Source organism: Chanodichthys erythropterus, chromosome 17, assembly GCF_024489055.1.
Source record: "Chanodichthys erythropterus isolate Z2021 chromosome 17, ASM2448905v1, whole genome shotgun sequence".
In the NCBI taxonomy this organism is placed as follows: domain Eukaryota; kingdom Metazoa; phylum Chordata; class Actinopteri; order Cypriniformes; family Xenocyprididae; genus Chanodichthys; species Chanodichthys erythropterus.
Genome location: NC_090237.1, coordinates 5,368,717 through 5,440,805, shown reverse-complemented (window position 1 = coordinate 5,440,805; position 72,089 = coordinate 5,368,717). Strand labels below are relative to the sequence as shown.

The 72,089-nt window shown below is 37.9% G+C and overlaps 1 pseudogene; it reads right to left on the bottom strand.

The window, feature by feature from the left end:
- Positions 1 to 18,025: 18,025 nt before the first annotated feature.
- Positions 18,026 to 55,832, bottom strand: LOC137004411 (NACHT, LRR and PYD domains-containing protein 12-like; annotated as a pseudogene).
- Positions 55,833 to 72,089: the final 16,257 nt, after the last annotated feature.

The window sequence follows — 72,089 nt, the reverse complement described above, 5'->3', positions numbered from 1 at the left end:
AACGTTCGACCAGCCTGTCCGTTTGTGGGTGAAAGACGCTGGTTCGAATCGATTTAATGCCCAATAATTCATAAAGTTCGCGTAATGTCCGTGACATAAACGCCGTGCCCTGATCAGTGAGGATTTCCTTAGGAATCCCCACTCGGGAGATTAAAGAAAACAGTGCGTCAGCAACACTCTTAGCGGAAATGTTGCGGAGAGCCACTGCTTCTGGATACCGTGTTGCATAATCCACAATGACCAATGCAAAACGATGTCCTCTTGCTGATCGCTCTAATGGCCCGATGAGGTCCATGCCAATTCTCTCGAAGGGGACCTGCATTAATGGGAGGGGGCGCAAAGGCGCTTTTGGGGTGGCTGGTGGGTTTACCAACTGACATTCACGACAAGCCGTGCACCACCTGCACACATTCTCGTGAATGCCCGGCCAAAAAAATCGGGTCATGAGGCGATTTAGTGTTGTCCCCTGTCCTAAATGACCAGCCATCGGATTAGAATGAGCCGCCTGAAAAAGCATTTCCCGGCGGCTTCTGGGAACTAATAACTGGGTTGTATCTTCTTTTGTCTGAGCGTCTTGGGTCACTCGATACAACCTATTTTTAGTAATTGCAAAATATGGATAGGTAAGCGGTTGTCCAGGATGGAGAGGCTGACCGTCGATGGTACTGACCTGTTCAAACGCACGTTTCAGCGTCTCATCCTGAGACTGCTCCAGGGGAAAATCATCGCGCTCCGAGAGAATCAGTCTCTTGATTTCGCTCTGTTCCCCTGAGGCAGTACCCAGTGGTCCCGGTTCAGTCTCTCCCGCCTGCACACTCGCGTTCCCCTCCGGTGCATTTTTCTTCCAAGAGGCATCCGTACATAAAGCCCCCAATAATTCTGTGAATGCTGGCCAATTGGTCCCCAAAATTAAAGGATGCCGGAGGTGCGGGTTAACTGCCACCTCCACACTATGCTTTTGACCCCGAAATTGGATAATGACTGGCACAATAGGATATTCCACCACATCCCCGTGCACACACCGCACCTTAACCACGCGGCTATTATCCAATGCCCCAGATTGTATCAAGCTTTGATGGATCGAGGTTTGGTTACATTGTGAATCCACCAATGCCTGACAGGTACCCCCCTTAATACTCACAGGTATTTGGTACCACCCAGCCTGCGGGACGTCCGGGACCCGGACCATTGTCCCCACCTCCATAACAGGGCACCTGTCCACAAAATGCTCTGGGTCCCCGCAACGCCAGCAGGCCGGCCCAGACCTCCCCGCCGCTCCAGTGGCAGAGAGAGGGTTAAGCGGCTGACGTGGAGAGAGCAGAGAAACAGGAGCGGGGTCCAACCCGGCCGGTGGTAATCCCGCCCCCCTGGGCGGGACTCGAGGTGCCGAGTATGGATTCGGGTTATTCGGGGCGGGACTCGAGGAGGGCCGGGCGGACGGGACCTAGGTAGAGGGACAGGTCGAGAGAGAGAAGGAGGTGGGAGAGAAGGAGAGAGAGAAGCAGATGGGAGAGGTTCGCCGACCCCTGGGCACGCCACCATGTGGTCCTCTGCGAGATGGATGGCCGATTCCAGCGACGTGGGGCGGTGGCACTGGACCCACTCGGCCGTTCTTCTGGGGAGCCGAGTGATAAACTGCTCCAGTACCACACGATCGATGATGCTCTCCACGTCACTTCCATCGGCCAGCAACCATTTGCGGCAGGAGTCCCGGAGCTGTTGGGCCATCACGAAGGGCCGGCCGGCCTCTGCCAGCTCCAAGGACCGGAACCGCTGGCGATGTTGTTCGGGGCTCCGGCCGACCCGCTGGATGATGGCCCTCTTGAGATCATCGAAATCCAGGAGGTTCTGCACCGGAAGCTGCTGCGCCGCTACCTGGGACTCCCCGGAGAGCAGTGGGGCCAGGCGCATCGGCCACTGGTCCCGCGGCCATCCACAAATTTCCGCCGTCTTCTCGAAAAGATCTAGGAATGCCTCCGGGTCATCCTCAGGCCCCATTTTGTTGAGAGGGAGGTGGGCGGGCGCAGCTTGTTGGACCATGGCTTCCGGCCGAACCTCCCGGTCAATCCAGCTCCGGAACGTCTCGCGGTCTTCCTGCTGGGCTCGGAGGACGGCCTGGAACCGCCTCTCTTGATCCTGACGCAAGTCCAGCAGGGCCTGGTGTTGTTCTTGCTGCATGACCACGAGAGATGTAATCATCTCCGCAAATGGCGCAGTAGCAGAGGGCGTTTGCATGGCGGCGGCTTCCGTCTTCCTTCCTGGGTTTCGGCACCAGTGTAACAAAGTTCGTATATACAAGGAAGGAAGATGATAAGGGTCGGCTGCGACTACTGGCTGCTTTTATTAATATAATACAAACAAAAGTCGTGCAAACAGGCACAAAAACAATCATAAACAATATTGTGAGTTCACTCCATCAGCTCCAGCAGGTTTCCAGGAGTGTGGCAGCCAGTAGTCCTTCTCTCGCTCGCTCCTGTTTCTCCTGGCGTTAAATACTCTCTCCACGCCAATTACTGTAACAAGAGACAGGTGTTTGTTATTTGCGCTTAACCCACTCATCCACCGCGCGTCTCCTGACGCTCTCCCCCGCTGCAGCGTTCGCTGAACCACGCCCCCCTTGCCACAGTGAGTTTATGTTAACCATTGGTTCTTATTATAAAGTATGCATAACAATACTGAATACAATACAAGAGACAATACACAAACAGTAATAATGGATGCCATGTCCTATGCATGTTCATTTATAGTACAGCCTGTCTATAAATGAATGCAGTCTGTTTTGAGGGTTTTCTGTGGGACTCTTTGTCTCTGCTTTTCCACATGGCAACACACATACTTGGGGACAGACCCCAGAGTGAGTTTTAAACAATTATTTGTTAAATATTAGGGCTGTGACGGTTTCAATTTTTTATTACCGCGGTGGGAAATCACCAACAACTGCCGGTGTTGCGATTGTGGGGTCCAGGTTGGTTTTATATATATATATGTATATATATATCTCTCAGAGGGTTGCGTTAAACTTGCATTTCGCCATCATTTTGATGGACAGGATCGCAAAAAAATCTGTGATAATCAATTATTACCTTTCATTTTAATTTTTATGTTTTAATAATTTTAATAGCTTCTGATTTCATCCACATTTCCATTTTTATTCACAAACTTACAGGATAAGCAAATAGGCATAGGCTATGCATTCATTTATATTATGAAAAGAAAGTTAATCAAAGACTGCGTCACTTTTCATTTTGAACACTTGTCGAGGATCGTGAGTGAATGTGATCATCCTTTCCTCTTTACTACTGTACAGAACTAAATAAACATGAATGAAAATCAAAAAATATGTTGAAAGATACAGTAGCTTCTGTATCTTTATCATGTCAGTTCAATCAGTGTTGCATACAATGTCACATAACATTACAGTTGCCTATTTCTTGAACACTTTTTGCAAAACTTCGGCTCATTGTGTCAAAACTTTACACACAAGCACACAAGACACAACACTAAGAAATAAACCATTCACATCTATGTCGAATTGAAACTCTGCTGGCAAAACCTAACTATCCTTTGTCAGAATGTCACTCTGATGACAAAATGGTACACACTTGCATCATGTGAATACACTTTCAGATCAGCAGCAACACACTAGTCTACATTTTTTTAAAAACTGCAGTCTTTTGTTTTCAATGTTTTTATTCAGTTCCACAGAGGGCATGTTTTCACAACAACCAAAAAATGAAATACTGATTTCAAAATCATTACATTATAGTAGTATATTTTACAGTACAGTAAATTCAGATAATTAAAAAATAAAAACAATACTGTAAACACAGAAAAACACAATTGTGCGCAAGTGGGCTTATGAATCCTGCCGTCTGTTGGGGTCAATGTCTTCTCTCGCTAAGCATCGGGGAAAATATCCCCTTCTGTGTCGAACCCATCCCTGGATAGACCACACCTCAATGTCTCCGCAGGCCTTTTCCATTGCCTGCAGAAGAGGCATACGGGCATGTGGTTGGCGGTCATATACACGCCATCTCCAAGCGGAAAAAAATTCCTCTATAGGATTTAGAAATGGAGACTAAGGGGGCAAGTACAGAACTTCAAAGTGATCATGGCTGGTGAACCAGTTCTGGACCAGAGCAGCCCGATGGAAACTAACATTATCCCAGACAACAACAAACTTGGGCTGCTCTGGTCCATCCTCTCCAACTGCATCATGAAGTGCATCTAGAAATGTGATGTGTTGCGCATTATAGGGACCCAGTTTGGCATGATGGTGCAGTAGGCCTCGAAGACTTATGGCAACACACAATGTGATATTTCCCCTGCACTGCCGCGGGATGTACAAAATTGCCCTCTGGCCAATTATATTACGTCCCGTTGTCTGGTTTTGCTAAGGTTGAATCCAGCCTCGTCAATGTAAATACATTCATGCGGCTGGGCAGCTCCATCCATGTCCAAGATTCTCTGTAACAAAAAATACATATTGTGGATGGCTTTACTCAAAGCACACACTTACAATACAACATATACAGAACCAACTCTCCCCACCACACAGGTACCTGTGTAGCTTTCTGAATGTATCTATGTGGTACTAATCCAGTGGTACATATTCATCTGTTACTGGACTGCACCCATTCTTTATTGTAAATGTAATGGACTGAAACACTTACCTATACATATTCATGTCGAAGTTCTTTGACCCTGACACTGTTTCTCTCAAATGGGACCCTGTACAATTGCTTCATGGTCATGTTGTGCTTTACCAAGATGCGTTTGATAGTTGTAATGCTTACTCGATTTATGTTGTTGAATACTTGCCTATCTGCAAGTATTTGTTGCTGTAGCTGGTGGAGATAGATAGCATTGTTTGTTCTGAGGTTCACTATGGCAAGTTCCTGCTGTTGGGTGAACAGGCGTTGGCGTCCACCCCCAGTAGGTCTTCTAGCCATTCTGTAGAAAAATGCAACCACAAATTGTTCTCATTTGCTTCTTTTTCTTTCTCATTTGCTTCTTCTGTATTTACCATACACAGTACTGAAACATCTCAACACGTTATCACGGTATGTTTCACAAAACTACCACTTTTGTTGGAAAAGGAGCATTAGCCACCCTGGAATACAATACATGTGATACAGTAACGTGATATGGTACAGTACTGTAAATACTCTAGATACAGTAGAGTAGAGAGTTGAAGACATACCTGTTTTCCAGTTGGAATGTCCTTATTATGGATGAAACTGTGAAACGGCTTAGATTAGGATGGACTCTCTGCCCAGCTTCCCTCATAGTCAGGCCATGGTTTATGACATGGTCCACCAAAGTTGCTCTTATGTCATCCGAAATAATGGTCCTTGCGTGGCCTCTTCGACCAAGTCCTCCTCTTTCTCTGTCTTCCTCTTCCTCTGCCTCTAGCTCTCCCTGCCTCCATGCTTGTGTAACCCCTGACCCAGGTCCTACTCGCCCCGCTCTGCGCGGGCTTCGAACCCGGGTCTCCGGCGTGGGAGTCGGACGCTCTAACAAGGAGGCTAAAGGCTGCAACCTCTAGCGTCAGTCGCTAGAGCATCTCTTGAGATCAGAGGAGTGAGGTTTACTCGCACAGCAACTACTAGCTGGCCTCCGTTACACTTGCAAAGTTCTCAAAATGGCTTAACTGTGGCATTTTTGTAGCTGGCTGATTGGTGTTCAGTTTTGTAAGTAAGTGTTTTCAGGTGTGTGTCAACGTCTTTTCAATTAACCAATGTGTGTTGTATTTTGAATAGATGTGTTTTCCCAATGGTACCCTGAGATTTCATTTTTGAACTAAGTGTCTTATGTATGAAATAGTGTGTAGTGTCTAGGAGCAAGTGTGTTGCAGAAAGGAGCAAGTGTGTTACAAAATTGCAACTAAAGTGCAAAGCAGCGCTTTTGTTTAAGGTATGGTTACACTTTGTTTAAGGTATAGTAACAACAACTTTGTTATGTTACTTTGGTTTAAGCATGTGTCTATAGTGTTCAAGCAACGGGCAAAAACTGTAATGTAATAATTTAGGCAATTAATTTACAAACACTGTTAGCATTTTACTTGAAGGTAGAAGCAACAAGCTCCTGGAAAAATGAATGACATATTAACAATAAATAGGGTATATAGAAATTTGGGAATGTGCATGTTGCATCTTCTGAAGTCCTCGCAGGAGTTGGCAGTGTCTCTTCACAGGTGTCAGTCAACTGAGGTCTTAAGAGGCAGGATCCAAACTGAAGCTGATGTACTCTCTAGTCACCTCGGGACGCTCGTACATCAGCTTCAGTAAAACAGAAAAGTAAATGGAGAATAATTAGCGTAGCTGCTGTTCATAACATTAAGCAAAGATAGTCAAGTGCAATTGATCTGAGATGCATTACGTGAATGCTTGGCTAAAGAGATGCATCTTTAATCAATATTTAAACTGGGTGAGCGAATCTGAGGCCCGAACGTTATCAGGAAAGCTATTCCAGAGTTTCGGAGCCAAATGTGAAAATGCTCTCCCTCCTTTAGTGGACTTAACTATCCTAGGTACAACCAGAAGTCCAGAGTTTTGTGATCTTAAGGAGCGTGAAGGATTGTAGGGCGATAGAAGATCGGTTAAGTACACAGGAGCTAAACCATTAAGAGCCTTATAGGTCATTAGCAATACTTTATAATCGATATAGAACTTAATGGGTAACCAGTGTAGAGATGATAAAATTGGTGTTATATAATCATATTTTCTTGACCTGGTACGAACTCTAGCAGCTGCATTTTGTACTAATTGTAGCTTGTTTATTGAGGAAGCAAGACAACCAGTTAATAATACATTATAGTAATCTAGTCTAGACGTCATGAAAGCATGAACTAACTTTTCTGCATCAAAAAGAGATAACATATTCCATATCTTAGCAATGTTTCTTAGGTGGAAGAAGGCTGTTTTTGTAACATATGAAATATGATTTTCAAAGGACAAGTTTCCATCTAATATAACACCCAGGTCTTTAACTGTCGAGGATGGAGTAACAGCACATCCTTCTAAATGCAGATTGTAGTCTGAGAGATTCTGTGTACAGGTTTTTGGCCTAATAAGTAATACTTCAGTCTTATCTGAATTTAATAGAAGAAAATTACTAGTCATCCAATGTTTTACTTCTTTAACACACTCTGTCAGATTCCTCATCGTGTGTTTGATCTACCACCATTACGTAACAGAAGACCCGACCAAAACAGTCGCAGCATGATTTTGTCGTCAGTGTTTTGTTTTGTTTTTTCCATGTTTTTTGTGAGTTTGTGTTTTTTGTTTTTTCCTGCACCATGGACTCTTTTTGTTCTGTTCAACTGCTTTGCCTTGAGCAGAAGGACCGCTCCCTCGAGGCACATCTAGAGGATTTTATCTGGCTTGTACCATCCGCTACTTTCCCAGACAGCAGCCTCTGCAGTTTCCTATATGCCGGCCTAAACACCGCCACCAAAGCGCTGCTGTCCGGGGAGGGGCCTCGAGGGAGCTTCATGGAATATGTCGAGTGGGTGCTGGTGTCCTGTGATTCGCCGATCACAGTTAACATCGTCAACGACGACACCAGCCCCATTAGCTACCCAGTGCCCAGCCAACAACACCCCGACTGCGAGGATCGACAGCCCGAGCCCACCGCAGGCAACGAGTGCCACTCCACCGCAACGTACACGCCAGCGCACACAAGAGCGACCGAGATGACCATCGCCATGGGGCCTGAGCAACGCGTGCCTGACCAGGTGTGTGAGCTGGCTGCCTCTACCATCGCTGAGGGAGTCTTGATGGAGTTCGGCGGGAAGGAAGGGAGCCCCGCCCCACCCCCCACCACTGAGAGTGCACCTCAGACCCTCTGGGAGTCATCTCGTCACGGCTGTGAGAAGCCTTGGCTCCGTTCTCTGCCTCTGCACGCTCCAGTCCTCCTCGACATGTCGTCCCAACTCCTGCTCCTTCCTCCCTCGATGTCGGCAGAGACCGTCAGACTTTCAGCCTCGCAGTTCTGCCTCAGTACGTCGGCTCCACCTGGGTTGGGCATCGCTACACCTATGCCATGGACTTAAGGGCCGGTCGCTGCACTCTGGCCCTCCACCCCTTCGTCTTCGGCCAGCTCCTCCCTCCCTCAGGCTCCACCTCCGCCCTCGGTCGCTTCAGCCCTCCGGATATCTACCACCATCTCGGGGGGTCGTTACTACGGCTACGTTGCAGCCGCCTAGGCTACGTTGCAGCCGCGGAGTCCCTCCACTACATTGGCTCTCTGGCTTCGCGGTGGGCTTCATCATCAGTGTCTCCATTGCCTCCAGTTGTCCCCATGGTGTCTCCAGTGAACATTGCTCCATGGCTCCTCCCTCCTGCACCGCCACCATGGGACACAGTGTCAGCTGTGGCCTGGGTCAGCTCACAACATCTGCCTCTGCTCAAGACTCCACCCTGGATCACCCCACCGTCATCTCCACCCTGGACTGTCGTTTCCTGCCTCCTCCCGGTAGGCCGTCCACCTCCTACATCGTCATCTGCATCTCTCCATCTCCATCTCCTCTCCACGGTGCGAGGATGCACTTTTCCATTCCGACTTTCAGTTAGTTTGTTTTCATTTGTCATGTGTTCCTTTGTTCTAGTTTCCCACCACAATCCGTTACCATGGACATTAATCATCATTTATCACAGTTGTTTGTAATTTAAGTTAATTCATTAGTGTATTTAAGTTCCTGTTTTGTATTCAGTTGTTTGTCGGGTCTCGTTTATGCAAGTCATGTGTTGGTGTATGTTCTGCTCTGGATTCTGTGTTTCTCCCTGTGGATTATCAAGTAAAGACTTCTTTTACTTTACTCTTCCTCGTCGTGTGTTTGATCTTCCACTATTACGTAACACTTAGATTTTTCCCCATTAAAATATACAAAATTGTGACAGTCTGATAGGTACGACCTAAACCACCGTAATGCCTGTCCCTGAATACCAGTGTAATTTTGTAGCCGGTCCAGGAGTACTGTGATCAAGTAATACTAGTATTGAGATACAGCCTTGGTCAGAAGCTAGAAGTAAGTCGTTTGTAATTTTAATGAGCGCAGTTTCTGTGCTATGATGAGACCTGAATCCTGACTGAAATTTTTCATGGATAGTGTTTTTTTGCAAGAAGGCGCACAATCGTACTGACACCACTTTTTCTAGTATTGTAGACATAAATGGAAGATTTGAAATGGATCTGTAATTTGCCAATACATTTGGATCTAATTGTGGTTTCTTAATGAGAGGCTTAATAACTGCTAGCTTGAACGGTCTTGGGATGTAACCTAGAGATAAAGACGAGTTGATAATATTGAGAAAAGGCTCTTCTGCTACAGGTAACAACTCTTTGAGTAGTTTAGTGGGTATTGGATCTAATAAACATGTTGTTGGTTTAGACGCAGTGATACGTTTATTTGGCTCTTCCTGTCCTATAGTTGTAAAGCACTGCAACGGTTCTTGAGGGGTGATATATATACACATATATATATATATATATATATATATATATATATATATATATATATATATATATATATATATAATAAACACAGACACAACCTGTACAACTTAGAAATTCATTACAAATAACACGTATTTCGATGAAGCAAAGCTTGAGGCTCTCCATACTGTGAGATCAGTTGGATTTTGACTATAGGCTAATGTTGAGTGCCATTTAGATAGTCATGCAAGTTTGGTGTTGGACCAAAGGTTTTGCTCCAATGCAAAAATACATCATTATCTTCTTGTCAAAGGCAAAATGGCCTTATCAGGGGAAAGGCTTCTTGTCAGACTTCAGTTCCACTCAATTTGCATCAACATCATTTTGTTTTAACAAAAGTCTTCACATAATGTTATTACTTTAACTCAATAATAAATTACCAAACTAAGGACAATAGTTATAATAGACTATTTTCTTTTGCTTTGGGCAACTTGTTGTGGAAATATTAATATTAAAATAACTCAATATTAATATTAATATCAATATTAAAATAACTATATTAATGACTGAAACCAGTTATTCTTTAAATTTAAGACTGTTTGCTGCTGCCGCACTGTTTGAGCTAGAGCTCCGTCGAGCTGATTCCTAATTGCTTGTTTTTGTCTCTTAAAATCAAACTTATAACAAATCACTCTTTTTCAGCGGGGGAACACATCCCCAACAATATTTTACATAAAAAACACCTGGATTACCTTGATATCGCTAGTTTTATCTGACTTCCCGAACATTTGCTATTAGCTTTAGCCCGTTAGCAATAGCGGCGTGGTCACTCTAGCGTTTGTACTTTTCACCCACTATATTATTGTTCATCTATTCTAATGGCGAGTGTATCGGATGTTTCTCTACCTTTGTGTGCAGGTGAGGACACATTTGAGCTGCATGCGGTGCAGTTGGAACTGGAGGACGTGGAGCGACAGATTCGGACCCTTCTCGAGAAGCAGACCGAGCTACGCGAGCGGCAGACAGCGGAAACTTCCCGTGGAAACTTCCCGTGCTGACGCTCACCGCTCCTTGGTAAGTTTGCAGCGCGATATTAACACTGTTGCTTCCTCTACGCCATGTGTTTCTCTGCACAGGGCCCGAGCACCCAGAACGCATTCATCCCAGCCCTCGTTCACTCCGGCGCCGTCACACCAGGGACCTTGGGTTCTTCAGCAGCGGAAGGCGCAAGCCAGGCCTCGGACCAGGACCTCTCCTCCTCCACCTGTCGCTGCGCAGGTTCCCGCAATCCTCAACGGTGCTGAGACCATTGGAGCTGTAGTGCTGCACGCGGGGGTGAACGACACCAGGCTGCGGCAGACAGAGGTGCTGAAGCAGGACTTCAGGAGCCTGATCAAGACGGTACGAGCCACATCGCCCACGACGAGGATCATCGTGTCCGGACCGCTTCCGACGTACCGACGAGGATATGAAAGGTTCAGTAGATTATTTGCTTTAAATGAATGGTTGATGTCTTGGTGTAATGAACAGAAGCTGCTCTTTATAAATAATTGGAAGGCTCTTCCGTGCTGATGGACTGCACCCCAGCAGCATCGGAGCTGATCTTCTGTCAGAGAACATCTCCAAGACGCTTCGCACCGTATGACTAGTAAGTCAAACCTCAAATCACAGTCTGTGTTCTGCCCACTTAATTGATAGAAATGTGAGTGTAGTACAGTCTATTCGCCGAATAGTGTTGTTTAACAATAAAAATAAAGGATCTATAAAAAATCTGATCGTGATCAAACCAGAAATTCGCAAATTACTGAACAAAAACAATTTCTAAAGCTAGGGACTAAACATTAGATCACTGACACCTAAGGCGGTTATTATAAATGAAATGATCACAGATAATAGTCTTGATTTAATTTGCCTTACTGAAACATGGCTTAAACCAAATGATTATTTCGGCCTTAATGAGTCTTGTCCACCCGGCTACTGTTATAAAAACAAATGCCGTCTGATTGGCCGAGGCGGTGGTGTAGCAACAATCTATAGAGATAATCTTAATGTTACTCAGAAAACAAACTATAGGTTTAATTCATTTGAAATTCTTACGCTAAATGTTACACTCTCAGATATAAGTAAAAAGTCGCTACTATCTCTTGCTTTATCTACCGTTTATAGACCTCCAGGGCCTTATGCTGATTTCCTAAAAGAGTTTGCAGACTTTCTCTCAGATCTATTGGTCAACGTCGGTAAAGCGCCGATTGTTGGAGATTTTAACATTCATGTAGACAATACAAATGATACGTTAGGGGCTGCGTTTACAGATTTACTAAACTCCTTTGGGGTCAAACAAAACGTCACTGGACCCACTCACCATTTTAATCATACACTAGATTTAATTATATCACATGGAATCAATCCAACCATTATAGAAATTCTACCGCAAAGTGATGATGTCTCTGATCACTACCTTGTAACATGCGTACTGCATACTGATGATATTTGTCAAATTGTGCCGCGATATCGACTAGGCAGAACAATTCTCCCGACAACTATACATAAATTCACAAATAAACTGCCTGATCTGTCTCAGCTGCTCATCGTACCTAAACACACACATGATCTCGAGAAAATGACTAGCAGTATGTGCACCATTTTCACTAGTACATTAGATACTGTTGCACCGATGAGATTAAAAAAGAGAGAGAAAAATACTGTACCATGGTACAACAGTATTACTCGCGCTATCAAAAGAGAAACTCGCAATCTAGAACGCAAATGAAGACAAACTCGTTTAGAGGTCTTCAGAATCGTGTGGAAAGACAGCTCGTCCCGTTATAGAAAGACTCTAAAAGCAGCCAGAGCCGAGCATCTCCGCAAACTAAAAATAACCAAAACAATCCAAGGTTCTTGCTTAGTACAGTAGCTAGATTAACAAATAAACAGACATTACCAGAACAAAACATTTCATTACAATTTAGTAGTGATGACTTTATGAATTTCTTTACTGAGAAAATCGAAAGTATCAGAAATACAATTGTAAATGTACAACCTTTAACAGAGTTTTATGATTCAGCCTCAATTATCGCCCCTCAAGAACCGTTGCAGTGCTTTACAACTATAGGACAGGAAGAGCTAAATAAACTTATCACTGCGTCTAAACCAACAACATGTTTATTAGATCCAATACCCACTAAACTACTGAAAGAATTGTTACCTGTAGCAGAATAGTCTCTTCTCAATACTATCAACTTGTCTTTATCTCTAGGTCACGTCCCCCGACCGTTCAAGCTAGCAGTTATTAAGCCTCTCATTAAGAAACCACAATTAGATTCAAACGTATTAGCAAATTACAGATCCATTTCAAATCTTCCATTTATGTCTAAAATACTAGAAAAAGTGGTGTCGGTCCAATTATGCTCCTTCTTGCAAAAAAACGCTATCTATGAAAAATTTCAGTCAGGATTCAGATCTCATCATAGCACAGAAACTGCGCTTGTTAAAATTACAAACGACTTACTTCTAGCTTCTGACCAGGGCTGTGTCTCAATACTAGTGTTACTTGTTCTCAGTGCTGCGTTCGACACTATAGATCATAAAATACTCCTAGATCGACTACAAAATTACACTGGTATTCAGGGACAGGCGTTACAGTGGTTTAGGTCATACCTATCAGACTGTCACAATTTTGTTTATATAAACGGGGAAAAATCTAAGATCACGATAGTAAACTATGGAGTGCTGCAAGGATCAGTATTAGGCCCTCTGCTATTTTCAATATATATGCTGCCACTCGGCAATATTATAAGAAAACATGGAATTAGTTTCCACTGCTATGCCGATGATACTAAGTTATATATTTCAACACAACCAGATGAAATCTCTAAATTATCCAATCTGACAGAATGTATTAAAGATTAAAACATTGGATGACTAGTAATTTTCTTTTATTAAATTCAGATAAGACTGAAGTATTAATTATTGGGCCAAAAACCTGTACACAGAATCTCTCAGACTACAATCTGCATTTAGAAGGATGTACTGTTACTCCATCCTCGACAGTTAAAGACCTGGGTGTTATATTAGACAGCAACTTGTCCTTTGAAAATCATATTTCATATGTTACATAAACAGCCTTCTTCCACCTCAGAAACATAAGATACGAAATATGTCATCTATTTCTGATGTTAGTTGAAGTTAGTTCATGCTTTCATGACGTCTCGAATAGATTACTGTAATGCATTATTAACTGGTTGTCCTGCTTCCTCAATAAATAAGCTACAATTAGTACAAAATGCAGCTACTAGAGTTCTTACCAGGTCAAGAAAATATGATCATATATCATAGGGCTGCACGATTAATCGCATGCTATTCTCACGCGCATTTCGTCAGTAAAGCCGGTTCCCTGATTACCGCTAAATCGCCATCACCTGCTTTCAAATGAAGCGGCATTTAATAGACAGAGCCGTAGATCACTGAAAAGCCACGCAATATCGCGTTCATATCGCAGATGAATCGCCTGCGATAATGAACGCGATATTGCGTGGCTTGTCCGTGAACTACGGCTCCGTCTATTAAAAGGCGCTCCGTTTAAAAACAGGTGATGGCGATTTAGCGGTAATCAGGGAACCGGCTTTACTGACGAAATGCGCGTGAGAATAGAATGCGATTAATCGTGCAGCCCTAATATATCACCAATTTTATCATCTCTACACTGGTTACCTATTAAGTTCTGTATCGATTATAAATTATTGCTAATGACCTATAAGGCTCTAAATGGTTTAGCTCCTGTGTACTTAACCGATCTTCTATTGCCCTACAATCCTTCACGCTCCTTAAGATCACAAAACTCTGGACTTCTGGTTGTACCTAGGATATCTAAGTCCACTAAAGGAGGGAGAGCGTTTTCACATTTGGCTCCGAAACTCTGGAATATCCTTCCTGATAATGTTCGGGGCTCAGACTCGCTCACCCAGTTTAAATCTAGATTAAAGACGCATCTCTTTAGCCAAGCATTCACATAATGCATCTCATACCAGATCAATCGCACATGACTATCTTTATTTAATGTTATGAACAGCAGCTATGCTAATTATTCTCCATTTGCTTTTCTGTTTTACCTCTAGAGAGGACATCAGCTTCAGTTTGGATCCAGCCTCTTAAGAAGACCTCAGATGACCAACACCTATGAAGAGACGGCACCAACTCCTGCGAGGACTTCAGAAGACGCAATCATCTGGATCAACATGCACATTGCCCAATTTCTATATCCTAATTATTGTTAATGTAATTCATTTTTCCAGGAGCTCATTTCTTCTACCTTCAGTTAAACTGCTAACAGTGATTGTAAATTAATTGCCTAAATTATTACATTATTTGCTAACTGCATTCTTTAAATTGTAATGTTGACATGCATTCTCTGTAAAGCTGCTTTGAAACGATATGTATCGTGAAAAGCGCTATACAAATAAATGTGAATTGAATTGAATCAAATTGAGATATTTAACATTTATAGCCTACATACGACACGGATATTTGCTCTTGGTTAACCTTATTATAAATTATTTAGTGTATTATCTCCGGTTTTGATTTGGTCATTTGAAAACTTTGTTTTCTGTTAAAACAAATTTCCCGCTCTTTGTGTAGACTTAACTTACATTTAGTTTAGCTGTAACTTAACATACTACGTATACTGTACTGTAATACTGTAACGTTAAATATAGTAAGTTTGAAACAGGCGGGAATTATAGAATAAATAAAGTTCTCTAACCTAATCATGTTCGACCGCAATTTTGTCCGTGCCACTCCCGGGATAATTTGGATAAATTGAGAGCTTTTCTGTGATAATTAAATTACCTATTGACTGACATAATTTTTTGTTTTAACTGCAGTTATCTTTTGGAGAAGTTGTCACACAGAGTTTCACACACTGTCCTGTCAATGATCACTCGATGTCTTCAATATAGAACTCAATGTGTTCAGGCAGAAGGTTTTATCTCCGGTTCACTCATTGTAACTAAAGGTGTGCCGCAGGGGTCAGTCCTAGGTCCATTTCTATTTACACTATATATAAATAATATTGATCAAAATGTTCATAATGCAAATTTTCACTGTTATGCTGACGATACAGTCATATATAGTTCAGCATCTACACCCATTCTGGCTCTCTCTCAATTACAGCTTGCTTTTAATATTGTTCAGCATAACTTACTTGATCTGAAATTGGTTTTAAATGCTGATAAAACAAAGTTCATGTTGTTTTCTAAATCAAAAACAATCCCTAATAATCTTCTTTCTATTACTACTTCCCAAGGTTCAGAGATTGAGTTTGTGACTCAGTATAGGTATCTCGGGATTTTAACTGATGATGCTCTCTCCTTTGGCCCTCATGTTCAGCAATTGGTGAAAAGACTGAAAGTGAAATTGGGTTTTCATTTTAGAATTAAATCCTGCCTTTCCTTTGAGGCTAAAAAGAGGCTTGTTGCTGCCACTTTTATGTCTGTACTGGACTATGGTGATGTTATATATATGCATGCATCTTCCCAGTGTTTACATGCTTTAGACACTGTATATCATGGTGCACTAAGGTTCATAACAAATCTTAAATCTCTTACTCATCATTGTGTGTTGTATGCTCGGGTTGGATGGTCTGCTTTGTCCATCCGTAGACTAAAACACTGGCATATTTTTATTTATAAATCTATTCTGGGTTTACTTCCTTCATATCTTCATATGTACATCAGTAAAAAACATGTTGGTAGTTATAGCCTTCGGTCTCAGGAATTCTTCTTTCTGTCTGTTCCAGTGGTACGAACTGAATTAGGGAAGAAGGCATTTAAATTTGCTGCTCCCTCTGCTTGGAACAACTTGCAATTGACATTGAAACTTAAGGAGTTGGTTTCACTGGATATTTTTAAAGTGATGTTAAATGATTTGGAGACAGAAACAACAGTTTGTAGATGTTTTGATTAGTTATGTATGTGTTTAAATATGTATGTATGGATGTTATCTGTTAAACCCATGCGAAATGTGTTGTCACTCTTGGCCAGGACGCTCTTGTAAAAGAGATTCTTAATCTCAATGTGCTTCTTTTCCTGGTAAAATAAAGGTTATAATAAATATCATTCTGAAAAATATAACTGTGTTATTAGATTAGTCAGATTGTGTTTGTCTGAGTTTGACTTAATTTTATTAATAATAAATGCAGAAATCTGGATATTTTCAAAGGGTTCACAAATGTATTCTTGTCACTGTATATATTGTATTCATATTGAAATGGTTCTTTGTTCAGATGTTTCAGCTGTAAATTTATATCATTGTCAAGGCCTCATATTCACAGTCTCTCTGCTGCCCTCTGCTGGTGAACAACATCAATAATACAGATTCAATCTTCTTCATTTACACATTCTTCTTCACAATTCAGTATATTCAGAAATGTAATTCACTGCAGTGATCTTTCTGAATTACATTTCTGAATATAATTACATTAAATGTCTACAAGCACAAACTCTTCCTGTCCTTCACCTCAAGTGAGAACAGTGTTAATTTTTACACTTTTGTGTTTTGTTCACTTCATAAAATGCTTTAAACTGTGAAATGTTCATCTGACATCATCAGTCAGGGTGTCAATTAAAATTTTTAATTTAATTAAAATTTTTAATTTTTAGCACAACTGAATATGATTAAACCAGTAATGATACATTACTGTAATTGCATACAGTACATAACTGTACTGTAATTTTAACAGTGGTGTATTAATTGTTACTTTAAGATCTATAATGCAAATGTCTGAATTTTTACTGTTAGTCAGTACACTGTAAATACAATACACTGTAAAAAATAAAACAAAGATTATTAGAGCACATTTTACAAGACAATTATTTAGTTTTTCTAGTTCAAAATTTTACATTTAATTCAATGTTACTTGCCGTTTCTTTGTAAGTGTTTGAGAAATTCACAAGCAATTTCTGAGTGAAAATTGTTTCTACACCATTTATTTCAGTCTACAAAACATCTTCAAGCACTATTATTATGAATCACAGTCCTGTAAAGGTTTTTGGAAACATAATGACGTCAGCAGTTTAAATCAACCCATCATTCACACTTTAATATGAGCAGTTTATGGATGTGTGTTGGGGTTGATCTCTGTGTTCAATACGAGCTGATCATCATTTCTACTGACCTAAAGACTGTTATGTGCTTACATATGAATAACACTGATTTCTTGTAATACTAATGCCAAATCAGACTAGACAACGGCACAAAATGTGATTTTTAAATAAAATAAAATGCTGTTTAGCTGTTGAAGGTCTGCAGTTTACATTTAAAAACCAATGCTAAACATTATTTGACATGGAAATGGAAATTCTTAGACAACAGCTTTGAAAAAACTTCATGATTACAGCACTACTATATTCTCATCTCCATCTCTCTAGAGTTTCATCAACATCACATTAGTACTAGCATTGACATCTTGGCCTGTTTCTGAGAAGTTAAGTGGTAGCAAAGTCACTTTTATTTAGTGCACACACACAAAAACATTTATTTATAAAGCACTTTATACTGTATACAATACAGATTGTTTCAAAGTAGTTTCACAAAAAAATATACAGGAAAACAGAAATAATGATGCAAACTTCAATTATGAGACAAATTCAAATTTGCTGTAGAGCAGCTCTAAAGTGACAATAGTGTAATTATGTGTATGTGAGAGAAAATGTATTTTAAAAGTATAAATGTATTTATACAGTTATACAGTATTTTATACATACATATATACAAGTTAACAGAGTTAGTGTATAACTCACATACTGTACAGTCATCATTAACATTTATGAAACCCTGTCTTTAAAAAGCTATAATTATTAATCTATCAGTCTGTATTCAGTATGTATAACAAGAAACACAAACGGTGTCTCTCTGTCAGCTCTCTGAGCTCTCTGCTTCAGGACCCTGTGGTTTCTGCTGCGTGATTCAGATCAGAGGAGTTTATAAACACTGTGGTGAATTTCTCAAGTTAGAGTGGAGAAAGAAGAGTGTGTCAGTGATGAGAGTGTGTGGAGCCGGACTCAGAGCGGATATTTTAATTTCCACAACCTGTAAATCCAAAAACAAAACAGTGAAAAAAACAATACATGCATATTATATATATATATATATATATATATATATATATATATATATATATATATATATATATATATATATATATACATATATATACATATATATACATATATACACACACACACACACACACACACACACACACACACACACACAACAATGATACCAGTTCTAACTAATGCTATATATAGTATTTACAGTATAAGTTAATGTACAATAACAATATAGACTCCAATAAATTGTATATTTAAAAAAACAACCCTGCAAATGTCAGTGTTGATCAATATTTAAAACAACTTTCTTACAGCATTCTTGCTTTCTATTTTCTTGCTCTTTATTTTGGACACTCACTTTTAGAATATGCAGAACGCTAAACTAATTTTTTAAATCTGGTTTTTATAAAAAGGCAATAACATCTATACTAAAATATATTTCATTAATTCATTCATTATTTATAAAGCACATTTAAAAAGAACCCAAGTTTGACCAAAGTGCTGTACAGATTATTACACTTAAACAAAAATTACAATCTATAAAATAAACACAAAACTAAATAATACATTATTTAGTATTTTTGTATTATTGTGTTTTTTGAGATATAAAACACTTTGGCTCAACAAGTGTTGTTTTAAATGTGCTATATAAATAAATGTTGATTTGATTAGAAACCCACACTAAGAAAGCTTTGCTTTGACTTAAAAGCAGAGAGTGATGACACCATTTGGATCAATACTGGTAGGCTATTCCAGAGTTTGGGGCCTGTTATTGCAAAGCTCAGTCTCCTCAATGTCTTACTGTACATCTACGAACAGAAAGCAATCTAAGGTCATTGGATCTAAGAGACCTTGATGGGTTGTGGGAACGTAGTATGTAAGATAAATACCCTGGTGCTAGGCCGTGTAGTGATTTAAAAACAAAAACTAAAATTTTAAAATTCTATTCTTAATTTGAAAGGTAGCCAGTGCTTTTTTTCACCTAGATTTTTCACACATGAGAACTTAAGTCACCAAGGTCCAGATCTCCAGTCATAAAAATCACTTGGTCCAAACAGTACTACTTCAGTTTTATTCTCATTTAAAGCCAAAATATTGTGTGTAAGCCATAATTTCACTTCCTGTAAACATGCTACCAGGGCCTCTACAGAACTTGAGTCATTGGACCCTATTATACACTCGGAGCAATGCGGCACCAGGCACGAGTGTTTTTTTAGTTTTTTCTAGTTTTAACCGCAGTTATCATTTTCACATCCTGCATCATTTTGTTTAAATAGCAAATATATTTGTGCCCATTTGAGAGCCCATGGACATGCAGGTCTGAAAGCGAGGTGTGTTCAGGCGCATTGTTGGCGCGTTGCTATTTTGAGGGAACTGAAATAGACCGCGCCATTGACCAACTGAAACCTGGTCTAAAGTCAATGGCGCAATATTTTTTTTGTTATTGAAAGAGTCTGTTAGTAATTTGCGCCTATATGCGGGTGCACAAAAAGCATACACTCTGCTTATTACACACACAGCGATGCGCCACAGCAAACAAACATGCCAAATATTAAAAATAACAGTATTACAATGTAAAAAATTATTACTGTGTGCATAAGGATAAAAATGCTTTGGTGGAATCTGCCTTGTCCCGTAGATGGTCTGCTCGCACGCTTTAACTTCGTGCACAAGCAGATCTGTTTCCTCGCTATAGAGAAGTGTTCAGTTTTTCAGCTTGCCATGTAAATAGCGAATACGCCATGGTGCAAGCGCAACTGGCTTTTAAAGGGAATGGGAGATGAGACTCTGATTGTTTAATGCATGTTATGCCCAAAACACAACCATTACTCATTAAGAGAATAGAGACAACCCTTTTAGGCCATGCATCAGGCACGGCGACCATTTTTCCCATTCTTAAACTAGCAAAAGTGGATTTGGACATGCCCTAAGTGCACTTGCACCGTGCGCTTTAGACCATGTGCTTAGAACATTAAAATAGGGCCCATTGTGTTTAAATGGGATGTACAATTGGGTGTCATGCAGCGTATAAGTGAAATGATTCTCCATCTTTGAAAAAGTTGGAACCAAATGGCAGCAAGTATAAAGAAAACAGTGTTGGAGCAAGAATAGATCCCTGTGGAACACCACAGGAAAGATGTGCTGCTGAAGAACTATGTTTTCCAATGCATATAGAATTTTACCTGTTGGGTAAAAAAGACTGGAACAATTTAAAACGGTGCCCTGAATGCCTACATAATTTTCCAATGAAGAAATAAGAATTGTATGATTGACCATATCGAAAGCTGTGCTGAGATCTAAAAGAACCTCAAAATTTGTCCTCAAACAAATGTTACTAAAAAAACAGGTGGCCCAATGATATCAACAAATTGCTTAAAAAAATTGTGAAGGAATATTATCTTATGGACAAGAAGTAGGTTTCAGATGTCCAATATCTTTACAGGTACTGTATGAAGAGAAATTTGATCAAACATGCTCCTAGTAGAAGAGCAGCTGGTTATTTCAGGAAAAGCATGAGAAGTCAACTATTATTGTGGTCTTGACCTTGTTATCTTCTTAAAAAAAAAAACACATCAGGGAAAACATCAACAGCAGGGTTTAAAACAGAGTTTATAGTTGAAAATATAACTCTTGGTGTATAAATGATTTTTTTTGTGACAATCTCTGAAATAAATTTAGATTTAGCAGATTTAACAGTTTTCTGGAAAACAGAGTGAGACTCCATTAAAATACCATAGGACACCTGCAGCCTGCCCTTATGCCATTTGCGTTCTGCTCTATTTCATGAGATACTGTGTCAGTCTCTCACTGACTGTATGCAACAGAGTGTGAGAGAATGTGCAGAGCTAACAAGTGCTTTTGTGCAATCTTTTTCAAGACTAGAAGATGATCTTTATTAGTCAGCCAATACTGTGGAAATATGTTATTTAAATTATAACATTGTGTTCACTCAATTAGGAAAAGTAAATTTAAAGGGAACCTATTATGCCCCATTTTACAAGATGTAAAATAAGTCTTTGATGTCCCCAGAGTGTGTATGTTAAGTTTTAGCTCAAAATACCTCACAGATAATTTTTTATAGCATGTTAAAATTGCCACTTTTAGTGGTTGAGCAAAAACGAGCCGTTTCAGTGTGGGCCCTTTAAATGCAACTGAGCTGATGTTCGGCCTAAGAGGGCGGAGCTTCAAGAGCTCGTTCTCCCTGTCGGGATTCAGTCAGGACGCACAATAATGTCAGAAACTGCGAATATATGCTGCATGGAGATAGAACAGGTATAGTTTAGTTAAATTACAGTTATAACTTTTATTGTCTTCTTTTTTTAATCCACTATAACTAACAAGCCTGTTGTACCGCCCGAATGATAGCCAAAACTATACAGATGCGTTTTATGACGTTTATTGTAACGTTACTTCACACAAAAGATGAAGCGTCTGTTTTCACTCTAGAAAAACTCTGTAAGAGCTTAATAAAACAGTGCAAGTGTGCATTAAAATATTATCCATAAACTCTCTTTTCCCTTCCCTTTTATTATTATCACCAACAAACATAGCGAAGAACACAGAAACACTCATTACAACTAAGAATAAATGAATATATAAAGGTCTCTATGCCTTTCAGGTGGTGCTTAATAAACTTTATACCCGTAAATACACTCAGATGAACTGTTATAAAGTGCTCCCACCTTCATTACTGCTGTATCCAGTATCATTCTGGAGACTGTAAGCTGGATCATGAAACTTTTTTACTTGTATATCCTTGAGTAGCATATTTTTAGCACAGTCTCTGTTTTATATTGTCTCTTTGTATATTCTCTGATATTCGTTCACTAAGCAGTCCGGTGTGAAATGATTTAAAGAATAAAGAATTTCGACAGAACTGAGGGAGCATTTTCCTGGAAAACCAAGTTAATCCACCTCGTTTTCAGCAGCTCAGATTTAGGGAGTAAATGAACACTAGAACACTATTTCACAAGATGTAACCTAAGTCTAAGCAGCAGCTATGTGGATTAATCCATCCAGCTACAGCTAAACGCTTGGGAGAGACTTCGTCAGTGCAGCAATGGCAGACTCGCTGTGAACGCGCTCAGGGCGGTTCTATTCAAACTTCAGTGTCAGTCAACACCGTGGGCGGGGCCTGTGGCTTTTGTGACGTCACACTGCCAGGGATCTGGAAATGGCTTGTTCTGAGACACTGCTTATGATTTATGGGGATTAAAAAAAGGAGTGGATGGATTTTTTATCACTATAGGGTGGTTGTGTACACACACTGCCAACACACATTTATGTCCAAACACCATGCAAAAGTGAATTTTGCATAATAGGTCCCCTTTAAAATGAATTTGTGATCATGATTGAATTTAACTGCAATATAGCTGCAATTTATTTTTAATTTAACTATAATATCTCAATTCTTCAATGGGGCTGGTGTCAAGCTCACAATCCATCTGGATTTCTCATGAGCATGTGATCACACATCATATAGAATTAATTCATGTGTCATCAACTGAAAAAATATCCCCGTCAGCTGGGATTTTCAGTGGCAAAAACTGTGGCACATTTCTACTGAAAATGTTACATCAAAATTAAATTAAACACAGAATTTACAGTATTAAATTACAGAATTAAACACAATTTACAGTATAAAGACTACATTGAAGATTAATTGGATACTCTTATATAGTATATTGTTTATGAAAAATATAAATATAAATGTTCAGCTATATGAAGTTGAGTATTTATTTGAAATTACTACTTACTGCAGTGTCTCTAGTTTATGATGTGGAGAATTCTTTAGATCAGTGAGCAGTTCACATCCTGAATCTCCAAGATTATTCCCAGACAGATTCAGTTCTCTCAGGTGTGAGGGGTTTGATCTCAGAGCTGAAGCCAGAGCAGCACAACCTTCATCTGTGAGATCACAATTAAAGAACCTGTGAAGAACAATGACACACTGTTGTTGGGGATAGAGGTGTGCGCTACTGCTGCTGTTTGTTAGCACTGGATATACTGATTGACTCGTTGGTTAAAACAGCTTAAATGTTTCAGTATTTTATTTACACCTTTATATTTTACATTATTATTATTTTTTTTTCAATTTCACATCAGGTCTTGGATGCTGCTTCTCCCTTTCCCTATGAACACTGAAAAATGTAATCTTGTGATGAGATGAGTAAAATATGGTACATTATTTACATTTGATTAATTATTGTTAATTTACACCTTTATCAATTTCCACCGTTGTCTATTCTGAGCACTAATATAACCTGAACATGGGGAAAAACAAACTGCAGATTAACAAATCTGAAAGAATAAATGACTGACCTGCTTGAATCAGGAGAAACAGGTGTTCTTTGTATTAATTCCCAACATTGAGGAATGTGTGTCACATTATTGTTTTATATACATATACGGCCGTGTTCACACAGCAGCAGAATACGGTTGTCAGTCCTGTATTTGAGTCCTTAATATGGTTATGTTCACACACAGTACGGTTATTTATGGGAGTGTGAACGTAACCGCACTGGACAACCTGTTGTCTGTCATGTCATACCGTGCGAGAGAGTCATATGCTAAAGGGTTTCATGTGTGTGGTTTCACTTTCGGTAACTTACAGTGAGGGAGAGATGAGCTGTGTGTCATCTTAAAGGCGCCCTAGAACACTATTTCACAAGATGTAACCTAAGTCTAAGGTGTCCCCTGAATGTGTCTGTGAAGTTTCAGCTCAAAATACCCCATATATTTTTTTTATTATACCATGTTTTAACTGTTTTGGGGTGTGATTAAAAATGTGCTGATTCAGTGTGTGTACACCTTTAAATGCCCGTGCTCCCTGCCCCGAGCTCGCGACTGTATAGAGTGCCTCAGGGATGACGTATTTTTGTAGGCAAAACCCGGAAGCGAGTTAGCATTTTAGGACTTTAACACCGTAAAGTCTATCGGTTTTTTGAATGGGTTTTTGCTAAATCGCCTGAAATAAGGTCTGTGGTTAACAAAGCCTCTAAATACTTTCACGTTTTGATCTATGACATAAAACACACCAGTTATAACCCACTTGTGATTTTTTTAAACTTTTACTGTGTCTTAAAATCGACGGTTGCTAACAAATTGCTAAAAGGGACTACTTCCTTTGGCGGGGACTTTAGACGTCATCATTAAAAACAGGACATTTGGACAGCATTTCTCATGAAAAAGTGGATAAGTATTCATAACAGCACAGATCATAATCAGCGAGCATGTTTTTTAAATAAAGTTGTTTTCTAAATAAAGTTTGAGGAAGCTGGTGGTGGTGACGTTGATCCGCGACCATGGTGTGGTGTAGTCTGTTTATAGCCTACTGTTAGCCTTTTATATCTGACGACTTTATTTAGGCTTCAAAATCTATAAATGTTGTGTTAACTTGTAAAGATTATCTTGATAGACAAAACGTGTAAGTGTCATAACCCTTTGTTAAACACAGAGCTTATTTTCTGCGATTTTCCAAAAGTCTATGGGAAAAATGCATAGGCTTTCAATCGAGGGAACCCGTGCGCAGCTAACTTCCGGGTTGGCCTACAAAAACACGTCATCCCTGGGGTACTCTGTTAAACATTGTGACTAAGTTCACACAGCTAATATAACTCTCAAAATGGATCAAAGTGTTTGTGGTGCAGCATATCAGATCACGTAAGTAAGGCATGTATTTTGTGGATGTTTACATTTGATTCTGAATGAGTTTGATAATGCTGCATGGCTAATGGGGCTAATGCTACACTGTTGGAGAGATTTATATAGAATGAATATGCGTTTATACAGACTGTAAGCATTTAAAAATGAAAATAATGACATGGCTCTGGTCTCCATGAATACAGTAAGAAACAATGCTAACTAACTACATTTAACAGTACATTAGCAACATGCTAACGAAACATTTAGAAAGATAATTTACAAATATCACTAAATATATCATGATATCATAGCTCATGAACAGTTATTATCAATCCAACTGCCATTTTTGCTATTGTCATTGCTTGCTTTACAATACCTGCATAACGTCTGATGATTCAGCTATGCAGTTCTAGACAAGTTAATACTGGCTTGTCTAATGCTTAGAACATGGGCTGGCATATGCAAAGTTGGGGGCGTACTGTACATATTAATGATCCTGACTGTTGCTTCACAGGTAGTGTTATGTTGAGATTCGCCTGTTTTTCAGTGGTCTTTTGCATGAACAGGATTTACATAAGAAGGAGGAAACAATGGTGTTTGAGACTCACTGTATGTGATTTCCATGTACAGAACTCAAATTATTTAACTATGCCAAGGTAAATTCAATTTTACAATCTAGGGCACCTTTAAGGTTTTAGATCAAGTCACTGTTCTCCACCCGAGCTGCTCCCATCAGTTTTGTATTCCATGCCGGACTCAAAAGCTGTGTCATGTGCAGCAGCACGAGACGCTACAAAGGACATGAGAAGTGATTGCAACGGTTATAGGTGTCCGGCAAGTTTATGTTTACATTGAAGCTGTTGTCGGTTAATGAAGATTTGATAGATGAACTCGCAGCTCAGCTGGACGCTGTCCTGTCAAAAGTGATAAGACTTTTCAGTTTTATGGACGTCGCCATCTTTGAAATTACTTTGGTCACTGTCGCTATGGTTACTGGTAATAGAATACAGGCTTGACTCTTATTGCATGTTCATAAAGACAGTATTCGAGACGTTGCTGTAAGTTGCTGTTTGAACAAAACATTTAAAGACTCACACATGTAAGTAAATGCAGTTGTCAATCCCAAAAACTGACAGGTGAACATGGCCTATTTTTGTTTGTTTTTGTCAAATCATTCTTAAGTATCTGATTTGTAAAACTCATTGAATGATGGACTTAGTAACAGATTTTGTTTTTGTAATAATAGATTTTTGCAAACAAATTGTATTTTTTTTAAATTAAGAAGTGTCTCTTAATTTTATTTATTTTTTTATTTTTTTTAAGAAAACCAGAGCTGGCAGCCAAAATATTGTTACAGTGTATTTTATTGGGGTTTTAATTTTTAATTAATAATATTACATTTTGGTTTTTACCACTGCTTTGATGGTTAACCACAAAATTATATTAAATTCAATCACATTAGTAGATGAGAGATGATCTTACCGCAGTATCTCCAATTTACAGAGAGGATTCTCGAGTACAGAAGAGAGAAGCTTCACACCAGAATCTCCTATTTTATTGCCAGACAGATTCAGTTCTCTCAGGTGTGAGGGGTTTGATCTCAGAGCTGAAGTCAGAACAGCACAACTTTCATCTGTGAGACGACAATAACTCAATCTGTAGAGAATAATGACACACTCTTCACTCTCTCAGATCAGAACACATTTTTTAGATTGTTCCTAGGCATTTAATACAATAATATCAATATATACACATTTCAATGTGATGGGCTGTTTTTGTATTTGTTAAACATTTGTATAATTTGGTAATCTACCACCTTCCCCCATCACTTAAAAATAGTCTGATATGTTGTTAAGAGAAATATGGAAGAGTGTTCTCTTCCAAACAATTAAATACAGGATCTATACCATATCCTGTAAAGATAACATAGAATGTATTATGTGTGTGGGTGAACAAAGGTCCTTGGGGACAGGAGCATTATTGTGTGTAAGTGCCAAAAATGAAGACAGTTAAGAATGAAATGTCTAGCAAGGTAGTACAATTTGTAACACTGAATATCACAGAAAGATAATGAAATTTGCTTCATTAAACCTTAAAACAAGAGAGAATTTGTCTGAGTAACAAACCATGTGTGATTCTCACCCAAATATCTCTAAATCACAGTGAGGTTTCTCAAGTCCAGAAGAGAAAAGCTTCACACCAGAATCTCCTAGTTTATTCTCAGACAGATCCAGTTCTCTCAGGTGTGAGGGGTTTGATCTCAGAGCTGAAGCCAAAACAGCACCACCTTTATCTGTGACTCCACACTTCATCAACCTGTAGAGAACAATGACACACTCTTCACTCTCTCAAATCTGAACACACTGTTCAGATTGTTCCTACGCATTTATTACAATAACAGCAATATATACATTATATATATTAATATATATATATATACATTATATATATTAATATATATATATATATATATATATATATATATATATATATATATATATATATATATATATATATATATATATATATATATATATTAAACTTTTGTAAAATTTGGTCACTTCCCACCTTTTCCCATCATTTAAAAAATAGACAGATCTGCACTTATTACATTAATGGCATATTTTGGATTTGTAACAGTGAATTTCACTGAAATGATGAGTTCAGTGAATTGCACAGAAAGATGAGAGCACTAACTTTTAATTTTTAATTAATATTTTTTGTTGATTTTCCCACATAATCTGTTTCTGTGTCACTTAAAGAGAATTCATAGCCAACAGCCTTGCGTGTTCCGACACAGAGTGACCCAAGCTCGTATCCCAGGCAGCTCCTGGTGCTTTCTGATCCCCCTCTCTACTACATTGCCACAATAAATCTTAAAGAGTCCATGGTCTGAATACTGAACCATGTTTGATTCTCACCTGAGTATCTTCAATCCACAGTAAGGATTCTCGAGTGCAGGACAGAGAAGCTTCACACCAGAATCTCCTACTTCATTCCCAGTCAGATCCAGATGTCTCAGGTGTGAGGGGTTTGATATCAGAGCTGAGGCCAGAGGAGCACAACCTCCATCTGTGACACCACACCAACTCAATCTGTAGAGAACAATGACACACTCTTCACTCTCTCAGATCAGAACACATTTTTTCAGATCCTTCCTAGGCATTTAATATAATAATAGAAATATATACACATTACAATGTGATGTACTGTATTTGTATTTGTTTGAAAAATTTGCTCACCTCCCACCAGCTCAGTGACTGAAGTAACGTACAAAAAAAAAAAAAAATCACAAAGCATCTATCTATACAAGCACCAAGCACATCAGAGTACTCAGTTAGGTTCATCAGTTTTTCTAAGTGTGTGTACAGGAAAGAGACAGTCGATTTGTACCAAAGTAACAAGTGATTTAATTGCTATTAGAGAACAGCAAATGTGGTGATTCTAGTACTCTGCATACATTTAGCTAAAATCCTTCAGGTGTCCTTGCCACCTACCTTCCCCCATCACTTAAAGGGGGTATCACACACAGTTTCTGCCAATCTCATGTTAATCTTCAGTACATATAGAGTAACAATGCATCCTTCATATCTCTGAAAAGTCTTTAGTTTTGTCATATTTATAAAAGATAGATATGCTAAACCAAGTCTTTCCTGAAAAAGCCGAGATCCTGGAGACGTGTCTGCCGTCAGTGCTGTGGGCAGAGCTAATGAGCGTGCGCGCAAACTTCTGCGATGTCTGCTAGCTGCGACATCATTATAAATACAAAGGGAGCAAAAGCGTTCGTCTTGTTTACATTATATGCACTTGTGTGCCGATTGCCAACAAAACACAGACATCTGATGCAGCTTTACTCACCACCCGCAATCTGAGACTTGTTTACAAAGCATTCATCACCGAAATCCCTGGAAAAACAAACTTCATCCACTGTTCCCTTAATGCTGGGTTCTTTGGGAAGCTGAAAAGGGTAATCTTTCCCTCACAACCAAAAACACACTCCTTCGGTGACAGGAGCTGCATCTCATTTCGGAGGCTTCTTCCTTCGGAGATCACATTTGAAGGCTGAATACTTCACAAGAAGGCGTACCGCACATCTGTGAGGCCCCCCCGCAAAGCACGAGATGGGGCCCCTCCCACCAGCAGTGAAGCAATGTATAAAAATTTGTATTGTATTTGTATTGTATTGATGCTTCCGATGTTATTATTAATAACATTATGTAATTTTGATATGTAGGCATATAGGCTATGTAACCTAGTTTTTTTTAGTTGGACTAAAATCCCGGCAGGAATGATCTTAATTTTTTTTAAAAATAGCAGGAGGTTTCTTCAATGTTCATTTAGAAGAAATTCGTTTTTGTATAATTGTATTAATATTAAACTTCTTAATTAGTTCAATGAATTTTAGTGTTACACCAATGTTTTTTTTATTAAAATAGCCTATTAGTTTAGTCAAAAACCTAAACGGAAAACGAAAATAAATTAGGTTAATCAATTAATTAAATAAAATGCATTTAAAGGTGCTCTAAGTGATCCTGGGTGGAGTAACTTCCTGTTGATGTTCGAAGTGTTGTCAAAAAAAACAGAGGCTAGCTAGACCCTCCCTCCTCTTCCTCCCCCTCCCCTCCGTGCTTCCTGAAACAGTCATGAACGCGCATTTAAAATCATTCTTGTCGGTTATTGGCTGGAGCATGTTTATTATGTTTTGTGGTCCAGGCTGCACCAGTTTGTTTATATTGCCGTTTTCGGAGCTTGTGGTGACTACAGAGATCGGTTTTTTTTACAGTGTTCAGGGACAGGCAGCTAGCGGATAGTGAGGAGATGTTTGCTGTATGTGACAAAAAATGTTTTGGCCTAAAAACACGTGACATCACTTAGAGCACCTTTAATAATCAACAATCAAATAAAAGTTTGAAAGTAAAACATTTAGCTATAAGGAAGTTTTATATAAACATTTTGATATAATCGTTTCTACTCCAATTTGTTGGTTTAATATAAACATTTAAATGATGGCTGTATAACATAGCCTACATTTAGGCCTAATGAAGACAACAACAGGATAAGTAAAAATATAATGAATATACAGTGCTGTATATTAAATGCTATATTATGGTTATTTATAGCTAACTATCCAGTTTATGGTCATTGAATGGCTTTTCTGAGATAAATGTGGTGTTACCTGACATTGTTCTCAAGCTATTTTATTGTTTTCTGTCACTGAACAATAAAAAAGGTAAGTGCAAATTTATCTCTCAATTCTGACTTTACATCCCTCAGAACTGCATGAAATAAAGTCGCAAATGCGTGCATAAAGTTATTGTGAGATATAAACTTGCAGTTCTTGCAAAAAAGTCATTTTTTTCCCCCTCAGAATTGGATGTTATATTATTTGATGGGTGTGCTAAAAGAAGAAAATCGACATATTTGTGGTTTATCCACGATGTGCACAAATTAGAACACAATCAAAACGTGAGGAGAAGCTTTAAACCTCGCTGTTTCAGTCAATGATTTCAGCCCTCCAAAACTATTTTGATCAAAAACATAAAATTGCTGTTTCGGCCGCAAATTTTCAGTAATTTTGATCGGTGCATCAAATGATATAGACCTAAACTAAATTCATGTATTTTACAGTAAAAGAATAAAGAAATAACTCTAGCCTTATTGGCTAGGCTACATTTGGAGTAGAACTTCAGTCATTAGCTGACCATTAGCAATGCTGCCGATCGGGTAAATACGTTTGTGCAAAATATAATAATAATAATAACAACAACAACAACAACAACAACAATAATGTCTCAGCAAAGACCAAACATATTTATTTGTCTCAGTTAACGGCACACGTCTGCTAACAGTAACAGGGCATCAAGGCTTGCTGTTGGAAACGGGCGATGGAAACGGAAACGGTGATTTTTTTCCCCTTTTGTGGTAATTTAGCACTATTTTCTAAGATCTTCTGCTGGCATTTTTGGGCTTCACTTGGATGCTTTATTTTCATCTTTAGTCAATTGAGTTCAGTTAAAAAAAAAAAAAAAATCAAAGGCTACATAGTAAATAGTGAATCTGCGACGGGGCCCATCATAGGGTGGGGGCCCCCACGCACCGCGGGGGCTGCGGGGGTGTCCCATACGCCAATGTCAAGGATGTCATATTTAAGAAAAGTAACTCTAATAAAATTGACTGATATTCATTGTGAGGTGTAAAATACGGTAATTTCTTTCTTATGTTGCAATCTAATGCTTATTTTTCTTAAATGAGACCGATGACGTATGCAGCCTTCAAAGGGTGCAGCCACTGAATTGGGACACAGCCATTGTTGAAAAATCTCTCGGCTTCCGTATCCCGAATAAAACACGTTGATGGGCGTGCTCTTGCTCTTGTTCTGGGTGATGTGTGCGTGCAAGCTTATCAGGAGGAAGTGTGCACTTCTTCGTTACGTGATAAAGGGCCATACTAGGAAAAAAAAAAAAAAAACTATCCGAAACCTGTACCAAAACCGGAAGTAGTCATTTGGCACAGAAATACTCTGTCATACATCCAACTAGCATGAGAATCTAACTCTTCAACAGTGTAAACAAGTAAGAATGCATGAAATAGCATTACACCCTCCCTTTAAAAAAAAAAAATAGACAGATCTGCACTAATCACATTATTGTCATATTTTGGATTCGTAACAGTGAATTTCACAGAAAGATGATGAGTTTGCAGCACAGACTTTTAATTTGTAATTAACATATATTTGTAGATTTTCCCACATAATCTGCATCTGTTTCACTTAAAGAGAATTTGTTGTATCCGACAACCTCGTGGGCAGCGTTCTGACACAGAGTGACCCGAGTTCGTATCCCAGTCAGCTCCTGGTGCTTTCTGAACCCAACCCCCTCCCTCCTACATTGCCTCCTTAAATCTTAAAAAAAGGTAGAATTTGCCAGAGTGCCAGACCAGGTGTGATTCTCACCAGAGTATCTCCAATTCACAGTTAGGATTCTCTAATTCAGAAGAGAGAAGCTGGACTAGTTTAGACGAAATTGACACTAGTTTACAACAAAATTATATTAAATTCAATCACATTGCTAGATGAGAGATGATCTTACCCCAGTATCTCCAATTCACAGAGAGGATTCTTGAGTCCAGAAGAGAGAAGCTTCACACCGGAATCTCCTAGTTTATTCATTTTCAGACTCAGATGTCTCATATGTGAGGGGTTTGATCTTAGAGCTGAAGCCAGAGCAGCACAACCTCCATCTGTGACTCCACAATTCCACAACCTGCCGAGAACAATGACACTAGTGGTGCAACAAATCACCAACGGTTTGGATCAGTTTTTGATAACCGATGATGAATGAATAGAATAAATGGAATGAATGAATGAATGAATGAATGAATGAATGAATAAATAAATAAATAAATAAATAAATGGGGGTATTGGGACAAATGAAACAAATATAACTTTGCTTTCAATTTATTACTTCATGTAGGCTACACTTACTTTCATACCAGAACAAAAACTCCTAAGTAATAAAGTTCAAACATTATTAAAGACAAATGAACAGACAGTAAAAATAAGAATACACAAATTCAAACAAATAAATAATATAGAACAGTTACACATTAATTTAGTGCTAACAGTAGTATTTAGGTAAAGAAATGTAATAATATAAATGGAATTATAGTTGTAATTACAATGCATGCGTAGTGTACACTGTAAAAATTAAATATAGATTAATCGTTGTTAAAGCTGCGTTTTGTTGTTTGATAATTAAAGGTCCCGTTCTTCGTGATCCCATGTTTCAAACTTTAGTTAGTGTGTAATGTTGTTGTTAGAGTATAAATAAAATCTGTAAAATTTTAAAGCTCAAAGTTCAATGCCAAGCAAGATATTTTATTTAACAGAAGTCGCCTACATCGAACGGCCAGTTTGGACTACATCCCTCTACTTCCTTCTTTAATGATGTCACTAAAACAGTTTTTTGACTAACCTCCTCCCACAGGAATACACAAAAAAGGGGGCGTGGTCTTGTTGCGCTCCCACGGAGAAGAGCAAGAGTTGCGTTTGTAGAGTGTGTTTGTCGCCATGTCGTCGAAACGCTGTTATTTTCATCGCGCAGTCCAATCACCTTTGTTTGGCCTTCCCAGGGACGCTGTACTTAGAGATCAATGGTTACAATTTATGTTTAACTCGGTTCCCGAAAATTATAATCCACATGTAAAACTATGTGCACTTGTGCAGCACACATTATGGTAAGAGGCGTGACCTTTCCGGGCAAGGTGCACTCTCTCTATGGCTCTGGGTGCGCTAAGCTGCTGTCGAATCACAACACAGGAACCGCTGGCACAATCAGAACTCGTTACGTATTTCTGAAGGAGGGACTTCATAGAACAAGGAAGTCATCAGCCCGTTTTTGTGACAGTGGAAACAGCGGTATACAGATAAGTAAATTATGTGAAAAATACTGTGTTTTTTTTACACGCGAAACATGAACACATGTTATATTGCACACTATAAACACAATCAAAGCTTCAAAAAACCACGAAAAACGGGACCTTTAATAACATAGCAGTTATTTTTAGGCTGTTGTCACTAAATGCACAGAACCCATATAATAAGAAACATTCTATTTATTTCTCAACAGATCTCTTTATGTTCACTTAAGTCTTAAGACATAACCGAGTGTATGTGTGTGTTGCGTGTGAGAGCTTGATTACGTGTTCACACACCATCCGAAATGCGCCTATGTGTGTATGCGTGCCTCTGTGTGTGCAAAGAAAACACTACTGCACTGCTACTACTGCACTGCTGCTACTAGTAAGCACTGGCAATACTGATTAACTAGTCTGTTAAAACAGTTTACAATTAAACGTTTCAGCATTTTATTTACACATTTACATTTTGCTTTATATTTTACCAAGTGTTTTAAAAAACTAATGAATACTTATAAGTTGAAATGGATGAAGTTTAATTTCACATCAGGTCTTAGATGCTGCTTCTTCCTCTCATTTGCAGTGCACACTGAAAAATGTTGTGTAAGACAAGTAAATTTCCACCGTCGTCTGTTTTTAGCATTGATATGATTCGCATTTAGGATATATAACATTCAAAACTTACAGTCTCTCACTTCTGCTAAAATGAATCACAGATTTTCATGACAGGACATCGTGCTCAGTTTCTCGTAAAATCTTAGGTTCAATCAAATGCTCTCTAGAATCTGAAGTCCCACCTCCTCCTACACTGTTACAGACACTGAAGCTGCGGGTGAAATCGATCATTTGCTCAAACGTACTAGTTTCTACATGGTGAATGGCACATAGTGCACTATATAGAGAATATGGAATGTAAATAATGCTTTCCTTTGATGCAAATGAAGTCCGTTTTCACGTTAGTGTACAATCTGCTCCGGTCTAGAGACAGAGTGGATCATATGGCAAAATTTGCCACGCACAGAGACCTTGCACACTGAGTCTGATGTGTATTAAAGGTGCCATCGAACGTTTTTTTACAAGATGTAATATAAGTCTAAGGTGTCCCCTGAATGTGTCTGTGAAGTTTCAGCTCAAAATACCCCATAGATTTTTTTTAAAGGTGCCCAAGAACATTATTTCACAAGATGTAATATAAGTCTAAGGTGTCCCCTGAATGTGTCTGTGAAGTTTCAGCTCAAAATACCCCATAGATTTTTTTAAATTATTTTTTTTTAACTGCCTACTTTGGGGCATCATTAACAATGCACTGATTTACACTCGGCGCCGCCCCCTTAAATCATGTTCTCCCTGCCACACCAGCTGTCGACTATATTACAGCGCATTTACAAAGTTCACACAGCTAATATAACCCTCAAATGGATCTTTACAAGATGTTCGTCATGCACGCTGCATGCATGCTTCGAATTATGTGAGTAAAGTATTTATTTGGATGTTAAAGTTTTATTCTGAGTGAATTTGAGGCTGTCCTCCGTGGCTAACGGCTATTGCTACACTGTTGGAGAGATTTATAAAGAATGAAGTTGTGTTTATGAATTATACAGACTGCAAGTGTTTAAAAATGAAAATAGCGATGGCTCTTGTCTCCGTGAATACAGTAAGAAACAATGGTAACTTTAACCACATTTAACAGTACATTAACAACATGCTAACGAAACTTTTAGAAAGACAATTTACAAATATCAGTAAAAATATCATGCTATCATGGATTATGTCAGTTATTATTGCTCCATCTGCCATTTTTCGCTGTTGTTCTTGCTTACCTAGTCTGATGATTCGGCAGTGTGCAGCTCCAGACGTTAACTGGCTGCCCTTGTCTAATGCCTTTTATAATGTTGGGAACATCATGGGCTGGCATTATGCAAATATTGGGGCATACACCCCGACTGTTACGTAACAGTCGGTGTTATGTTGAGATTCGCCTGTTCTTCGGAGGTCGTTTAAACAAATGAGATTTATATAAGAAGGAGGAAACAATGGGGTTTGAGACTCACTGTATGTCTTTTCCATGTACTGAACTCTTGTTATTTAACTATGCCAAGGTAAATTCAATTTTTGAATCAAGGGCACCTTTAATTAATTTTTTTTAACTGCCTATTTTGGGGCATCATTAAATATGAGCCGATTTATGCTGCTGCCCCTTTAATTCTCGTGCTCTCCGCCCACGGAGCTCGCGCTTGCCTTAAACAGTGCATAAACAAAGTTTACACAGCTAATATAACCCTCAAATGCATCTTTACAAAGTGTTCGTCATGCATGCGGCATGTATGCGTCGGATTATGTGAGTATTGTATACTGTTATATTGTTTACATTTGATTCTGAATGAATTTGAGGCTGTGCTCCGTGGCTAACGGCTAATGCTACACTGTTGGAGAGATTTATAAAGAATGAAGTTGCGTTTATGAATTATACAGACTGCAAGTGTTTAAAAATGAAAATAGCGATGGCTCTTGTCTCCGTGAATACAGTAAGAAACAATGGTAACTTTAACCACATTTAACAGTACATTAACAACATGCTAACGAAACATTTAGAAAGACAGTTTACAAATATCACTAAAAATATCATGATATCATGGATCATGTCAGTTATTATCGCTCCATCTGCCATTTTTCGCTATTGTTCTTGCTTGCTTACCTAGTCTGATGATTCGGCTGTGCTGCTCCAGACGTTAATGCCTGCCCTTGTCTAATGCCTTTCATAATGTTGGGAACATGGGCTGGCATATGCAAATATTGGGGGCATACATATTAATGATCCCGACTGTTACGTAACAGTCGGTGTTATGTTGAGATTCGCCTGTTCTTCGGAGGTCTTTTAAACAAATGAGATTTATATAAGGAGGAGGAAACAATGGAGTTTGAGACTCACTGTATGTCATTTCCATGTACTGAACTCTTGTTATTTAACTATGCCAAGATAAATTCAATTTTTAATTCGAGGGCACCTTTAATGATACATTGCGAAAAAAATTGCAAAACAATACAAAATGGAGTCTTTAAGCAGTGAGCATGATTAAGCTGTCTCCTCTCTTCTTAAAAAGAGAAAAAAGAAAGAGGAAATTTTGGGTCCATTCAATTCCGAGATTGCATAGAGAGAAAGGAGAGTTCACCTCATCAAGGAGCTGCATTATTATCCCGAGCGTTTCAAAGTTTACTTCAGGATGTCAGTGGCTCAGTTTGATGCTTTACTACTGGCACAATCTGTCTTTATATTCAGTATCTTTGTATTACGCACATTGTTTGTCATTCAGTGCTGCTGTTTTGTGCTGTAGATGACATGGATTAACTTGTCAGATGGCATTCTAGATTTTTGCATTCGCGTACGGTGGCTCTGAATTGTCAAAACGTCTCTCAAAATGCATGCCACGGATGCGAAAAACGCAGAAAATCGAACCTGATCCAAATATTTTTTGACGGACGAAAGTTTCTGAGGCAGTGTGCAAACGTGATTGACATAACGTGAGGTCGAATTTATTTTTTCGCATGTGAATTTCGGACTCAGTGTGCAAAGGCCTTAAGTGCAAGTGGACGACATCTCATCCCTTACGACACTGATCCTGGGAGATTAGATGTGTAATGATATATCGCAGTACGATATTTCGCGATGCAAAAATGTTACGATATGTATCACAGAGTGGTGGCGATGCTTTTACGATATGATGGCAGTCTAATCCTATTGGTTGAGCTGCCGACGTGATCTACTCTGCAATAGTGTCGCATGTGCTTTCATCACAGTTGCAGAAATCGCTTAACCTGAACATTAGTAGGGCAAAATGAGTTTGGCTGAAATGGAAATTGAAGATGCCCCGTCTTCTTATAAGTCCACTGTCTGGCAGTATTTCGGTTTTCCAGTCAAGCGACAGGACGACGGTAAACCAATTACAGATAAAACACAAACTATTTGCAAACGCTGTAAAACAAGGCTGCCATACACAACGTCAAACACTTTGAATATAATGTGCCATTTAAAATGGCATATGAAAGAAGGAAAGAAGGCCAATACATCTATACAAAGCAGTTTTACTGCAACATGGTCTCAGTCAAGTGAGAAAGCTCAAGAAATAACAAGGTGCATCTGAGTTTTTATTGCAAAAGACATGAGGCCATTTTCTGTGGTCGACAATGTTGGATTTTGCAAACTGGTTAGGGTACTGGAGGTCAGGTACCATATTCTGTCACGCCCACTCTTTAGTCAAGTGGTGGTTCCAGCCCTGTACTGTGAAGCTAAAGCAAAGGTGGTCGACTGTCTGAAAAAAGCAGAGAATGTGACTATAACAACTGACGGGTGGACTTCGCAGGCTCGTCAAAGCTATATTACTGTCACGGCGCATGTGATTACTACGGAGTAGGAAATTAAAAGTTTCATGCTACAGACTCACCCGCATTTAGAGTCACGCACTGGAGCGCACACATTGAATCGCGTCAGTCGCAACAGCTGTGCTCATGGAAAAGCAAAATATGCTTGAGATCACATCACACAACCTTATCACGGATGTGGTAACACAATGGAACAGCTCAATGGATATGCTGGAACGCTACCTCAAGCAACAAGCAGCTATAACGGCAGCTCTCTTGAACACAGAGGTGCGCAAAAATGCCCATCAACTTGATACTCTGGATAGCAACGACATCATTGATGCAGAAGAAATAGTAAACCTTCTTAGACCTCTAAAAAAGCCACCACTGTCCTGTCTGATGAAAAGAACGCCGTCCTGTCACTTATTGTGCCTTTGAAATCCATGATCGAGCAGAGCATGACACGGGACGAGAAAGATTCCACAACTATAGCTAACATGAAAGCAGCCATCCTGCAAAACCTCTCAGGCTGATACACAGAAGTACAGGTTTATCTGATTGAGAGTACAGCACTTGACCCCAGATTTCGATCTATGCCCCACCTACTCCCTGAACAACGTGATGAGGTTTTCCACCGGTTGATGGACAAATCAAACCAGTTACAACAGGTATGTCTGTCAGCATCACTAATTATTTGAGAATCTGTGTATTTGCATTTATGTTTGCCACCCCATTTGCATGTTTGTGTACTTTGTGATATATACGTGTGTGTGTGTGTGTGTGTGTGTGTGTAACTGCAACTATACTATTCCTCCCTAGTCCTTAAAAGTTTGTTTTAATATTTTTAAGGCTGCTTGCACTGTGGAGCAAGCAGAAAAGAGAGAGGGAGGTGCCAGTGATAGAGATACCACTGATGCAGCAGAGAAGAGACAGACAACACAGAGAGCTGAGCAAGAACAGTCACCACCTAGCAAAAAGACAGCACTGGAAGATCTCCTTGGTGCAACTTTTGTTAAACCAACAGTCACTCAGTCCAAATGTAAGATAGAAGTAGAGATAGACATGTACAAAAAGGACACTTCTATTCCCCTCACTAGCTGTCAACTGAAAGGGTGGAAAGAAAACACTCAAACGTACCCACTTCTTTCGTCTCTTTCTGAGAGTATCGTTACACCCCTATGCGCGTGCACGTGCTTCCGCTTTCCATATTCTTCAACAAGCTTACGCTGTATGTCCTACACGTGACGCCAGTTTCATTTTTTTTTTTTAGGGAAGGTGAATTTTATTTGAAAGTAGACTAATCCTTCAATATGATTGGTTCAGAATTCAAAAAAACAAAAAACAAAATAGTTGTACATAGAGTAATATTAGATTAGAATAACTGAATCACAGAATCATCAAAAATCACCGGGTTAATAGTTCACTGATTACTCAATATTTCAAAAAAATTTGTATAGACTTTTTATTCTTTTTTTTTTTTTATTCTGCTTAAATTAAAGTGTCATTCAGTCAGTCTGTGTTCTGTCATGGAATGTTTGCGATTGTGGTTGCATATTGTACAATATGTACAGTATGTACATTCTTTTTTGCCGTTGTTTTAGTAGAGAAACATTAATGCAACTTGGTATTATTGGAATTACTATTAGGAATTTCTTTCTTATAATATTTTAGAGTAGGTTTTTGTTTTAATGTTACCCACACATCAGGATTTCTGATCAACATGTTGAATATTTGCAATTCGCGATCAGGGCGCCTCCAGGGTTCTTCCGAGCAAGTTCAGTCACTCTTAACTAGGGCTGGGCGTTTTTTCCGATTTTTTCAATTAGTTCGAATTTATGTTTTGCCTCAATTTTATTATTTTTTTAATCGAGAAACCACGATTTTGAATAAAAATGTTAGCAGGCATTCAATTAGACATGTTGCCAATACAGCAATGATAACCGTATTAGGAGAAAAAATGATCCGACCTCATGACGCCACCAGTGCGCCTGATTAACTTCTCTTATGTGACGCTCTATGAACGTAGAACACATCACTGTTCTTAAGCGGCTGTTCATTCAGAAATGTGTTATTACATTATAAAAATGAGATGCAGGCAGTGGAATGAGGAAAAAAAGACAAAGTTATTACACGTGAGTTGAGCTTTTTTTTTTAACTTGATCACAGGGTTTTTAGAATGCCGTTTCATGGGAGAGATGCTGCAAAAGACACGAGAGAAGTGCAACACCTAAACATGTCTGCCAAACATAAAAACAATAGGACAAATAGCACAATGGGATGCAATAACCTACAATAAATCTGTACACCAGACGAGGTAAAATAAAACATGCATATGATTCGATATTCTGTTAATTGAATTGAATTGAATAAATATGATAAAAACTCAAAGTTAGATTTGACACAGGACTAAGACTAAAACTAAATTAAAAATAGCTGATGAAATAAAGACTAGTTCACAACAAAATTATATTAAATTCAATCACATTACTAGATAAGAGATGATCTTACTCCAGTATCTCCAATTCACAGAAAGGATTCTCGAGTCCAGAAGAGAGAAGCTTCACACCAGAATCTCCTAGTTTATTTGCAGTCAAATCCAGTTCTCTCAGATGTGAGGGGTTTGATCTCAGAGCTGATGCCAGAGCAGCACAACCTTCATCTTTGATTCCACAACACCTCAACCTTTAGAGAACAATGACACACTCTTCACTTTCTCAGATCTGAACACAATTTTCAGATCGTTCCTAGGCATTTAATACAATAGCATCAATATATAGACATTACAGTGTGATATTTGTATTTGTTAATTTTTTGTAAAATCTGGTCACCTCCCATCTTCCTCCATCACTTAAAAAAATAGTCAGATATGCACAAATCACATTATTGACATATTTTGGATTCAGAACAGTGAATTTCATAGAGAGATGATGAGTTTGCAGCACTAACTTTAAATTTGTAATCAACATTTTCGATTTCCCTACATAATCTACTGTAGCCGACAGACTTGTGGGCAGCGACCCGAGTTCTTATCCCAGTCAGCTCTTGGTGCTTTCTAATCCCAACCCCCTTCTCTCCTACATTGCTTCTTTAAATCTTAAAAGATAATTTGTCTGAGTACCAGACCATGTGTGACTCTCACCTCAGTATCTCCAATTTACAGAGAGGATTCTCGAGTCCAGAAGAGAGAAGCTTTACACCAGAATCTTCTAGTTTATTCCAAGACAGATCCAGTTCTCTCAGGTGTGAGGGGTTTGATCTCAGAGCTGAAGCCAGAGCAGCACAACCTTTATCTGTGATTTCACACGTCCACAACCTGTAGAGAACAATGATATGCTCTTCACTCTCTCAGTTCAGAACACACTTTTCAGATCATTTATAGGCATTTATTACAATAATAGAAATATTTACACATTACTGTTCAATTCAATTTACATTTATTTGTATAGCGCTTTTCACAATACATATTTCAAAGCAGCTTTACAGAAAGTGCATGTCAACATTACAATTTAAACTGATCTGTTATCAGGGGAGACTGTGTGAAAATTAGAATTATACATATAATCAGAATTATACATATACAAATCACGCCGTTAGCTAACAATGTATGTAACAATGAGCTCATGGAAGTAATGAATGCATGCTAACAATGATTAGGATATATAGCAAAATCTGGAATGGTGCATGTTGATCCAGAGTTTGCATCACCTGAGTCCTCGCAGGGGTTAGGGTCATCTCTTCACAGCTGATTTGCTGTATTTGCATTTGTTAAACATTTGTAAAATTTGGTCATCTCCTACCTTCCCCATCACTTAAAAAATAGTCAGATCTGCACTAATCACATTAATACAATATTTTGGATTTTTAACAGTGAATTTTTACAGGGATTTTTACATTATGCCTTTGCAGCCTTAACTTTTAATTTTTAATCAACATTTTTTGTTACATAATGTGTTCTGTTTCATTGAAGTCAGGCTCAGACTGCAGGAGTTTTTAAATCCTAACCAATTATGAATCTGGCTGCAGAACGCACATAAGGAGAATCTTCACAAATCTCAAACATGCACACACTACAAGGTTTAAAAACTGTAGCGCAACACACACTACATATTATAAAGATTATCATACCCAGAGGAGCAACTTACGTGTTCTCATGGGGAAGTGGATGTAAACATTCATAGCAGATCGTCGGTGACATCTAAAAAGGTAATGTTTACATTTCCTAGCAGCTTTCTACATTCACCAGTATTTTCAAAACAATAGTGATTTCTCCTCAGCTTTTCTCTTTGTTGGTATGGTTGTCTCATGTTTTTGAAGACGCGTTATTCAAGCAGTCATGTTGTTGCAACACTTCCACTTGCCATTCGGCCATCTCTGCTGTCCAACAGACCCATAGAGCAGCTGTTTTAGCATCTCATGATTTCAAAAGTGCTCTTATTCACTTCTCTCATTGGCTGTTGTTAAAGTACTGACGTAATCTTCCCTATTCAAAATCCTAGCCCGGCTTTAACACTCTGGAGTCAGTGATACCACCTTGTTTTTTTCTTATCAGTGTGAAAGAGACTCAAAATACTCTGTCAATTTAGGACATACAATTAAGAATTCTAATCTGTGAAATGTCTTTTATTTGTGTACACTGAGAGTAAAAACAAATTGTTGTGCTTTTTGCAAAATAAAGAAAATTAGCATGATGCGCCATCTGTCATCTCTCTCTGAAAAAAGTCCATTCTGATAGTTCTCAGAAAACTTAATGAATATGAACTTAACAAACTTAATGAATACCAATCACACAAAAATTAGATATATCTCTAAAGAAATGTTGAAATGTCAGGTTTGAAATTGTGTAAGTCAAATCGAAAACAAATATTATCTGTTCATGTAATCTATATGAAAATAGAGAGATGTCAGTCGTTCGCGAGTCAGCTCATTACCCACTAATTCGACCACGCCCACGGAGCGCATGCTATTCAGACACAAATTCTGAGGTGGTACATGCAACAGAGAGTGAATGCGGAATAATTTCAAAAGGATTTGCCTCAAAGGAGGAGCATGACTGGTTTTAATTGAATTTCAAGGATCAACTAGATCAAGCCAATTTTTTTTTTCTTAAGTTCTTTATTCTAATCGCAATATAGTTTCTGTGAATATTAAACCGCAAAAAGACTGTTTAAATGTGAATCCTGCCAGTTTTGTGTGTCTCAAGTGTGAATCAGCGGGGCAGACTGATGCACTGTTTCGTTTACTACACACAACTTACTTTACTAAATTGCCATGGCTATTCCAAAACTATAAAACTACACTGAGATAAGTGAAATCAACTGAAATACATAATAAATACTGAAATAAAATGTGTTATCAATGTATTAAACTGCACATTAACATTTAGGCTCTATAATATAACAAATATAAAATGCCATATAGGTAATATGAATGTTTAGATGCTTTGCATCACAGAAATACATTATATTTTAAAGTATTTTAAAATAGAAAACCATTATTTTAAATTGTAATAATATTTCACAGTATTGCTGTTTTTTCTGTATTTTTGAACAAATAAATGCAGGCTTAATAAGCATGAGACTTCTTTCAAAAACATTAGAAATAGTAATGCGTCCAATCTTTTGACTGGTACTGTAATTAAAAATACAGGCCTAAAATTTTCTTCATATGATATGCAATAATATGTGCATGCATAAGATCACAAAAATCATGTTTTCTTTTAAGAGTGGACATTATATTAACATTAATACAGTAGCTGATATGATCCTGTAATCAGCATGCTCATAGAGGGTTTTTTCTAGGGTTTTATCTCACAGATTTGAGAATTATTAGGGAGGCATACCAAGCTCATGTATTTGTACCCGTACTCGTAAAAATGCCCCCGATACCAAAGACGATACCTCACATGACGTAACTGACAAAATTTTCTGAGCACAGACACCAATTGCAGCAGCAGAAACAATGTCAGCCTCAGGGGTGTGGAAATACTTCAAAATCAATGATGACAACCCACACATTGCGAACTACATGCTTTCCATCACAATTCATTATCGATTAGTGAAGGCGGATTAGGCGGAATCGCGTTTAATGACAGACCAGAAGCGCTCTCTCTCTCTTTCTTGCACGTGATCCCAGTTCTTTCAAACAGCCCATGATCAGTTCTCCTTGCGCCTGAATGGTCAAATGCACACATAGTTATCAAATTGTCCATCGTGTGGAGTATCTCACGTAAATACAGTCGGTTATGGCTTAAGTAGACATAAACATTTGGATAAACAGGATATATGTCAGCATCCATGGATTCGGTCTTAAAGGCACCATAGCCTAATTAAAGGTGCCATAGAATTTAAAATTGAATTTACCTTGGCATAGTTGAATGACAAGAGTTCAGTACATGGAAATGACATACAGTGAGTCTCAAACATCATTGTTTCTCCTTCTTATGTAAATCTCACCTCCGAAGAACAGGCGAGTCTCAACATAACACAGACTGTTACACAACAGTCAGGATCATTAATATGTATGCCCCCAATATTTGCATATGCCAGCCCATGTTCAAGGCATTACACAAGCCAGTATTAACATCTGGATGTGCACAGCTGAATCATCAGATTAGGTAAGCAAGCAAGGACAATAGCGAAAAATGGCAGATGGAGCAATAATAACTGACATGATCCATGATAACATGATATTTTTAGTGATATTTGTAAATTGTCTTCCTAAATGTTTCGTTAGCACATTGCTAATGTAATGTTAAATGTGGTTAAAGTTACCATCGTTTATTACTGTATTCACGGAGACAAGAGAGCCGTTGCTATTTTCATTTTTAAACACTTGCAGTCTGTATAATTCATAAACACAACTTCATTCTTAATAAATCTCTCCCACAGTGTAGCATTAGCCTGTTAGCCAAGGAGCATAGCCTAAAACTCATTCAGAATCAAATGTAAACATCCAAATAAATACTATACTCACATGATCCGATGCATGCATACATTATGCATGACGAACATTTTGTAAAGATCCATTTGAGGGTTATATTAGCTGTGTGAACTTTGTTTATGCACTGTGTCAGGGATGGGCAGTATTTATGATACATGCATTTCAAATACGTATTTGAAATACAAAATAATACAAAAGTATTTTGTAATTTGTATTTGATTGGGTTGATGAAAATAGCTTCGTATTTTCTATCAAAATACTTTAGTGTTTTGTATTTTTGTATTTTTAAAATACTGTAAAATACTTAAGAAGTCTACATGATGACATCATAAAATTGCATTTGTTTTGGTAGCCTAGGCTAAATAGTTTACCAATTTACATAATGTTCTTGAAAACTAATGTATCGAGCAGCAGACCCCTATATTTAGTATTAACAATCAAATGATGAATTTGTTAGAAACTAGTTGCCATGAATACAGGTGCCATCAGTTGTCTTCTTATGAATGACTTGTTTGTCATTGAGTCAGTGTTGCTGATGCAAAGTAGGCCCTTCGTTACCAAACACCAAGTAACTAAATTAGGATACAATTATGAGTCATTCACAAACATTAAACTTGGTTACTTTAAAACTAAATTTCATCTGGGAGATCACAGGGATATGTGAATATTTGATCTGTTAAAGCCACAATATGTACTTTTCACCACTAGAGGTCGCTCATTCAAAACTAAGGCATAGCTCAATGCACTTGATTTCACAGGATTAATGGGAGGTGTTGTCTTCATGTCTACAGCCGGTGGAAAAGAATCAGGACAGGACTCAGGCAGAAATCATGTTCATGGATAAGATTATTAATGTTAGTGTAGTATGAAGCGGAGCATGGGCGAATGCTGTGAGGGCGACAGCAGCGGATTTTTTATTATGCCGCAGTTGCTGCTTCTGCTTCTTCCGGTCATGTGCACGTGGGGTAAAGCAGCGCTGTTTTATCATATTAGATACATTTGTGTGCTGAAAGTTGTTATAATGCTACTCTGTGCATTCACTCGGTAGCTGCTATGAGACACTTGTTGCACACTGCAGTAAGCTAGATCGATATTAGTCATGGTAAAACATGGTACTCGCGGTAAATCAAGAAAACAAGATTTAAACAATAAGACTAAACATGTTGAACTATATAACATGATTAGTTTTCTGTCGACGAATGTATCCAAACAGTTGCTCCCCTGTCTAATAAAACATATAATATATTAAAGTGTCTTTGATGTTTCCATGGTTTCGACAAAATAAAACCAGAAATCGAGGGTAACGCGGATATGATGTCATTGATAGGTGACGCACGGACACAGTCCGTGTCCTCAGTAAAATTGCTTTTTTTCTGGATTTAAACATTATTGGAAACCTTTGGGATAATGTAAGTACACAAGTCAAAAAAATATATAACACTGTTCTAGTGGTTATTGGATATTTTAATCTAAAAAAATTGTGCCTTTAACTGGTTGCATATGTCAGATTTATTGCATGACTGGGGCAAAGAAAAGCTGTTGATATCAAACATTGTTTACTTAATCAACGGAGTCAGTGTAATGGTGACGGTATAGATCACATAGACCAGTTGATGCAAGGTTTGCAAAGAAATTTCATGCTCCCTTGTAAAAGTATTTTTTAGTATTTTTTTTTTGATACATGGTGTGGCTGCTTTATTTTGTAGTTTATTTTGATACATTTAAAATTAAGGTATTTGGTATTTTATTTTAAAATACATTTTGATGTATTTTTGCCCAACCCTGCACTGTATTATAGTCGAGAGCTCGGGGGGCAGGGAGCGCGAGGATTTAAAGGGGCCGCACGCTGAATCGGTGCATAGTTAATGATGCCCCAAAATAGGCAGTTAAAAAAATTAATTAAAAAAAATCTATGGGGTATTTTGAGCTTAAATATTTATTTAACCCCTTAAGACCGGATGGAGCGTCGGCGCTCCCATTTGTGTGTCTCTCTTTAAAAGCCAATAAAAATTGAATCCATATAGGTAGCACAAAAATTCTTTTTGCATACAAAACCAGAGACTTTAAACTTTCATATCAAGCCTCCAACATGCTTCTGTTGCGTTGTTTTCACCCTCTAATGAGTCTGAGTAATATGCGTTTACAACAAAAATAGCACAGCTGCTAACTGAATACAAGTATGTATATTTCACGTGCTCATAACTTCATGAAAAATGCACAGATCATAAAAAATTGCACATCAATATTTAAAGCAGATTCTCAAGATTAAAATGATCAATATAGAATAAATGGAGCCGTTCGGGCTCCATTGAAGTCCACTATATGGAGAAAAATCCTGTAATGTTTTCATCAAAAACCTTAATTTCTTTTCGACTGAAGAAAGAAAGACCATCTTGGATGACATGGGGGTGAGTAAATTATCAGGAAATTTTAATTTGAAAGTGAACTAATCCTTTAATTTGTATCTCTATAGTATTTGTTGTATTGTTTGTAATTTCTAAATTTCTTTTAATATAACAACAATTATACATATTGGTAACTATGCCCTTTGAAGGTTATTGGACACTGTGGAATTTTTGTTGAGTAATAATAAAGAAGCTGTCCTACATTCATTAGTCTCACTGTGTTGTGCTTGGAAAGCTGCAACATCACCAAAAGTCTTTAGTTGAGCTAAAGAGTCACGAGTACACACAGCTTCAGCGTAGAGATGTCTGCTAGCTGCAACATCATTATAAATACAAAGGGAACAAAAGTGTTTGTGTTGTTTACATTATATGCACTTGCGAGGCGATTACCAACAAAACACAATCATCTGATGCAGCTTTCCCCACCACCCGCTAATCCAGCACCAAACTGGGACTTGTTTACAAAGTATTCATCATCAAAATCCCAGGAACAAACAAACATACGTGCACAAGAAAAAAAAATTCGTCCTCTGTTCCCTTAACGCTGGGTTCTTTGGGAAGCTGAAAAGTAATCTTTCCCTCACATCCAAAAACACACTCCTTCGGTGACAGGAGCTGTGTCTCATTTTGGAGGCTTCGTCCTTCGGAGATCGCATTTGAAGGCTGAATACTTCATCAAGAATGTCATATTTAAGAAAAGTAACCAAAATAAAATTGACCGATATTCATTTTGTAAAATACTGTAATTTCTTTCTTATGTTGCAATCCAACGGTTATTTTTCTTAAATGAGACTGCCTCGATGACGTTTGCAGCCTTCAAAGGGTGCAGCCCCTGAATTGGGACACAGCCATTGTTAAAAAATCTTGTAGCTTCCGTGTCCCAAATGAAACAGGGTTGATGGGCGTGCTCTTTCTCTTGTTCTGGATGATGTGTGTGCACACGTTTATCAAGGAGAAGTGCCTATACAAGGAATTCCGCCGTTTATTGTGTGATAAAGGGCTATACTAGAAAAAACCTCTCTGAAACCTTTACCAAAACCGGAAGTAGTCATTTGGCACAGAAATAATCTGTCATACATCCAACTCATGTTTTGAAACTTTGACCATGTTTAGCATCTGAACATGGTCTTCAATAGTCTAAATAAGTCAGAATGCATGAAATAGCATTGCATTAAATCTTAAAATAGAGAGAATTTGTCCGAGTACCAGACTATGTGTGACTCTCACCTGATTATCTCCAATTTACAGAGAGGATTCTCAAGTCCAGAAGAGAGAAGATTCACACCAGAACCTCCTAGTCTATTCCTCGTCAGATTCAGTTCTTTCAGGTGTGAGGGGTTTGATCTCAGAGCTGAAGCCAGAGCAGCACAACCTTCATTTGAGACACCACAATCAGCCAACCTGTAGAGAAAAATGACACTCTTCACTCTCTCAGATCAGAACACACAGAATAAAAAAACTCAAGTTGTGATGAAATGGAAGTAGTAACAAATCTTTTCTTCCATATTGTGACAAAGAAAAAAAGGCGGACACTTGGTTTTTTCCATTGGTTATTGACTAGATCTTGAGAGTAGGTGTTGCACTCAAAAGTAGAGGCAGATGAACGTGACCTTGCAGGGTCATGTTTAAGCAGACTAAATTATTTGAAAAGTAATCTAAGAGAGAATAAAGACCTTTAAAGGAAGGTCCAGATACAGAAGGTCCAAGTTTTATTAAACATTAAGGACAAAACCCTGCATGCACAGATAACAATACGACTATAATATGCACTTATAATAAAAATATAAAAATAGGGTGATATTTTTTTTTTTTTATTTCATAATGATGTTAATTGATTTTCAGTGACTCTGTTATCATTATTAATGCAAGCTGAAGTGTTCAACAAATTACAACTCAATTACCAGGGGCCTCACGTATAAACATTGTGTTCACACAAATAGGCCACAAAAGTGTGTATGTCATTTCTCATACACAAATCAGAATTTATGTGTTTTAAATAACATTGAATAGTTGATTATATCATCTTCTGAGTTAAGAGAACAGTCTTACTCCAATATCAATTTGTGATGTCAACTGACTAGTGTGAGATCCTTGGCAAGATGATATCATGACATGTTTAGAAAAACAGATTTAGACTCTAAACTTCATTATTATTGAAGACAACTATTATAATCACTTTGCTAGCAGCTTTCTACATTCACCTAGTATTTTCAAAACAATAGGGATTTCTCCTCAACTTTTCTCTTTGTTACTATGGTTGTGACATGTTTTCGAAGACACGTTATTCAAACAGTCATGTTATTGTAACACTTCTACATGCCATTCCGCCATTTCCACTGTCCAATAGACCCATACAGCAGCTGGTTTCACGGTCACGATTTCAAAAGTGCTCTCATTCACTTCACTTCACTTTGTCTGTTAATCTTTCTGATTCAAAATCCTAAACATCAAACATGTTTGATAAAATTCTGAGTGGTCCCAGTGTGTCTGCGAACAGACTGGGAGTTTAAAATTTTGATCTTTAAACACCTCACATTACCAGATAATCTGTGATGAACATTGGAACCGACCAATGTAATGGTTACAATTTTTTTCTCAGATTCTCAGGAGGGGTAAATAGGGCATAAATCGACCTGAAACTTCTGTAGTCTAAGCCCGGCTTTAAAGAGAATTTGTTGTAGCTGACAGCCTTGTGGGCTGCTTGAGTACCAGACTATGTGTGATTCTCACCTGAGTATCTCCAATTCACAGAGAGGATTCTCGAGTCCAGAAGAGAGAAGCTTCACACCAGAATCTCTTAGTTTATTTTCTGACAGATCCAGATGTCTCAGGTGTGAGGGGTTTGATCTCAGAGCTGAAGCCAGAGCAGCACAACCTTCATCTGTGACACCACAATTACTTAACCTGTAGAGAACAATGACACTCTTCACTCTCTCAGATCAGAACACACAGATTAAAAAACTCATCTTGAAATGAAATGGAAGTAGTACAAATGAGTGTTCCACTGATTTTTCTAACAGTGTTCCACCATAAGAAAGAGACTGGGCAAAAATGGCCTGCAGAGTTCCAAGACGAAAACCACTGCTGAGCAAAAAGAACATAAAGGCTCGTCTCAGTTTTGCTGCTTCAGGACCCGGAAGACTTGCTGTGATAAATGGAACCATGAATTCTGCTGTCTACCAAAAAATAGGGATGGGCATTTTTCCAAAATATTATATTTGAATATTTGGGCTCGTAAACAGATTCTAACAGCAGCTCTTTGTTTTCTGTTCATAAATATATCTCCCTTGATGAAACTTAAAGGAAGCATATGTCTCAAAATCATTTTGCTATAAGTTATCATCTTGGCTCACTCGGGAATAACTTACAGCTGCACTTACCTGTTGTGAATGCAGTAATGGACAGCCGTCTTTCCTCATTCGACGGTTGTTTAGATTTCATGTACTTTCTCATTATGGTGGTGATATTATGATAACTCAGTTTCCTTAATTCATTTGATCAAAAGTAATTCCATTTTGTAAGATCATTTTTTTCCAAGTGATTCCAAACTTTGCGAGGCAGGCGACAACATTATGTGACGATCAAATAAAATAAACTTGTTAAACACGTTATAACTGCGAGTTTTAGTGCTTAGGATTTATCATAGATTCACTGCATTTATGGCCAGCAAAGCAACATAGTAAAATTCTAATAGTATTTTTATTTTTCAAATATTAAGTACAGATCGAATATTCAAATATTCGACTATTTGCGCACACCCCTACCAAAAAATCCTGAAGGACAATATCTGGTCATCTGTTTGTGACCTCAAGCTGAAGCAAACTTGGGTTCTGCAGCAGGACAATGATCCAAAACACACCACCAAGTCCACCTCTGAATGGCTGAAGAAAAACAAAATGAAGACTTTGGAGTGGCCTAGTCAAAGTCCTGACCTCAATCCTATTGAGATGCTGTGGCATGACATTAAGAAGGCGGTTCATGCTCGAAAACCCTCCAATGTGGAATTACAACAATTCTGCAAAGATGAATGGTCCAAAATTCTTCCACAGCGCTGTAACAGACTCATTGCAAGTTATTGCAAACCCTTGATTGTAGTTGTTGCTGCTAAGGGTGGCCCAACCAGTTATTAGGTTTAGGGGACAAGCACTTTTTCCACAAAGGGCCATGTGGGTTTGGATTTTGTTTTCTCTTCTTAATAAAAACCTTAATTTAAAAAAATTGCATGTTGTGTTTACTTGTGTTATCTCTGATTCATATTTAAATTTGTCTGATGATTTGAAATATTAAAGTGTGACAAACATGCAAAAAAAAAAAAAATCAGCAAGCACTTTTTCACACCACTGAATATTATATATATATATATATATATATATATTATATATATATATATATATATATATATATATATATATATATATATATATATATATATATATATATATACACACAGTACTGTGCAAAAGTCTTAGGCACGTCAGTATTTTCACCCCCCCAAAAAAGGTTTTAAGCCAGTTATTTATATATTTTGCTGTAGTGTGTCAATAGGAAATATCCGTTCACATTTCCAAACATTCATTTTGCCATTAATTGTAATAATCTAGTGAGATTTTTGAATACACAAGGAGTCTGACAACAGCCGGTGCTCCACACAGTGATCTGATCTCACCATCATCGAATCCGTCTGTGATTACATGAAGAAACAGATGAAACTGAGACAAACTAAATCCAGGAGAACTGTGGCCGTGTCTCTAAGATGCTTGAAGAAACCTGCCTGCAAAGATACAGTACTGTGAAGAGTTTTAGGCACTTGCTGTAAAGTGCTGTAAAGTGAGGATGTTTTTAAAAAATACTGTTATAAATAGATTTTATTTATCAATTAACTTATATTAACTAAATCAAAACATTATTTTTTGTGACCACCCTTTGCATTTAAAACAGCTTTTGTCCAGGTACACTTGGGCATCATTTTTCAGGTAGCTTTAAAGGCAGGTTTCTTAAAATCTTTTGGAGACATGGCCACAGTTCTTCTGCATTTGGTTTGTCTCAGTTTCATATGTTTCTTCATATAATCACAGACGGATTTAATGATGGTGAGGAGCTCTGATCTCCATGTGGAGCACTGGCTGTTATCAGTCTTATTGTGTATTCAAAAATCTCACTGGATTATTACAATTAATGGCAAAATGAATGTTTGGAAATGGAAATGGAAATACCGACGTGCCTAAGACTTTTGCACAGTACTGTATATATATATATATATATATATATATATATATATATATATATATATATATATATATATATATATATATATATATAAAATGTTAGATTTGTAAATATCAAACTTCACTTTCTTGTAATATTTAACAGTCTAGTGATTGTTCTTGGTGATACTTACTCAGCTGTTCTGGACTCTTTAACCACAGGCAGCAGCTTCTGAAGAACGTGATCAGCTTTATTTTCTGCTCCAACAAATTTATTCAGCCAAAACTCGTCCAGTTTCTTCTCTGATGTCAACAACACAAAAACTACAGCTGACCACTGAGATGAAGAGAGTTTGGCTTCCTTTAGTCTCCCAGATTTCAGATATTGTTGTATTTCCTCCACTAGTGAATGATCACCCAGTTCATTCAGACAGTGGAACAGATTGATGAATTTCTCTGGAGAGTCAATGGTCCTGATCTTCTTCTTGATGTACTTAACTGTTTTCTCATTACTGTCAGATCTGCTTCTTGTCTGTTTCATTAGTCCTTGTAGGAGAATCTGATGAGACTCCACTGACAGACCCAGAAGAAACCGCAGGAAAAGGTCCAGATGTCCATTTTTACTCTGTAGGGCCTCATTCACAGCTCTCTGATGCAGCTCAGATAATGAAACATTTTTTAACCTCTCCTTAAGTTTAGACAGCAAACTCTGATCAAACACATTTATGTTGTTGTTTGTACAGGAGAGATGCACATATAGAGCCGCTAGATGTTCCTGAATGCTCAGATGAACAAAGCAGAAGACTTTCCCCTGATACCAGCCAAACTCCTCTCTGAAGATCTGAGAGCACAATCCTGAGTACACTGATGCTTCTGTCACATCAATGCCACACTCTCTCAGGTCTTCCTCATAGAAAATCACATTGCCTTTCACAAGCTGCTGAAAAGCCACTTTACCCAGTTTGAGGATCATGTCTTCATCTGTCACGTTCTTCTCATAGTCCTTCTCATGTGTGATGTTGGTCTGAAGGATCAGGAAGTGTGTATACATTTGAGTGAGAGTCTTGGGAATCTCTCCACTCTCTGCTTCGCTCAACATCTTCTCTAGAACAGCGGCTGAGATCCAGCAGAACACTGGGATGTGGCACATGATGTAGAGACTCCTTGATGACTTCAGGTGTGAGATGATTGTATTGGCCAGACTCTGATCACTGATTCTCTTCCTGAAGTATTCCTCCTTCTGTGGCTCACTGAAGCCTCGTACCTCTGTCACTCGATGGACACACTCAGAGGGGACGAGATCAGCTGCTGCTGGTCTGGAGGTGATCCAGATGAGAGCAGAGGGAAGCAGATTCCCCACAATGAGGTTCATCAGCAGCACGTCCACTGAGGCTGATTCACTTACATCACACAACCTCACATCGCTCTGAAAATCCAGAGACAGACGACACTCATCCAGACCATCAAAGATGAACAACACTTTATATTTGTCACTGGATATTTCCATTTCTTTTGTTTCAGGGAAAAAGACATGAAGAAGATCTGAAAGACTGAGTGTTTTGTCCTTCATCAAATTGAGCTCTCTGAAAGGAAGTGGAAATATGAGCTGGACGTCCTGATTCTCTTTCCCTTCAGCCCAGTCCAGGATGAACTTCTGCACAGAGACTGTTTTTCCAATGCCAGCGACTCCCTTTGTCAGCACAGTTCTGATGGGTTTGTCTTGTCCAGGTAAAGGTCTAAAGATGTCATTGCATTGGATCGGTGTGTCCTCTGTTGCTGCTCTCCTGGATTGTGTCTCAATCTGTCTCACCTCATGCTCATTACTAATCTCTCCACTCTCACTCTCTGTGATGTAGAGCTCTGTGTAGATCTCATTCAGGAGTGTTGGGTTTCCCTGCTGTGCTGTTCCCTCATACAAACACTCAAACTTCTTCTTCAGATTTGATCTAAACCTGTTGAGGACTTCATGGCTGTAAAATTAAAGTCTAAGTGATACATATATAAAAACAGTAGAAGTCTAATAAAACTATTGAATTATTGATCATGTCGTTGATTATAAACTGTATGATAAATCTTTGCAGCATCAAAACCTTGTATATTACCTGTCACCAGGATACATGTTTTCATTAATTTCTTGATTCATAGACTTATCAGATTTCATTTTCTCACAGACAGGTTCTGTTACATCTGGCCTGGTTTGCAGGAATCGCCTTAAACAGCATGACGTACATAATCAAATACTTTTGATATTTTGATAGTAGTTAAGTTTCTGTGATTATATTTGAAATATAAAATAATAAAGTGATGATATATTAATGTGCCCAATTTATATATAGCATGGCCATAAACCATTGATACAGTGAAGTTAATGAATAGGATTATTTAATGGAAAAATGTTTTTACTAATTATTGGTTAAAAAAAGAAGCAATAATACATTAATAAATTAATAAACCACAATGTACACAAAGCAACAAAGTCTGTTTTGTATTTGGTATCATAATAAAATCATATATATTACAGAAACGTAATACCTGACATCAGTCATTGTATCTCCACTCTTAATATTTACTGGATGACCCATAGACTCATCACTCCTCATAGACACACAGCTGGACTCTGGTTCTGATCTCTTCAGATCAACTGAACTATAACAAAGAGAGATTAAAGTTAATGATTTAAACAGCTGCATTAAAAACACAATAATTTACACTGTTGATACAAAAATTGTATAACTGTAATAATATTCTGATAATGAATTATTATTATTATACATTGCTTAAAGTTATTTAGTATTTTGCCAATACTAAAATACTATTTTTATAGAAATGTTATACCTGAGATCAGTCTGTGTATCTCCACTCTTAAAATTTACTGGTTGACCCATAGACTCGTTACTCCATAGACACACAGCTGGACTCTGGTTCTGATCTCTTCTGATCAACTGAACTATAACAGAACAGATTTGATCCTTTATGATTATAATCACTTTAAGATAAGGTCTTACAAGCATTTATCATCAAAAATCTTTTTGCATCCAAACAAAATATCTTGCCATCTTCAGACATTTAACCATCATTTAAAGGTGATTTAATCTAGTGTTTATTCAAAGTACCTGAATCCTGGAGAAAAATCTTCATCTCTGGATGTTTGTGTGTCATCCATGATGAATCTGAACAGTTGAAACAGAATCTGATCTCCAACACTGACTCTGGATGGAAGATCTTGTACAAACACAATAATTCAGCTTTTCCTCAGACAGGATCAAGAGACGCGGCGTTCACTCAAATACACAATGTTATTGTATGTTCACACAAATGCTAAAATAAACCACAGACAACACGAAACATTGTTAATCTGCTTCAAAATGAAAAATATCAAACTCATTTCAGAGAACTATTTACGTGTTTCAGATAATGCGGAAGTCACCTGTAAGTCTCGTGAACTGAACACTCACCTTGATCAGATTCGATTTAAAAAAAAAAAAAAAAAATCTATCAAGTACCTACACGTAAATTCACGTATTAGCTTTTTATAAATGTTGTAAAATATTCCTGTTGTAGAGTATTCCTGGTTGTTTAAATGGCGAAACATCAACTCATTTGCACATTTAGGCATATTTTTACTTTTTATTTGTGACGCGAGCGATGATGACGTCACGTGCTCGAGCTCAAACCCCACATGCGTTTGTCCCTGAATAATTATGTTAGCATAGGCTACAGTATAGCATGCCAAATGTATTGTGCGGTAAAGTTGGTTTTAGGTCAATATTCGCTTGATAATCCCATATGGAGCGTAAGGGACCGTCTAAAAACTAAAAACAGAGTGGAAAACTGTTAGCGGTGCGCTGTCCAATTATTCATAATGATCTTTAAGTATTTAGGAGATGACAGATTACTATTGTCTGCGTTTTTTTTTAAACTACAAGTAAATCTATTGAACCATTTACACAGATTTTATATCTCTGAGACCTAAAATGATTTTTTTATTTATTTATATATATATATTTTTATCCTGTGTCTCCTTGGACAAAATATTAAGGCCTTAATCTCTCAATCACATTGATAAATGGCTGCTCATCTATAAATGGCCATTGATCATCAGAGCTTAGACCACTATTCCAACTTTATTGACTTGTTCTCTATTCCTGCATGTCTTCATTCACATTGGCCAGAGATGTTGAGCTCTTTTGTTTTCCTGGTTAAATAAACATTACATAAAAAGAGAGTCCAAATACAATTCTATTTTGTATTTTTACACTATAATGTTATTTTTACACTATAATGTTATTAAAACAAATATTTTTTTTTTCATCAAGTAAGTGTTTTTACACAGTTTTACATTTATTCCAGAATAATAACTAAAGGCAGTAACAATTTAAACAATATATATTATTTGTGAACTAATGTTCAGCTTTTCTTTTTAATAATCATCTTATTTTCATCATTTATCAAGCTTATACACACTGGTCACAGTCATGAAGATGTACAGTTATCTACCTTTAATTTCCCATGTGGAGTTATTTTACTGACAAATGTCGAGCACATTATTTTCCTTTGCTCTCGCACGACAGACCAATGAAAATACTACGTGGAATCTTATTGGCTGAGATAATGGATATTTAATTTCTTTAAAATTTAATAATACAATACAATTTTACAATTTAATAATATTTAATAATATTAATCAAAATGTAGGCCATATCTAGGATGGTTTCTATATTAATAAGCTTGTTTGTCTAACTGCATCCCATTACACGTCAAACCCCAATGAACGATTTATCCAAAACCATCATATTAGCCAATATCATGAACCAAAATATTAAATTAAACATTGATTTAAAAGAAAAGATTAATGACATTTCTCATCTGATTTTTGAACTATCACTTTGTTACCAACTAAATCTTCAGTCAAAAAAATGATCAGTTTTCAAAGTCAATTTTATCTTAAGTTTAATCTTAACAAAAATTGAATCCATTTTGAAAAGAAACATTTGTTCCCTAAAATGCCCTATGTGATATGGATGACAGCGTTTTTTTTTTTCCTGGTTTTCTTTTCTTTTCTTGTTTTAGAAAGATAATATAGGCTACTTATTAAGTATGTTTGTTATTTTATTGCCATGTGGTACTAGACTGCATGATCTCATTATGACCAGCAGAGGGCGATATTGACCTTTCAAATATAGCCTAATTTAACAGAATTTGGTTGGAACTGGAAATATCAATATTAATGTAGGTTACCAGGATATTAATGCAATTAAACGATCACACGTTAGTTTTACATGTTTTTCCAGGTACATTAATGTTCTTGAATACTTTCTTACCAGAGCAACTTAAAGGAATAGTTGACACCAAAATTAAAATTCTGTCATCATTTACTCACCTTCATGTCATGTTGCAAATCTGTGTGCCTTTTCCTTATTCTGCAGAACACAAAAGAAAATATTTCATATACAGTATGTATTTGTTATTTATTTGAAGTAAATAATGCCTTTAAGAAAAGCATCCATAGACATGCACTTGCCTGCATTCTATTGTGAAAGAGTTTTCCACAGACGCATCACGCACAATTGATCTGTAATAAAACATTTCATAAAAATGCGCACAGGGTGACACCACACAAAATGTGTAAGTGCTTGAGCTAGATATCTAGATTATCTGACTGTATAATACATTTAAGTAGATAAGTGAACTATGGTAGCATTCATATCAGCTTACATTATTTCCTTCATGTCAGGCACCTTAGATGAAACAATGCGCGTTCTCGCATTCGGTTGCCAGCGCGTTCACGTACCACCCTCCCCACCCAGGACGCGCCAGGCTGCTTGGAGTGAGCGCTCTAGAGTAAAATACAACAGAGTCAAACCGCAGAGAGAGAGAGAGAAACATCAGCACAACCGGAGCAGTTTTTCAATGAATTACACATCAGCAACATGCGCTTCACAGCCACGCCTGCTCTGAACAACACAGCAAACTAGGATACAAGGTATGACAGCATACGAAACCCGATTGAAACGCGTTCATCCACAACTTGTCTCATGAACTTTCATCCTTTGATATGTGTTTTCATCCTTCAGATGCATGATTGTGTTTAGGCTTGAAAAGTAAAGAGCAGGTGGAAACTGGAATAACACGGAGCCTTTAACTTATTTTTCTTTTGAATGACAGAGCATTGTCTTTATTAGTCAGGTGTCCTTTTTTATTTTGTGTTGTAGTTCCCAAAGTATTTTTAGTGCATTTTTTGTCTTTGTAGATTCCTGTAGCTGTGTTTGGCCCTGATAGCCTACAGACACTCCGTATATAAAGGATTTTAGATATAAGCTATATATTTATAATTTGTGCATGCATATAGCCTGTATGATTGCTGCAGCACATATATGGGTTATGTTTTGCATGTGGGCATCCCTTTGGGTTCTGTGGCCACTTGTTTTATTTTATTTTTTTATTTTTTTCTGTCAGTGTGATGCTTGAAATAAAAGCAGTTCACACAGGGATCATCCTTTAGCTTGTCGTAAATCTATCTTATTATAACGTATTTTGGTTTATTTTGTTGTAAACCCGCTGTAAATGTTTGATTACATAAACGAAACGGGACGCTTTCTGTGTGACCTTCATCCCATAATGGTTTTAAATGTTTTATTGTTGAATCAGATATTAATGAGCTAGTGTGTGGGATGGAGGTTTAAACGGTGTAAATGTCAGTGTGATAACGGGACTTTATTGCTCGGGACCTGACAGGGATGCTCCATGCAGGCGGGGTTTCCTCGGTTTTTCTGCAGATGGAGGTTCCCTTCTCCTCCCCTCCCCTTTAAAATGAGCTTTCAGGGGTTTGTTCAAAACGCAATATTTGCTTTCTGTATACTGCATATTATGTATATATATTTTAATTCCACGCATAAAGAGACACTATTACCTGACAAACAGGAATTTATTGGGTATTGTGATAAATCATAGCTGTTTCTGACAGAACTAGACTGTAAACAGCTGAAATAGTCAGGGAGCGGCCCGCGCTTTTCTTAGCCAATGAGAAACGCGCTCTGCCTGTTAATCATTTTGCGCGTTCATATTTGCTGACATCAGGTTGGCTGATGTGTCGAGAGGGCGTGTCATTAAGTCAACGAAATGGTGGAAATTTCTCATAGTACCATTAAAAATGTAAAACAGAGTGTAATTCTAAAAAAGTGGCAGCAAGTGGCATCCATTTTTCATCTTGTAAAGTGTTTTTGGATTTTTCATGACATTCAGACATTCAGAAATAATGTGTCAAAATTAAATCTAATGCCCTCATGCCCTTAAAGGATTAGTTCACTTTCAAATAAAATTTCCTGATAATTTACTCACCCCCATGTCATCCAAGATGTTCATGTCTTTCTTTCTTCAGTCGAAAAGAAATTAAGGTTTATTAGGAAAACATTCCAGGATTTTTCTCCATATAGTGGACTTCAATGACCTCCAAACGGTTGAAGGTCAAAATTACAGTTTCAGTGCAGCTTCAAAGGGCTTTAAATGATACCAGACGAGGAATAAGGGTCTTATCTAGAGAAACCATCTGTCATTTTCTACAAAAATACAAATGTATATGCTTTATAAACACAAATGATCACCTTCCAAGTGCTTCCGCCAAAACCGCACTTTCGTATTCTTCAAACAGTTTACGCTGTATGTCCTACGCATTCCCTATTCTACTTACGGAACGAACGCAGCGGCAGTTCCATTTTTTCCATAAGTAACATAGACATATAGCGTAAACTGTTTGAGGAATACGAAAGTGCAGTTTTGGCGGAAGCACTTGGAAGGTGATCATTTGTGTTTATAAAGCATGTACATTCGTATTTTTGTAGAAAATTACAGATTGTTTCACTAGATAAGACCCTTATTCCTCGTCTGGTATCGTTTAAAGCCCTTTGAAGCTGCACTGAAACTAATTTTGACCTTCAACCATTTGGTGCCCATTGAAGTCCACTATAAAGAGAAAAATCTTGGAATGTTTTCATCAAAAACCTTAATTTCTTTTCGACTGATGAAAGAAAGACATGAACATCTTTGATGACATGGGGGTGAGTAAATTATCAGGAAAAATGTATTTGAAAGTGAACTAATCCTTTAAACCATGAATATTAATTATTAAATAGGGGTGGAAAGCTTACTTACTTCATGTGACACTGGAGCACAAAACCAGTCATAAGTCGCACAGGTATATTTGTAGCAATAGCCAACAATACATTGTATGGGTCAAAATGATTTTTTCTTTTATGTCAAAAATCATTAGGATATTAAGTAAAGATCATGTTCCATAAAGATATTTTGTAAATTTCCTAAATATATATATATAAAAATATTTTTGTGGACTTAATTTGGACAACTTTAAAGGCAATTTTCTCAATATTTAGATTTTTTTTTGCTCCCTCGGATTCCAGATTTTCAAATAGTTGTATCTCAGTTGTATCTAGTTGTATCCACATATTTCAGAGTATGATATATATAACATTCCAAACCTCTAATTCCTCTAATATGTATCTACAGCTTGTCAAGCAGCTTGTGCACCTGAATGCCTCTTGATTTATAGATATGATTCACGAGGCATGGAGGAAAATGTTGAGGCATCTGAATATGCAATCTCTACAATTCTCAAGAAAACATGAAATACATGTGTGTTAGGAGATGGTGGGCAAACCAAGAGCTTCATCTATGTCCTGATGTTCATCAGTGTTGAATCCCCTAAAGACGTGCACGTGATCCTCAGACATGGAGGCAGTGTGTGCATGTGTCTGTGCTCGAGCTGTTTCACATTCTAATCGCATTCACTCATCAGCCAGCCTCATTCACTCTCCTCTCTTCTCCTCTCCTGATTTCTTCATTCTCTTTGTTTGCTGCTTGACTTGCACTATTGCAAATAAAATCGTCCCAGGACTGTGAGGGAGGAAGCGAGACTGCAATGGATGGCTGCTAGTTAATACTCTGTGTGTGTGTTCAGCATTGAGACGTGAGTGAGAGTTTAAGTCAGTAACTGCTGCAGTGCACACACACACACACACACACACTGAGGAATTCCTCTTCTACACGCTCTGAGCGATGGTGTGTGTGTGTGTAGACAACATAGCAATTCCTATTGAATGAAAGTGAAGTGAATGCTTCAGTGTCAAAATGTCAAGCCCCACTGCGCTGATGATCCACATATTGAACATTGAACATGCAAATGATAGATCTAATAATTCTAACATATATGAAAGTATCATCTATCTATCTATCTATCTATCTATCTATCTATCTATCTATCTATCTGTCTATTCAATTCAATTCAATTCACATTTATTTGTATAGCGCTTTTCACAATACATATCGTTTCAAAGCAGCTTTACAGAGAATGCATGTCAAAATTACAATATTAGAAGAATGCAGTTAGCAAATAATGTAATAATTTGTGCAATTAATTTACAAACACTGTTAGCATTTAATTTTAAGGTAGAAGCAATGAGCTCCTGGAAAAATGAAATACATCAACAATAATTAGGATATATAGTCTATCTGTCTATCTGTCTGTCTGTCTGTCTATATCTCTGTTAAGTAAATGTGTTCTGTTTCACATACTATTTAATAAAATAGTTAACTATAGGTCTGGGTATTGACAACATTTTCACAATTCGATTCGATTTCTATTCACATGCTTTCGATTCGATATCAATTAATTTGGATGTCAGTTACAGTACATGGCAAATTTTCTAGAGAAAAAAAAATCTAATGCTTTAAACTACACATGGGAGTCAGTTGGTACTGTAATATTGAACGTTAAAATTACATAATCATATTTCTACTCCAATTTGTTTTTGTTGTTTTTTTTAAAATATAAACATTAAATCGTGGCTGTCATAACTGGTTTATTCCAACATGCATTAAATATTGAAGAACATAAATTATAATGAATATGTAACGGTGCATATATTTATCAGAATGTTGCTCTCTAGAGTTCATTTTTCTAGCTGACTAATGAGTTTATGATCTCTGAATATGGTTTTTCTGAGGTAAATGGGACATTGTTTACAAGCTTTTTAATTGACGTCTTTCACGGTTGAAACACTGATTGAGCGATTTCATGTGCCATGATATGGATTTAGGTAAGTTGTACTGTATCTTTTAACACCTTCAGATGTTTAGTCATGTTTATTTCGCGCTGTAACTGGTATTAAAGTCACTTCCTGCCCCTTCTCTTTAACTGAGGCGCTAAAGCGATCTGTTACGACACATTTAACAGAATTGAATTTCATAATAAGATGGATGTGATTTGGAATCTGAGACTTTGCTTCATATCAAAAGTAACAAAGCACAAAGATTATTGTGACTTATTGGATGGGAGGAGCGCTTTTGATATTGGTTCGTAAAAATAATCGATTAAAGCGTTAACTAGTTTTCTATATTGTATGTTTAATTACAGTAATAGCATCCAGTTATAATATTGGAGATAAAATAGTTATTTTGCATTTTAAAGGGTTAGTTCACCAAAAGTGAAATTTCTGTCATTAATTACTCTCGTGTCGTTCCACACCCGTAAGACCTTCATTCATCTTCGGAACACAAATTAAGAAATTTTGAGGAAATCCAAGAGGAAAAATTGTTGAATAAAGTTAGTTTTGCGCACAAAATGTATTCTCATCGCTTCATAACATTAAGGATGAACCACTGCAGTCACGTCAACTGTTTTAACGGATGTTTTTACAACTTTTCTGGACCTCGAATGTGGTAATTTCGTTGCTCGGATTTCATCAAAAATATCTTAATTTGTGTTCTGAAGATGAACGAAGGTCTTTTGGGTGTGAAACGGCATGAGGGTGAGTGACAGAATTTTCATTTTTGGGTGAACTAACCCTTTAAATCCAGTTTTGTGTAAAATTGTATTAATCATCCATCCTTCTGTTTTGAAAAAAAAAGGAAAGTTCTTTCTTGACTTTCAATATTTTCCTCTGCCTATTTTGTAAACTATTTTTTCCCTCTGTTTTGGTATACATAAAGCCCTCTCAGAATATAGAATTATGTTCAGGACATCAAAAAGACCATTAAAAATCTCTAGTCTGGTACTTTACCACCATATCCTGTCCCTTTACCTTATTACCTGGCATGTGTTCAGTAATTTTGTGCAGCACCAGAATGAGAAACAGACCCACAGCCTGCTGGGACGGCAGGCACTATACACACTCATACATATGCATGTGTACAGTCAGCCAGGACCCCCTCTGCGCCCACCCACTCGCTCTTATTGGCCACCAGCCCGTCGCTGTAGGAGCAGGTGTCGTGCAGTTGGCAGATTCATCTGTCGTCATGACGGGGGCTCCTCTCTCTCTCCTTCTGAGATCATTGTGTCCCCCTTCCCTCTTCATTTCTCAAGCAAACTCAACAGATTTGCTGGTTCAGGGAAGACGGAACTGTCCGGAAGGCTAATATTCCAAAGCAGTGACCTGCGAAATTAGGGGCCAGGAGTAGAAAGCTGAGCCATTCCAGGTCGTGAACAAAACTTGCTGATAAACATGTTTAAGTTTGACAGAACGGATGCTACTTCAGGCCAACAAGGTTCTCTTTGGGCTGGACTCCCGCAGGATGCAAGATTGCGGCATCAACATCAGTTGGATTAGATTCCATTAAAGTGAAATTTGTGTTGCACAGGTGGAAGGGTTTTGCTGTTGTTCTGCGTTGTGTTGAGGAGAGGTGTGCTGTTCAACATGATTAGAAGTGGTTACACTTTATTTTGAGGTGATGTAGAAACTTACATTGTACTAACTAAAGAAGTACTGAGTAATATTAATTAACTACATGTAGTTACTAAAGAGTTACAGTTAGGGTTTGGTTTAGGGTTGGTTACTTGTAATTATGAATAATTTACAGTTATTACTATAGTAAGTACATGAAGTAACGTGTACCTCACCTTAAAATACCTAATACCTAAGAATTTTTCTAAGAGATCCATCCATCCATCAGTCTATCTGCATGTGTTCTTATCCATCCATCCATCCATCCATCCATCCATCATCCATCCGTCCATCTGTCTATCCATCAGTCTATCTGCATGTGTTCTTATTTATCCATCCATCCATCCATCCATCCATTTATTAGTCTATCCACATGCGTTCTTATTCATCCATCTGTCTATCCATCAGTCTATCTGCATGTGTTCTTATTTATCCATCCATCCATCCATCCATCCATCCATTTATTAGTCTATCCACATGCGTTCTTATTCATCCATCTGTCTATCCATCAGTCTGTCTGCATGCGTTCCTATTTATCCATCCATCCATCCATCCATCTGTCCGTTCGACCATCTGTCTATCCATCAGTCTATTTGCATGCATTCCTATCCATCCATCCATCCATCCATCCATCCATCCATCCATCCATCCATCTGTCCGTTCGACCATCTGTCTATTCATCAGTCTATTTGCATGCATTCCTATCCATCCGTCCATCCATCCATCCATCCATCCATCCATCCATCCATCCATCCATCCATCCATCCATCCATCCGTCTGTCCGTCTGTCCGTTCGGCCATCTGTCTATCCATCAGTGTATTTGTATGCATTTCTATCCATCTGTCATCCATCCATCCATCCATCCATCCATCCGTCTATCTACATGCATTCCTATTTATCCAACTATCCATCATCCATCCATCTGTCTATCTGCATGCATTCCTATTTATCCATCAATCTGTCCATCCGTCTGTCCATCTGTCTGTCTCTGTCCATCCGTCTGTCTGTCCATCAGTCTATCCGCATGCATTCCCATCCATCCATCCATCCCTCCCTCCCTCTCTCCCTCCCTCCCTCTGTCCGTCCGCCATCCGTCCATCCATCCATCCATCCATCCATCCATCCCTCCATCCATCCATCCATCCATCCATCCATCCATCCATCCATCCATCCATCCATCCATCCATCCATCCATCCATCCATAAATCTATCCATCTCTCTCTCTGCATGCATTCCTATTTATCCATCCATCATCCATCCGTCTGTCTGTCTTTCCATCAGTCTATCCACATGCATTTCCCTCCCTCCCTCCCTCCCTCCCTCCCTCTATCTATCTATCTATCTATCTATCTATCTATCTATCTATCTATCTATCTATCTATCTATCTATCTATCTATCTATCTATCTATCTATCTATCTATCTATCGATCTATCGATCTATCGATCTATCGATCTATCGATCTATCTATCGATCTATCGATTCATCCATATATCTATCCATTTGTCTGCCTGTCCATCTATTCCTCTGTGTCTGTATACCATCTATGCTCTAAAAATATATAAAATATTTATATTATATTTATATATAAAATATATAAAAATATATTTGCATAATGTGTTCTGTTTCACATGCTATTTTAAAAAAGTGAAATATTTGTTGCATTACATGTACATGTACAATACATGTTTTATTCAGTGAGTTATTTTGCAGTTTCATTTTTGTGTAAAATTGCATTAATCACCCGTTGGGCCAAAAGTTATGAATATTATGAAAGCTGACTTTCTATTTTTCAATCCGTAATCAGCGCCCTAGCAACAGCATAGCAAACCATTTAGAGCACCTGGCATCATGTGGTGGGTTTTGCATGAGCAAGCACCACTTAAAATTAAAATATTCTGAGAGTTTTCTGTAAAATATAGCTTTTGGCTTAGGGTACAGCAAATATAATTGGTATAATAAAAAAACAAAACAATAGAAGTCAATGGGTAGTCCCACCATGATATAAACACGCACTGCAGGGGGCTCAGAGATGGACAGAGGGATGTTTTCACTCTCTCATTCTCACTCTCACATTGTTCATCATGTTGGCCAGAAAATAAAGCCTGCAAGCTTTCAGATGGTCACTATGACAGAGCAAGAGCTGGACACGTGCTCAAACAGCATGCCTCACATGTTTTGTTTTCTCTTAGCCGAGAGTAATGCTCTCTGCACGTTTAACTCTTTACAGCCCATCAGACTGACGCCAGTCAAAGAGCACGACCTGTCTCTCCTCTGCCCTCTCTCTTTGTGCAGTGGAGGGAAGTAAATGTTGAAAGGAAAAGGAGGGGAAAAGCACAGTTATGGATCCATTAGCCTTGGTCGTTCCAGTCAGGCTGACTGCGTTGGGGAAATGATGTGTTTGTTCACCTTGAGGATGTCTTGAGTGAACATCATGCTTGATTTCTATCTGTTTGCCTCTTTCTCTCTCTTAGCTCAGCACAAATGGTCTAGAATGTAGTTGTATCTGATGTCTGATTATTAAAGTGGACCTATAATGCCCCTTTCACAAGAAGTATTATAAGTCTCTGGTGTCCCCAGAATGTGTCTGTGAAGTTTCAGCTCAAAATACCCCACAGATCATTTATTATAGCTTGTCAAATTTGCCCCTATTTGGGTGTGAGCAAAAACACAACCTTTTTTGTGCAACATGTTCTCCAACCAATATGCCCATATAGGTCACTTCCCTGAAATACGACCCATAGGAGAGTTTACTAAAGTTTCACCCCTATCGATAACAGGACACTTTCATTTTAATGCATAGTTCCCTTTTATGTGCATCATACTTCAGGTTCTGCATAGTTCAGTTGGCAGAGCATTGCAATATATAACAATATGAAATCATTTGATCATGTGATCGTGGGTTCGATCCCAGGGAACACAAGTGTATATGCACTCTATATCGCTAAGGGTAGGATTAGGGATTAGGTGTAGTCATTAATAAAAAATGATTTTTGCTAAATGGAAATAGGAAAAATAGCGGGTAAAGGACCGTGTAAAAAGTCCACACATTGCATTTAAATGAACACGCATTTTGAAAACGACGATCATACGTCATTTCATGATGACATTATTTTTTTGACTTTACTTTTTATGACTTTAAAACGTAAATATAGGTCTTAAAAAGGTGTTTAAAAAAACGACCTATAGGGTAGTTTTTTGGAGGACGGTCTCTTTTTGTGTGTGTCCCTTTAAATGCAAATGAGCTGCTGCTCCCGGCCCCCTTTTCCAGAAGAGGGCGGAGCTTTAACAGCTCACGCTTCGGTTGCTCAACAACAACAAAGCAGGAGAATCTCACGCAGACAAAATGAGGATTGTCAGTAACGGTGTTCAGCCTTACATTGTTCAAACCGGAGTCGACACTGATGGAGAGACTCAGGAAGAAGTTACAACTTTTAGAATGAAACTGGACATTTCTGAATGGTTAGTGGATAAATTGATGTAGTTGCTGTGGAGTTGATTCAACTCATCCACTAGCATGTGCCGTCATGTTCATCTTTTGTGCAAATCCAGTGTTGAATTGACCCTCATTTGTGAAGCAGTCCGGCGTAAAATGACGGCATGTCAACAACACTCTACTACAACAACTCTTCCTCTTCTCTAAAGCAGCCCAACATGGCCCCACCCCCTTTGTTGCGTGTTCTCGGGGGCGGGGTTTATGTAAATTTTAGGGCTAGTAATGTCACTAACCCAGGAAGAAGCTTGTTGTAGTCCCTACCAGCCATTTGTTGTAGTTCTTAAACAGTGATTTCTGTAAAAGAAAATATCTCCCTTTGCATTGAACTTTGAGTGTTGTAACTTTGCAGATGTTGTTTATGATCAAACAGCAACATTACACACTAACTAAAGTTTAAAAAGTCAAATTATAATCAATCACCCCTTTAAGACTCTCCTTACTACAGTATTTTTTCATGTGGGTTCTTCGAAAAACATGAAATACTGCCCCCAAACTTTTGAACTTTTAATTTCATTAGCAGTAATGAAAAAATGTAAAAAAAGATTTTTAAAATAAACACTCCCCTGAAAAGGACACCGTGTATCCCTGGTGATGCTATTCCTTCATTTCGGCTGTGATTCAGTGTGTCAGACTTTCACCTCCAGAGTTTGAAGCACAACCACCTACAGAGCAGATAAAAATGGCATGTACCTGAAATGTCAGAATAACCGAACGAGCCGGAACAGTGAGGTTGCAAAATGAGGTTTGTGATTGTGATGGAAACGTGTCTCCCACAGCAGATCCGTTGGAGTGTAAAGGCCATACGGAGACAGGAAGAGTCGGCTGTTTCAACCACCGATCTTTTATTCAGTTTCACCCTGTAACGGCAGACTCAGCGAGGTGTGTTGACGGGTAAAGAGAGAGGGGAAGGAGAAGGACACCATGCGAAAAAAATGGAAATAAAAAATAGGTTATTATAGCTCTAAAGGCAATGTCAGAATGAGGAAGAGAAGGTGAGGGACACAGAACTGAGAAATGCCACTTTCTCCAGGGACACGGCCTGTTCTCTCTCGCTCTGTCATTCTCTGGCAAGGTTATGAGCTCATCTTGAGGCTCAACTGTAAGTGTGTCAAAAGGGCAGAGTCACTGCATTGTGTTGGAAGTGGAAATGAAAACTATATGATATTTATATGTGTGTGTGTGTAACCAATAAATGATAGAAAATGGTACATGGAAATATGCTGTTTTCAGGAATTTTGGTGTAAATTTGTATCTTAGATGCTGTCATTTGTCACAATTTTAAGGTTTTGTTTTATTTTTAGCTTTTTTGCAGTTAACCTAATGGTGAATCTCAAACCAGGATTCAACCCAAAATTCAACCCAATAAATTATTGATGTTAATCATATTATATTATATTATATTATATTATATTATATTATATTATATTATATTATATTATATTATATTATATTATATTATATTATATTATATTATATTATATTATATTACATAAATTATTATATGATTGATTATATAATTTATTTTTCCTTTTTTATTTATTTTATTTTTATATAGTTGTATTTGTATAGTTGTTTTGTAATTACCAGCTTCCAATTGTGATTACTGTAATGCAATAATTGAAATAAAAATAATGTAAAACCATCTTAATGGTCCTAAAAAATCCCCAATTTTCTAATTCAAAATATAATTTTGTATTTATTTTTGTATATATTATTTTGTATATATTATTTTTTGTGTGTGCAAGATTCTCAGCTTTCTCTTTGTGTAAACTTCAGTTGCTTAGTCATGATTTGAGCACAGAACAGCCTCGACACACACACACACACAGATCCCTTGTGAGGCCTGTCTGTGGTTTTCAGTCCGCTAGAGCAGTAGTTCAGAGGCATGCTAATGTTCTCAGGTCTGACAGCTTTTGACAGAGAAAGAAAAGACAGAATTTCAACCGAATTGTCAAACACGACGGCCTTCAGCTGAGCTTCCGTCACAAACCAGAGATCGGGGTCTCTCTCTCACACATACACACACACACACACACACACACACACACACACACACACACACACATGTTTGTTTTTGTGAATTGTGGGGACTTTCCATAGACTTCAATGCATTTTACACTGAACAAACTGTACATTCTATCCCCCTACCCTGCCCCTACCCCTAAACCTAACCCTCACAGGAAACTGTGCAAACTTTTACTTTTTCACAAAAACTCATTCTATATGATTTATAAACCCATTTACATTGTGGGGACCGCTGGCTGGTCCCCACAATGTAGGTGAACTCAGGTTTATATTACATCATGGGGACATTTGGTCCCCACAATGTAATATAAACAAAAGCACACACACACACACACACACACACACACACACACACACACACACACACACACACTTCTGCTACTTTCTGAACCTAAAGTTCAACACATCACTGTGTGTTTGCAAAGACAAGAACAACAAGTCGCACTGTATTTTTCCTGGAAAGTTCTCAAACATATTAGTAGAGGAAGATCCTGATTCTTTTGTCTGGACCAAAAAAGAAAATAATACATTTAGTCCAGGTTTGCTTAGCGTTCACAATGTCATATTTAACACAAACCTAAAGACATGTTCAGATGGTATTTTTAACTCACGAAGAACATTCTGTTCTTTTTAGGATCACATCATATTTCAGTCAAACTGCAGTGTACTGCAGGGTACGCAACCGTACTAACAGAGCAATCACACCAGAGTTTGTTTTTATTGAACCAAACCTGACAAGTGTGAACACCTTTAGAAATGGCTCTACAAACACTTGAATGATTTTGCAGAACCCATCACTGCTCACAGAGGTTTGTTTCTGGTCCGCTGAGATTCCCAGGTGTGTTTGCTAATTTTCAAGGCGAGTAGACTCACACTCACAAGAGAGCAATTACTTCACACACTGTTAAACGCAGGCATCCGGAAGATTATTGAAGATAAACGTACTTTATTGACATGTTATTGATCATTCACTGATTTGTTGCAGAAAAAAAGCATTTTCTCTGTATATCATCTGTTTTGTTTTTCAATAAAAAACATCTAACATCTTAAAACGAGATACATTTACATGTATAAACCATACGAACAACTAAACCTCAACCTTTTGAATTGTTATATTCATATTATGTTATATATTATTTATGACAATTAAATGATTTCATTATTATAATATAATATAATATAATATAATATAATATAATATAATATAATATAATTATTATAATAATTGTGGCCTTATTTTGTGGCCATTAAATTATTTACTTCATTAAATGTAACATTTACTCTATGATTCAGATGTCACTTTTGAGTTCTTGTATATATTATTATATTATTATATATTTATCTATATTCTAAATTATAAGCTAAACAGCTATTATGTAAATGTTTTCTTGTTCAGTTGATAGATTTTTTTTGTTTTATTCATTAACCTTAAAAAAAATGTCTTGATCTGTTTGCTCATTTGTTCGTTCCACTCTTAGAAGAAGAAAAAGTTACATATAGAAACTTTACCGTCTTTTGATGGTCGCTAGGGTGTTTTGTGTGGTTGCAAGTTGGTTTCTTACTGGTCCAAATGAAAAGAGCCCACCATCAAGTCTCTAGATATGACTTGGACAAATACTGCATTAATAAATAACAAGGAAATGGATGGAAAATGCAAAGTTAATAGTAACAAAAAATGGAGTGCAATGGAAATTAATTTAGTATAATAATAAATGACTTATTAAATGACTAAATATGAATCATTGATAATTGCTATTGACACACTGGTGTTTTGCTGATATACGGCTATTGCTGTCGGTTCTGTTTCTCTCTCCCTGAATGCTGTTGGTTTTTTTTTTCTATCATCCATCGTTGTGGAAGCAATGTTTGGAAATGCAATTCGTATTTCTCTCTGATGCCTTGATATAGTTTTTCAATTTTAGGAGGAAGGGTTTCATTTCTGTTTCGACCTCGTCTGTTGTTCAGTCTCACAGAATATTTTATCTTTGGGGATTTGTTTATTTTGGATTCTTTCCTTTTTCACAGCTAAACTATGGTTACTTAGTCAAGATTTGTCTTATCTTATAGTCCTGAGGTATTCTGACAATTGTGCATGTTTGCATTTGTTTTCATTTTTGTTTCTGGTTAGATGTGATTTATATGTTCATCAGTGTTTGAACAGGATTGTTCAGTCTCTCTCTCTCTCTTTCTGAGCGTGTCCATCGGTTTCTATTTTGTCTTGATGAGAAAGCATCCGTCTTCCATTTTTCTCCAGAACATTTCTCTGGGGAGATGAACAGTAATGTCTCGCCTGCCCTTTATATCATTCCTCCATCCTTCTGCACGCC